The sequence below is a fragment of the Musca vetustissima genome, unplaced genomic scaffold (assembly GCF_032173495.1).
Source record: "Musca vetustissima isolate MV318-11 ecotype Yass unplaced genomic scaffold, APGP_CSIRO_Mvet_v1 utg13423, whole genome shotgun sequence".
Taxonomy (NCBI): Eukaryota; Metazoa; Arthropoda; class Insecta; order Diptera; family Muscidae; genus Musca; species Musca vetustissima.
This window is the reverse complement of record NW_026878581.1, coordinates 36,739-108,827: the sequence shown is the minus strand read 5'-3', so window position 1 is coordinate 108,827 and position 72,089 is coordinate 36,739. Positions and strand designations below refer to the sequence as shown.

Sequence of the window (72,089 nt, the reverse complement as noted above, 5' to 3'; positions counted from 1 at the left end):
GAAATATTTCGTCGTATTTACACTCTCGATCGAATAGGGGTCAACAGCTCCTAGGCAATACCTTTTCCGAATAATTCCTTTTCCAGGAATAAAAACTTACTCCATAAGATTAAATTTTGTTATTTTACAAAAAAAAAAATCATCTGAACCGTTAAATTTGACCGGGTTAAATATTATCAAGACAGTCATTCGAATTAGTTGGTCAGATAGCCTTCCCCATGGGCAATTTACTATGTTCTTCTAGAGTGACTAGAAAATCGGATAAAAATAAAATTTTCGGAAAATTTCATTACCGAAATATCATCTGATCATCATCGAAAATTATAGGCTTTGTCCTTGACCCTTGACTAAACAATATCAGAATACGTTGACCCCTGTAAATACATACGTATAAAAATTACCATGGATTGTACTTATTCTTCGAGACTTGTTGGCAGCCTTTTCGATATCAGTCGTGTTGTAACTTCCCAAATAAGATCCCGACGTTTCTGGCGGGTCACGGGTATAACAATTTCTGCACCAACGAACTTGACGGCGTCTTGTATTTTCATACCCTTTGCCACACTGTGGTACAGGGTATTATGTCTTTGTGCATATGTTTTTAACAGGCAATAGGAAATGATATAGACCCATGGTTCCGTCCATGTTAAATTGTAAGCAAAGTGCAAGTCGCATTTATTATCCGAATGAGATGAAATTTAGCACAGATCATTTATTTGCCTATTAAAATTGGTAGAAATCGTATCCGATTTAAATTTAGCTCTCATATATAGTTTCGTCCGATTTTTTGAAAATTGTGCACAAAAGGGTCAACGTTAGACCGTTTGGTATGAAATTTTGCACAACGTAGTGAAGTTAGAATGATACATAAATATGTACATAAAATCATTATCTTGAACTTTCAAAAAACTAACTAAATACTGTTTCTTTATAAATTATAAACTTGTATTAAAATTCTAAAAACAACAACAACAAAAATACTTGAATGAAAATAGAAAACAAAAATATTTGATATAGAAAATAGAATTAAATTCAAAATTTCAACCAAATCTGTGAGTGAAAATAAAATTGTGATCCACAATAAAAAAAATTATAACAAAACTAAAATACTTAATTCAATTTGATAATTGTTAAACAGAAAACAAAATTGAACTAGTTTATGTTTTATAATTTAATTTTTATTTAAAAAAAAAACTGAAAAATGAACTTCAATAGCAGCTAAAAGCTGTTTTTATTTAGTATTTTTAGTATTTTGATTTTTAATAATATAATCAGTTTACAATAAAAATGAAAAAAAAAACACACACAAAACACTGAAGGAAAATAACTAAATAAATTATTAACGATTAATTTTCAATAGAATAAAATTTGAAAAAAATATTTATGTTAATTAAATCATTATTAATTAAATACACACTCAGTAAGGAAGAAAAAATATAAGCAACTGGAACAAAAAGTACCTTTTCAAGAAACAAAATTATACTCGTCATGCATCATCCACATACCTACAATAATAAAAAAACAAACTGAAAAAAACCAAATTAAATAAAAAACAACAACATAACTCCTCCTTTAGATTGAAAATTCTCCAAAAAACTAACAAAATATATACATAGCAAAAGAAACCTAAATAAATATAAGTATTGAAAATTGTTTTTATATATAATTTTTTTTTAATTAAATTAAATACACACAAAAAGTGTTTTACCCACCACCCCTCAAACTTTTTCCCCACACCCACACACACAATACTACAAATCGCAAAATCTTAAACCATAGAATAAATTATTAAAAACTGTTATTTTTGTGTGTTTAAAAGATGAAAATGTTTTTGTGTAAACAATTTGTTGAAAAGAAAAATCACAAAAAAATAGTAAAAATTGAAAATATACAAAACATTCTGCAAATAAAAATATATCAATATGTATATAGAACATGGGCTGAAAAGTAAAGTTCATACAAATTTTTTGGTATTTTTTAATTATATTTAAATAAAATTATATTATATAAAAATTAAAATTATTTAAAAAAAAAACAATTGTGGCATTGATCATGATGGACATCCTATTGGCTTTGCGACTTCTTTTGACGGTCCAGGGTACAGATTTTTTGCTTCCTTTTCGTTTCGACCAGTCCCATATTGCCGGGAAGAGGAGATGAAGTGTGCTTATTTGTTTAATATCATGTAGAAAATTAATAGCACCTTTAAATTATTCAGAATTAATGTGATCATGACTTTTCAGACCATGTTTTATTCAAAAGAAACAAAAATAGAAATTGAAACTGAAAAAATCCAAAGGAAACCAATTTTTGGGACAAAATATAACAAAACAAAAAAACGAAATAAAACTAGGAAAACAAAAAATAAAATAAAACAAACCGTTGAAACCCTCATGTGATATCTTGAAAAAGAAACAAACAAAAAATAAACTAAACTAAAAAACAAAATAAAACACAATTACAACAAAATTGAACTGAATGAAATATTTGAGAAATATTTTCAAAAAACAAACCAAACATTTCTAAGTTTTTTAGTATTAAAAGAAATTGAAAACTGAACCTCATTTTATTTTTTTTACAAAATAAAAACAAACTTTATTTTAACTCAGCGATTTTATTTATATTTTAAATTAAATATTAGAAAATGAAAACTTGTTTTATTTTTATGTTTAACAACAAAACAAAAAAACACACACTGTGGACTGAAAAGAAATCATCAATCGTTTTTTTTAGCATTTTAATTTAATATTTCCATATCAAACATTTTTTTATTATTATTTAGAATCTAAAAATAATTTTATTTCTAAACTAACTTCTTTTAATTTTTTGTAAGTATTAAAAAAAAACATAACAAAAATACCAAGTATTATATAAGTTTTACTATATATGCGTATTACAGTTTAATCATAGTGTTTAATTGAATTAAATTAACGACAAATTTAACAAACAGTATAGTAAACTGTATTGTTGTAGTTCTTCTTTTTCGAATAAAAAATTTGTACGTTAACCTTTGATTACAATCATTTCCTCGAAAAATATCTTAAGAAATAATTGTCATCATTGTCTATCGTAGATTTCGTAAATTTACTACTCGCATAATGAACGTAATCTCTAGGTGTTTAAGCTTGTAATGCGATTTCGTAAACAGAATTAACAAAAAACATAAGAAAACAGCAACAACAACATATATAATATTATACGAATAATAAAGCATTTAAATACTTATTCAAAAAAAAAAAAAAACTTAACTTGATAAAATTGTGTTTTAATTTGGGAATTAGGGGGTATTACATTCTTAGCTGGCTTCTGACAGAACTTTCGTTCCACCTAATACGTGGCCTTCCCCTTCTGCGTGAGCCATCAGCTGGTTCGCTTTTATATGTCTTTTGAGCTGGGGCATCTTCATCCATTCTCACAACATGGCCTAGTCGCTGCAGCTCAATACGACTGACTATGTTGATGTCCGCGTATAAATTGTAAAGCTCGTGGTTCATTCGACGTCGATATTCACCGTCGACGCAGATCGGCCCATAGATCATTCGGAGAATTTTTCTCTCAAACACTCCAATAGCTGCCTCATCTGCTTGCGCAAGTACCCATGCTCTTGTAGAGTGTGAGTTTGGTCATGCGAGAGGTGGCCTTGTTTTTGAATTGCTTACTCAGACCATAGTAGCATCTGTTGGCCAACACTATTCTTCTCCGAATTTCATAATGGATGTCATTAGTTTTATTTATGGCAGTACTTCGAAGCTGTCTCAAGTTCCACTGTTGGTCCGAGTCTACTGGACGTCTTGCGCGTTGATACCATCAGCTTGGTCTTCTCGCCGTTTACTGCCAGACCCACTTTGGCAGACTCCTTCTGAATTCGTTCAATGATTGCTGTTACCGCTCACAATGTTCGACCCATTATTTGGATGTCGTCGGCGTAGACAAATAACATACGCTGTTTGGTGCAGAGTGTCATTTATGTTCACATTTGACCTTTTCCAGCAGGTCACACGACAAACTGTCACCTTGTCCGAATCCTCGTTTGGTATTGAAAGGCTTCGACAGGTCCTTTCCGACTTTAACTGCTGACCTTGTGCCACTCAAATTTATCCAGCATAGCCGTATTAATTTTGCCGGAATGCTGAACGCAGACATGACATTAAACATCTCTGAACGCATAGGGCTATCGAATGCGGCTTTGTAGTCGACGAATAGGTGGAATGTGTCAATGTATCTTTCGTGGATCTTTTTCAGGATCTGGCGTAGTGTAAAAAATCTGGTCAATGGTGGATTTGCCAGACCTGAAGCCGCATTGGTATGGTCCAATAATGTCATTGACCATTGGCTTCAGTCGTTCACACAGCACGCTGGATAACACTTTATATGCGATGGGAAGCAGACTTATTCCTCTATAGTTGGCACATATCGTCTTGTCTCCTTTTTTGTGCGCGGGACACAGGATGCTGAGGTTCAAATCATTGGCTAAATTGTATTAATCAGCTGGTGCATGCTCTTGACCAGCATCTGACCACCAATTTTGAATAGTTCGGCTGGTAATACATCGGCACCTGCTGCTTTATTATTCTTCCGCCGATTGATTGCTACCGTCATCTCGTATTGGTTCTGGGGTATCTTCTTCTCCGTCACTATTTGATATCAAAAGCTTTTCAAAATGCTCCTTCCAGATTCTCAACACGCTGTCTGTATCTGTCACCAGTTTTTTTCTTCATCTCTACAGGAGGATGTGCCTGCACCAATGCCTTCGATTTGGTGTCTCACTATCTCGATTTGCTCTCGCTCACGTTTTTCAGGTTCTTTCTTCTTTTTTACTGAAAATACGTTTCTGCTCTCTCCGTTTCTCCCGATAATTCTCCATCGCATTACGTGTTGCTACTTGCAGCGTGCTCTGCAGCATTTTTCACATTAGTAGCGTTACGAAACTCCTGATCGTACCATGGGTTTCTTGGTGGTTTTTTTTGGTACCAAGTGTTGTAGAAGAGATGTAGCAAAGGGTTTTTTAATATTCAAAATTGTAATTATCAGAAAAGTACTTAAATGTACTAAATTTGGTACAATTTTGTAGCATGTGAATGGATAGAGATGAAAACTTGAAATTTGAAATGCGAATTAGGGTTCGGAAGTAGGGACGATGTTAAGAGTTGTTTTAAAAGCGAGTACTCATGTATACGAAAAGTACTAAACTGTACTAAATTTGGTACAATTTGAATTTGGAGAAACGCATAGAGCTGGAATTATTAAATTTGAAATTAACATTACAGTCGGAGTGTAGCGATGTGTAGGTAGTTATAGAAATGTATACTTATGTGCATGAAAAGTAGTAAGTGGTACTATATTTGGTACCATTTGTGTGAACCATTGTGAGGGTGTATGAAGTTTTGGAAATGTGGATTTGGGTGAACTCATAGAGCTGGAACACTGACATAAGGTTGCTCTTGAAATCTGATCTGATATTGGGGTGTGGATGTAGTTTTGAAAATTCATATTTATGAGTACTATATTGTACTAAAATTGGTACAATTTAAAATTTGGACACTGATAGAGTTGGGATCCCGAAATTTGGAGTTAGGATCATCGCTAGGGTGTAAGATTGTAGCATGTATGAAGTTTGGGAAGTATGTACTAAATTGTCCCAAATGTGGATTGTGTAAAGGGGCTGGTATCAAGTATTACGTAAGCAGATTTATTGCAATTATTTATCCCCCTCCGCCTTGTCATCAAAAGTAAGAACAGCTCTTAACACAAAATAAGCAAAAGCGATCAAAAATAAGCAAATCGATGGTCTACACCTAAACCTAAATATTAAACGATCATTAGCAATATGGGTCTTCATTGCCCAGAACCCATATTACATGCAAAATGTCGTGACGATTGGTCCATAACTGTGGCTTGTATCGTGTTTACAAATTATAATGAACAGACAGACGAACGGACACACATATCTACATCGACTAAACTAGTCGAGATATGACGATCGGTATACTTAGGACCAATATTTCACGGTGTTACAAACTCTTGGCGTATTCTAATAAAACCAGGGTGTAATTTCGAAGACTTCCACAATCAATAGGCTTAGGGTATACATCTGTCGGCAACATCTACTTAAACTTGTTTATTTGTTTAGCTTGTAAATAACCATTTGGAGACCCTATAAAGTACATTTATTTTTGATCATAATAAAATATGTCGATTTAGTCATGCCCAGCTGTATTTTGAAATCACGATAGAGATCACAATTATAAAGAGCTCGGAAAATCTGCACAAACATTGCTAGTTTTTCTAGAATGATTGGTATTGCAAATGGGGTATATCGATAGATATTTTAGTGTAGTCTCTATGTAATGGTAGCCCCAATATTCGAGATTTTTGGGGATGTTGGGCACGTTTTTTAACCGAAGTGGTTGTAATACACCAATATTCGGTATTTTGGGTTGTTGGGCAGTTTTTCCATTGAATTGATTTTAATTTGGTATTTTGGGTTTCTAGTGTCACACTTAAATTAATATTCTCTCAAATTTCGGTGTTGCCCCCATATAATGATACCCCCTGTATTCCATATTTTGGGGATGATGTGCACATTTTTCATCGGAAGTGCCTGTAATTTTGTGTGTTTGGTTTCTCAACCTATAGTCATCATCTCCCACCAATCTGAGTGTCTGTAATTTGGCATTTTGTTTTCTCCTAAAAGACCCGATAGGTTTTATGTATTCTGAATGTCTACTTCAAGGTGGGGGGTTGACTTTCCTATACTCTTATCATCAAACCAGCCAGCCAGCGAATGGTCCAAATATGGTTGGTGTCTAAAAACGACGTTTCCCTGAGGCACAATTTCTATAAGAAGACCTCTAGCACTTCTCCAAGGGTATAAATTCTCGCTAAGGGTATAAATTCTTGTATAGAGTTAATAAAAATGATAGTGTGTTTCAAGCAGAGGAACTGCTGAACACGACCTAACCTACGTAGAATCCGTAATTATATTTGTCGTAGATGACGTTTTATTTGATTGATGATTGTCATGCACCATAAATATATTTCAATATTGAAAATTAGTTCAGACCCAGGATTGGGTTAGGATACGGTTAGTGTTATGACGTTGAATTTTTATTTTTTTTGATTTCAATGAGGCTTTTAATACATTTATGACTCACAATACAAAATAATTAAAAAAACAGAATATTTTTGACTATTAATACTGCTAAGTTTTTTTTTTTGTATTATGCATTAATAATTATTTTATACATTTGACCTTGTTTATGAGCATTTTTGTTAGTATGGTCAGTTTTCACTCTGCCGTATTGGTGAGACTAAGTTAAAGCGCTTTGTCATACCCGCTTACAGTCATTAGATTGAAATTGCCCACAGCTATGTAGCTGAGCAACAATACAGCGATCGCTTGGCCACGTACAAAAAAGGGGTTGAGAAACACATTAAACCACTCAAATTACGTTTTTTGTTGTTTCTCTTTTTTATTGTATCTTGTCATTCATTTAATTCGATGGTTGTTTTAAAGCTCATAATTCACATATGCTTTTTCCTTAATTTCTTTGTACAAATAGCTGTTGTTATTCAACGTCTGATGGACGGTTAGTCTCCTCTCTGATGAAATGGTTGGCCACATTTCCATTAATTGTGGCAAAATATACTTGTGAATTAATATATATACACAATACATATTACTCTTAAGAATATTACACTTAGTTTCCATTCTCGTGGAAAAGAAAAAAACTTCCCAAGAAAAAAACTTATCCAAAAAATATAAAAAACTTCATAAACACGATCACTTTCCTATATCACATTAGAATTGCGATCATCCAAAAATAACTTTCTCGAATAGCCTGTTCCGTAAAAAGAGGGTTGTTCACAAAACAGCAGAGGAGAATCTGTAATCGTCTTTTTTAGTAAAAAAAATAGGAAATTATTTAATCTTAATACCATCCATCTCTTATATAGGTGTCGAAAAAAAATTATTTAAAAAATCCACGCCTTATATAGGTCTAGGAAAAAATATATTTAAAAAATCCAAGCCTTATATCGCAAGAAATATTTAAAAAATCCAGGCCTTATTTAGGTCTCGAAAATAATTATTTGGATGGCGTAGGGTATGATAGATACCAAGCAACGGCTCTGATTGGCTTTAACATGGCGAAGTCCAAGCTTATTTTGGTCCCTCTTTCATCTCAATTGTGGACACTGACCTCCCCGCGGTGTCACCCGTTGAAATAGTGAGCTGATATGTGCCCCGAGTTCTCCCATAAGAACTATAAAAAATGGGTTGAGGCGTCGGGTTAGTTGACCACACTCGGAAAACCCCTCCTACTATGAAAACGCAAAGAAAACGAAAACCAAACCGCCCTAATGTTGACGACCCCCGCAAACGTATAAAGGACCACGATCTGCGAATATGCACGTTGTACAGAACAGGCGCAGTTTTCGCTTTGGCGGATGTAATCAAGAAGTACCGATATTATTGCCTTACAGGAAGTGCGATGGAAAGGGAAACGCGTAAGTAAATCAGACGACTACGCACTGTATTATAGCTGCCATGAAACGAGGCGGATTTATGGTTAACAGGATAATAAAATACATCGTCTCCAGATTTACTCCAGTAGATGAGAGAATCGCTATAATCCGCATCAAAGCGAAGTTCTTCTAAATAAGTCAAGACAAAGATCAGAAGACAAAGATGAGCAGACCAAATACATATTTTACGAGCGCCTAGAAACAGCATATGATCGCTGCCCTGGCCATGACATTAAAATTCTTCTAGGAGATTTTAATGCAAAAATCGGAAGGGAAAATATATTTGGCCCCACCGTCGGAAAATTCGCGAAGAAACATTCGACATCGACATGAGGTTGATTTGCTTCGCGCCAGCAAAAAACATGATAGTTTGCAGTTAGAGAAATGAAATTGATGATGTTGTGATAGACGGAAGGCATTCATCCAGTGTATTAGACGTCCGATCGATCCGAGGAGCGAATATCGATTCAGACCAATACCTTGTAGCAGCCAAGGTTCGCACTCGTCTTAATGTTGCAGCAAACGTGCGATTTAACACAACACGGAAACTTGACTTCGAAAAGCTGCAAACACAACAGGTAGACGAGGCCTACTCCGCTCAACATACAAAGAAAAAGAAAAATGTGAACGTGAGCAAATCGAGATGTACGGAAGTCGGAATGAAGTCCGGAAATTCTACCAAAGAGTAAAACACCAAACCGTAGGTTTTGGTGCAGGCACATCCTCCTGTACAGATGAAGAAGGAAAACTGTTGACAGATACAGACAGCGTGTTGAGGGTCTGGAAGGAGCATTTTGAAAAACTTCTGGTATTAAATAGTAGCGGTAAAGAGGATACCCCAGAACCAATAATAGATGACGATATAGAGTGTATACCACCTAGCCAAGATACCACCTAGCCAAGATTTTCACTCTGCACCAAATACTGGAAAAGACCCACGAAATACATACCTATTATACCAAAAACATACCACCTATTTGTCGACTATAAAGACGCATTCGACAGTCCTATCCGTTCAGAGGTGTTTAAAGTCATGTCTGCGTTCGGCATTCCTACAAAATTAATACGGCTTTGCAGTATAACATTAAGTTGCACAAGGTCAGCAGTTAAAGTCAGAAAGGACCTATCGGAGCCCTTCAGTACCGAACGAGGATCTAGACAAGGTGACAGTTTGTCGTGTGATCTGTTTAACATCCTGCTGGAAAAGGTCATGCGAGACGCAAAGGTAAACAGATATGGCACTCTGTACACCAAACAACACATGTTACTCGCCTACGCCGATGACATCGATATAATGGGTCGAACATTGCGAGCGGTAACAGCCACCTTTGAACAAATTGAGAAGGAGTCTGCCAAAGTGGGTCTGGCCCACCAAGCAGATGGTATCAACGCGTAAGACGTCCAGTAGACTCGGACCAACTGTGGAGCTTGAGAACTACAGGTTCGAGGTATTTTATATATCTTGGTACCGCATAAATGAGATCAGTTTTGAAATTCGGAGAAGGATTGTGATGACCAACATATGCAACTATGGTCTAAGAAAGCAGTTCAGAAACAAGTCCACCTCCCATCAGACCAAATTCACACTCTATAAGACGCTAATACTACCCGTGCTTTTATATGGATCTGAAGCATGGGTACTTGAGCAAGCAGATGAGGCAGATCTTGGGGTGTTTGAAAGAAAATTTCTCCGAAAGATCTACGGGCCGATCTGCGTTTTTTAAGCTCTGCTTATAGAGGACAGATATTTGCAGTAAAATATATTTTTTATGATTTTTTATGAATTGCTGTTCGTTAGTCTCGCTAAAACTCGAGAACGGCTGAACGGATTTTTCTTATCTTAGTCTTAAAATATTCGTAGAGCTTCAGGGAAGGTTTAAAAGGTGAGAAAAATTTAAAAATCGCGAAAAATATGCAAAAAAGAAAAAATATTATGAAAAAAATATTATGAAAAAATAAATATTCATTTGTCAAATATTGAAAATTTTCAAAATATTTTATTTTATTCAATTGGCATTGTAACGAAACTTTTTTTCTGAGAATGCAAAACAATAATTGAGATGAATTCGCGATCATTGTATGTACACGTTTTCCATAAAATTCACGTACATTTTGGAACAAATGCAAGGATGAAAATCTGAAGATTCAGAAAGAGTTCTGATTCTAAGACACATGCCCTAGATTATTCTTCTTGAAAATAATAATAATAGGAACACAGTATCGAAAAAGGTGGATTACTATTACATGGGGGATATTTGAAACCTTGGGCGAACATAACATGGCAGCCAAATACCGAATATTAAGGGATGCCGTTAGATGGGGATATCCGAATACTTGAGTCAATATGGAAAATTCTAATTAGGGAGAATTTCTGCCCAATAAGTATCCCTAATATTAGGTTTGGGAAAAAGAAATCCATTAGACCGGTGGAACGATCGAATTTTACAGGCATGTCGTAACATCGTCCAGGAGCTAAAAATTAAACCATTCACACAAAGCTGGATTCAAAAATAAGCTCAATGGTTGGGTGCCTCACCAATACCAATACCGCAATTTCAGAGCACTATCTTAAAGATTATTTAATATTGGGCTATCGTTATGTGAATTATACATCAACAATATTGCTATGGAAGACAACGTTTGCCGGGCCGGCAATGTTGAAGTGTTCGTGGATGTTCAGGGAAGGTTTAAAAGGTGAGAAAAATTTGAAAATCGCGAAAAATTTGCAAAAAATATTTTGAAGCATATTTGCATTTCCGCGAATTTAGTATCGAGCTATATGGAAAGCACCACGTCGTAGTTGTTATTTTGAGGTATTTTGAGCGAAAATTGGTAGCGTATCATTCCTTTAAGCATACATTTGTCATTTATTAAAATTTTTCAAAATATTTAATTTTTTTTAAATTGGATTGACATTGTATTGAAACATTTTTTTGGGAGAATACAAAAAATAATTGAGAAGTATATTATTGAATGCACACGCGATCATTGTATTTACACGTTTTCCATAGAATACAGGTACATATTGGGACCAATGCAAGGATGGAAAATCAGAAGACATTCTGAATCGAGTTCGTGGCCATTCAGGATATTCGGATTCTAAGATCCATGCCCTAGATTAATATATTTGAAAATAATAATATGAACATGTTGTTCCTTAAAGTAAATGAAATGTTGATATGCAACGGGAAATATGAAATCAGGTGGTTAAATGCCTAATCGTTTTTGAATATCTTTGAACTTATAAACAGACCACGTCGCATATATCCCATACCAAAAATGTGTATCACAGAGAAAACTAATATACCAGATATTTTCTTTGCAAAAATCTATCATTAAGTTCAGCTGTAAGGAGAACAACCGACAAAAAACCAGCAAAATTAGAAAAATAGCATAATATCTAATTTGATGGTTGTACCAAAACCTCCATCCGATGTTACCTATTCGTATTGAACATGCCAACTACCGATCACACTCAGATTGGAAAACGGGAGTAAGAACCTTTAGATATAGTGCATAACTTCTGGGATGATGTTATGCCAAATTATAGCCAACTCTATGAGAAGATTAGGTCAATGTATTGAAAATGGGGCGAGACCTGTATGTATTGCTATATCAAAACTTGGACCTAAATAGGTAATTTTTCGCAGAAATGTGTCTCACCTCCAATATCCCGGAATGACATATTTTAGCTACTACAATGGGAATGGAGATATATACATTTTTGGTAGGAATATTTGACAGCATATGAGAAATTATTGGGGTTACCATTATATGGGTGCTCCCCGGAAACTTGGATCAATATTGATAATTCTTTGTAAGGAGATTTTGTACTCACTGATCATTTAAAATATAAAATTACAGCTAATTTGGTTGAAACACGTGTCCAAACAAAATACAGACCAATATTGACAATTTTAAGTAGGGTTCATTCTACCAAATAAAACAACCAATTACAGCTGATTAGGTTGAAAAACGTGCCCAAAACTCCAAAAATGTGGAGTGCCATTATATGGAGGCTTTTCCGAAGCTTGCACAATTTTTTAAGGAACATTTTCTACTCAATGATCATCCAATATATAAAATTAAATGAAGGGATTACCTGGATACTTGCCAATATTGATAATTTTAAGTACAGATATTCTGTTGTAAACCGTGCCCAAGATCTTCAAAATATGGAATGTTTATTGCTACCGTTATATGGGCAGTACTCTGAAATATGTGCCAATATTGATAATATTTGGTACGGATATTTTCTGTTCAATTACAACCCATTCTGTTGAAAAATCGTCAAAACTTCTCATATTGCGAGGTACGGTTATATGGCTACCCTAAATAGTGAACCTAGGAGTAGTAGCAATGTATGTGCAAATTTCAGAGCACTATCTCAAATCGTGGAGGGTAGAAAAAGCTAATTTATTATTGGCCTATCGTTATGTGAATAATACATCAACAATATTGCTATGCAAGACAACGTTTGCCGGGCCCGCGAGTTTTAAATATATTTTTACTCCTCTTCTCATGTTGGAAGACGAATGTTTCAAGTTCAGCATTTCTTTAATGTCAAAAACAGAATTAAATGCAAGTTCGTTGCCTGACTAGCATAATGTGGCGTCCTTTTGTTATTTTGCAAGGATTAGCACAGATTTCATTGTTTTATTGGACAAAGTCCAAATCTTAACAAAAGGAAAAAATAAGTCTTCTCGAATATGACAGACAAAAGAAGGCGGAAATACTTACACATGGAAAATTAAATAGACTTAAGAAATAAATTTTAACTTCAAGTGACGGCATGAAGGAACCCATAAATCACAGAAGAAAAATGCAAACTATTTTTTTATAAAATATTTTTTTATCAATTGATATAAAAAATATTATTCTCAGAATTAAAAAAAAAATATTTTTTATAAAATATATATTATCATTAGAATTGTTTTTATTTATTTAAGCATTTTTGGTGACCAACCCTGCTGGACCCAGTAGATAATTCCATTTCGATGTGGTTCGCAATGGCTCAAAGCCTAACTCCTCTTTGGGTATACCATATTGTTGCAATTTCATTTCATATGTGGCCAATAGATCATCATGGGCCTTGGTCAGGCGTGCCAATTCATATCGTAATTCCTGTATCAGTTTATTCTTTTCATCGAGAACATTTTCCACCCGACGTTCCAGTTCCACCGGTGATTCAATATCCTTGCCCACCGACTTTACAACAGCAGCACAAGTATCCAAAGTCTCTTTAAGCATAATCTCCTGTTTCTCGCCCTCTCTCTCCATAATGGCTATCTTACGCTCCAGGAGAACATTTTTCAGGCCCGTCTTCTGTTGCAACTCAATGACGACATCTTCAAATTTCTCCTTCAGCTCCTCGCGTTCCTTAACAAGGGTATCGTTGCGTAGCAGTAAAGCTTCAGTTTCCCATGTTAAAGCCTTTAGTTGCTTCTCAACCTGGGCATTGCGGGCCTTAAGGCGACTCAACTGGGCCTTATCACGATCATAGAATTCTAATTTTCGTTTCATTACCACCAACTCCTGTTGAGCCTGTTCGAGAGGTTCTTTGAGTTTACGATTTTCCGAAGCCATATCATTAGCCAGACGATCACTTCTCTCCGCCTGTTTTCTCAACGTTTCCATTTGCTCTTTGAGAGAACTGATGAGGCCCAAGTTGTTTAAGGTTATGTCATTGTAATAGTTTTTCATATCATTAAAGGCCATATCGTGATTTTCAATTAATTTCTGAATTTGCAGATTTTTACGTTCCTCCACTTCGAACATTTGCATGCGATAGACTAATTCAATTTCATTTTTCAAATCTTGCATTTTCTCTTCGTGGAGGAGTGTTAAATCTTTGGTTTCCTTTTCGAATTTGGTGCGCAAATCTCTGGAAATGGAATTGAAAAAATTACATAGAAGGTCCTTGAGATCCATTATCCCCCACATTCTTACGTTATTTCCTCAATATGTTTCATTTTGAGTTCCTGCATCTGTAGCTCATGCATTTCCTGATCTTCTCGCCGTAACCGCTTCAATTCCCTGAGATCGCTCAGTAACTGCATTTCCTGTGTCTCATGATCTTCTTGAGCCATCTTCAGTTGGGTCATTGCCTCTGCTCTCACTTCACTGATTTTATTTTGATTTTCAAATTGTAAATGTTTCATCTGCTGCATGATTTGTTTGGCTTCAATATCGGCTGCCTGTTGCGACATTTCAACCTCATGATCCTTTTGCCTCAGTTCCGTGGTGGTATCTTCCAATTGGCCGCGTGTTATCTCCCAAAATGTTCGTATCTTATCACGTTCCATTTGAAAGAAATTACGTTCTTCGCGTTCTCGCTCCATTTCGGCTTTCAGCCGTAGGGCGAAGGCCTCTAATTGATCGCGACTCATGTTGGATGTATCAACGCCATCGATGAGGGCTACAATAAAAAAATAAGAAGAAAGGGTGTTAACATATCGATCAAGATTAAATATGGACTGTATTGAACCAGCATTCCAATCATAATAAATATTGGACCTACATTCAGGTTCCTATAGACAATTTTCCGAAAGATCAGTTAATTTCTGAATAGAACTTCCTCAAAGCACCACCATCTTAATGGGTCAGTTGTCCTTGTTGTTGGGGATTCCATTCTGATTATGATATGGACATTTTTTTAAGGCTTGGCTAATTTATCTTCATTTCCTACGTTTAATCTGCTTTTGTATGGGTTCCTGGTTGCATATGATCCAGAGACATCTTTTTATCAATATCTGTAGCTTTGAATGTTTTTAACACATGCCAGGTTGCAGAATAGATTTTATGCATCAAATATTTTAACCTTGGTTTTCCCGGATATATGTGAGATTTCCCATATCGTAAAATTTACAATTAATTTTTTGTTTAATTTTGAAATTTACAAAAGAAACCCGCAATATTGAATTCCAAAAATGTTAACCATCTAAATAAAACAATCAGTGCACCAATAATAATAATGGCCAGAAGGACCAAAAAACTCATATGGCCAATAATATCTATAGGCAATTAATTAAACATGTTTGGTCATGATGTTGTGGGTGTGTGGTATTAACATTACAAAAATGTGGGCGAGCAATAAAACGTAGCAATATTACCGAGCTACCTATACACCACACTAGCATACACACATTTTCCTTGGGATCAGTGTTGCCGAAACTGGGTTATGACTTTTTTTCTCAAAAATTATTTTTCTTTTTTATATCACATATACCAGAAATGGAAAAAAGTAAGAAATCGATGAACACTTGTCATTTTTATTCACAATTAAGTGCAGGAGTCTCATTTTAAATCGAATTAGTTTCCCCAGAACCAATAAGTGATGAAGGTATAGAGCGTTCGCCACCTAGCCAAGATGAGGTCAGATTATATCAATTAATCGGCTAAAGAATAATAAAGCAGCAGGTGTCGATGAGTTACCAGCCGAACTATTCAAGACTGATAGTTAGGAGCATATACCAGCATTCTGTGTCCCATGCACGAAAAGTGGAAAAGACGACATGTGTCTACTATCGAGAAATTATTCTACATCCCATCGCATATAATGTGCTTTACAGCGTGCTATGTGAACGACCGAAGCTACTTGTCAATGCCATTATTGGACCATACCAATGCGGCTGCAGACCTGGCAAATCCATCATTGTTCACTCTGCGCGAAATCCTGAAAAAGACCACGGAAAACACATCGATACAGTCGACCTATTCGTCGACTATAAAGCCACATTCGACCGCCCTATCCGTTCAGAGATGTTTAAAACCATGACTGTGTTCGGCATTCTTGCAAAATTAATACGGCTATGCAGGATAACTTTAACTGGCACAAGGTCAGTAGTTAAAGTCGGAAAGGGCCTTTCGGAGCCCTTTTATACCGAACGAGGATGACAGTTGTCGTGTGATCTCTTTAACATCCTGCTGGAAAAGGTCATACGAGAGCAAAGTTGAAAAGAATTGGCTCACTGTACACCAAACTACACATGTTACTGGCCTAGGACCAAGCAGATGGTATCAACACACAAGACGTCCAGTAAACTTGGACCAACTGTAGAACTTGAGAACTGTTGGCGAAAAGATGCTTCTATGGGCTAAGTAAGCAGTTTAGCCGCCAGAGCAAACTCTCACTCTACAAGACGCTGATACTGCCCATGCTGAACAACGAGTTATTCTCGGACATCGAGCTGCAGCGACTACGTTGGCTAGGTCATGTTGTGTAAATGGATGGAGATGCCCAAGGACAAAAGGCATATAAAAGCGAGCCAGCTGATGGCTCACGCAGAAGGGGAAGGTCACGATGGAAAGATCAAGTGGACGAGAACATTTCGAAATATGGTCATTCAGAATATGTTGGTCCCTGTAAATATTTAAATACTTATATACCCTTAAAGGTCAATCACTCTGTTTGAATATTCTGCCAACTTCTCCGGTCTATGTCTTTTTTAAATAAATCAACGCCATCGAATGAATTTTTTCTTTTAATTTTTCTTTTAATTTTTCTTTTAATTTTTTCTTTAAATTATGTGACCCGAAATATAAAAACATTCCCTTCATGTTGTAAAATTTCCTGATGCTCGGTTCAACAAACATAAATGAATGAAATGGAGCAACAACAAAAAACATTTTTATTTTATGAATTTTATACCTTAATAATTAAAAACCATTAAATTTCAAGTATTTTAAGTGAAATTATGGAATATTTTGCAAAAGACTTACTGGATGCTGTCTTCTTACTTTCCTTTGTATTTTTTGCAAAAGAGAATAAACAGCTTACTCTCTGGAATAGATTTAACTGAGTAAACGTTACTGGAAAAGTAACCAGACACAGCTAATATTGAACAATTGCATACAATTTATTTGGTATTGGCAACACTGCATGACAATTAAAGTTCAGTTTGATTGGAGTTTTCGTTTTGTTAAGTTGACAAGCATGTGCTCGCCGCGGTCGTGTTATGTTTTTCAGTTGTTCGGTTCATTATTATAAGAAAATTGTGTGTGATATATTTGCAGGAGTGTAATGTTAAATGTATTATATTTCAAGAATTTATTAACAAAAATATGCAAATCGTTATCAGTGTTCAATTATTTATCATGTGTTGTGTGTTTTTATCCATCCTTTAATGGCGTTGTTTCATTTGATATACATATATAAATATCTCTGTCGACGTCGTGTGATCTTTCTCTGCCTCTGCGGCGTATTGTGAACTGTCATAATTTTAAAGAGAGTGTTCTCATTATGGCGAATAATAACTGGTAAGTCTTTCTGAATATTTTTATTTCTAAATTTTACCATACATTTCATAAGAATATAGTAAATACCTATAATATATTTAATTTCGTGTATATCACAGTCGTCGTTTGTTCTTTCTCTCTCTCTTTCACAATTCTAAAAGTATGAGAGCATTTTATATCAGTGAATGTTGCCGAATGTGAGCATTTATGTTAAAATGTGAGCAAGTTTTGCTGCATATTTACGCTTGTTGTAAAAATTTTGGTAATTGTGAATTCCCTTTTCCCTTTAGTCTGGGAAGATATATATCGGGAAATAACAGTATATTTAAGTGATCTAATGAACGAAAATAATTAGTTTTGTCTGTTTTTTCATTTACTCTATGACAATATTTTTAACCCTTTGTGGCCCAATGTTGCCCACATGGACGACACATATCAAAAGAAAAATCTAAAAAATGCAAATGTTTGGTCAAGTAAAAGAAAAGGGCAAACATGTGTACAGTACCAGTTTGTATATACAGTCCAAATTATTTAAATCGCTTCGTATTCGAATTGAATTGTATCATCAAAATTATTTTTCATTCTTGTAAAAATTAACCTAAAGGGTAATTTCAGTGATTTTTTCGATGACGTTCCATTTACGTTTTTTGATATTGAACTTTTTTAATTTCACTGAAAATTAAAGTCCGATGGTAGTTGTGTTGGTTGGTTTGGTGTAGCCCCCATATAACGGTACGCCCCAATATTCGGTATGTAAGGAATTTGGGACACGTTGTTCAACCAAATTGGCTGTAATTTAGTATTTTGGGTTCTCATGCATGTCACATCTCCGTAACAAAAATTATGAATTTTGACCCACGTTTCCGGGTACCCCCAATATTCGGTATTTTGGGGATTTACGATGCTTTTTCAACCGTATTACCTGTAATTTTGTATTTTGAGTTCTCATTGTATAGCACATCTTGTTACTAAAAATTATTATTAGTGAACCAAGTTTCAGTGTAGCCCCCATATAACGGTACCCCACATATCCGTACTAAAAATTATTTCACTGCCCCAAATGATCAATATTAATCTCATTTTTTGTATAGCCCAATAAAACGCTAGGCCCCAGTTTAGGTAATCTTCTTTTTCTCACGTCTTCTTTGGGGTTCCATCATAACATAAGTCTTCCCCTAGTATTCCCGATTAATTTTACATATGGGCACTTCCGCAGTCACTCGCACTTTAAATGTTACTTTAAAAGTTGAATAAATCGAAAATAAATTATTTGTTTACAATTCTCCCTGGAATAACCCTGCTCATCAACACCATATAAAAAAAATTCTGGCAACCATAATACAAAAAAAAAAAAAAAAAATCAACGTTAAGTAGAAAACATTCTGAGAGATTAACAAAATGGCTTCAGACCAAATAGAAGCTGTGTGGACGAGGACAACACCCTACGAGTAATAATAGAACAATCTATGAAATGAAACACCCACTTAAGCTATTGTTCATCGATCAAAAAATATTTCTATACCATTAGACGAACTGTCATATGGGAAGCAATGCGCAAACAAGGACTATAATCCGAATAATAACAGCGATGTACGATGATGCCGAACTCTCAGATAGGGTGCTGAAATTTTCATAAATTTCATATATCGATCTACGGCATAGCCCCCACATAAGTAAATCCCCCGATTTTCGCTATCTAATGGTTCTTGAGCGCGTTTTCAACCAAATTGGTTGAAATTCGTTACATTGTGCTCTTATTAGGTTTGCAACTTAATTTCTACAATAAATAACATGAATATGGGTCCATTTTCGGTATTTTAAGGAGTTCTTTGGGGCGCTTTTCAATTGAAGTCGCTATAATTTGGTACTTTGAGTTCTTATTGGATAAAAAACCTCTCCAGCAAAAATTATAAATATAGGTCCACTTTTTCCGGTAGTCCCCATATAACTGTTCCTTTAAACATTTCATAGTTATGACGGTTATGAACCCAATATTTAATTGAATTCGCCGTAATTTGATATTTTGTAGTTGTATTTGGTAACAAATCTCCCTCTCAAAATTTTTTTACATAGGGATAGTACCTATATAACCCCATTTTATTATAAACTTATTTTTTCTACGTTTTGGGGAATTTTAAATCTCCATCGTTAATTTTCAATGTAAATCTCCATCTCTTACAGAATAGCCATTCATTCCGTCAGTTGGGCTATTTTACGCAAAGCCGTTCAAAACTGCTACTTCCGAGAAAATAAATAAATCCAAATCTTCCAAAAATATTGTATTAAATCCATATTTGATTACCGTTAATTGCAACTACCCATTCTATTTGAAATATTTTTAAATTGTAATTATTTTCTAATGTACAGCTGAGGGCACATTACTATTTGGTGTATTAGTTTTTACCATAACTGATCATTGGTCGATAAAACAAACCTCCAAAAATGGCAATATACTTAACTAGGCCAAATTACAACAAATTGTAATAACATATGTGGACACAAGACATTAACAAAACATTGTTGCAACAACAACAACAATACACCATATTTAATGAAATAGTAGTTTGGTTCTGCACCAGCCCGAAAAAAATACAGCAACAAACATAATTGGTAAAATAAAAATTTTAATTGCCTGAACGAGAGAGAGAAAAAAAATAAAAACAGCACAGTAACAATTTCAAAATTAGTGGGTGAGTTCACCAGCTGCCCCTTCTGCTCTGTCCCCGCTTTTTTTCTTAACTATGGGAATTTACTAAATGGACTCATGTGGTTTCATAAATGGCCCAGTTGTCTTCTGTCCTCTGGGTTCCGCTATGCCTCATCCTATTTATCCAACAAACTTTTACGACAACAAAGATAACCGAGCGAAGTGCAAAAGCGTTTCTATTATGTGGCCGTTAAACGTTGCAAAACGGAAACGGGGAAATTTCTACTACCACTACTATATGACACATGTATTTTTTCGTACCATCGTACAATACATACATATGTAAAGGAATATAAAATGTCAATGTTGAATGTTAATTGTTGTACAACTGTCGAACATTGTGTGACCATTTGAAAGTATATACATATGTAGATAACAGTGGTACATATTGCTAAAAATTATCAGAAGTATTGCATAATATAGTAGTGTTATAAAAAAGTATGTGTAAATCGGAAGAAGTGGCCCGACATTCCCTGTATTCGAACTTGATTTAAATTTGGAAGAAATGGAGCCACCTGGCGCCATACAAGAATTAAAGATGAGGCACCATCATTATATATTGAAAATTTTCTGCCAAAAAAAAATATATATATATATATATATTACTCCACCATTAATCAGGCGGAATATTCAAGTGGCCCTATATACTTTTATTGCAAAAAATTGTCACTTCGGTTTAAAAATGTAGCTACGGCTATCAAAATATGCCTTTTATAGTCCTTAAAAAATATTGTTTAATAAATACACGCGGGTGGCGTAGGGGATGATAGATACCAAGCAACGGCTCTGATTGGCTTTAACATGGCGAAGTCCTGGCTTATCTTGGTCCCTCTTTCATGTGAACACTGACCTCCCCGCGGTGCCACTTGGGGAGCTCTTTTCATTGCCCGATGAAATAGTGAGCTAATATGTTCCGTGAGTTACGTAATGCGATGGAGAATTATCGGGAGAAAAGGAGAGAGGAGAAACGACTTTTCAGAAAAAAGAAGAAAGAACAAGAAAAACGTGATCGTGAGCAAATCGAGATGTCCAAGAGTCAGAATGAAGTCCGGATATTTTACCAACGAGTAAAACAACAAACCGAAGGTTTTGGTGCAGGCACATCCTCCTGTAGAGATGAAGAAGGAAACCTGGTGACAGATACAGACACCGTGTTGAGGATCTGGAAGGAGCATTTTTAAAGCTTTTGGTATCAAATAGTGGCGGTGAAGAAGGTACCCCAGAACCAAGAAGAGATGATGGTATAGAGTGTATACCAGCTAGCCAAGATGAGGCCATAAAAGCAATTAATCGGGTCAAGAACAATAAAGCAGTAGGAGCTTATGGGTAACCAGCCGAACTATTCAAGGCTGGTGATCAGATGCCGGTCAGGAGCATGCACCAGCTGATTAGTACACTTTGGCTAAAGGAATGCATGCCCAATGATTGGAACCTCAGCATCCTGTGTCCCGTGCATAAAAAAGGAGACAAGACGCATTTGACAGCCCTATCCGTTCAGATGTGTTTAAAGGCATGTCTGCGTTCGGTGTTCCTGTAAAATTAATACGGCTATGCAGGATAACTTTAACTGCCACAAGATCAGCTGTTAATGTCGGAAAGGACCTCTCGGAGCCCTTCAATACCGAAAGAGGATTTAGACAAGGTGACAGTTTGTCGTGTGACATATTTAACATCATGCTGGAAAAGGGCATACGAGATGCAAAGGTGAACAGAAATCGCCTTCTATACACCAAACTGCGCAAAAGACCGACTCGCCTGGATGTCGTTTTTAAGCTCGGCTTATGGAACGAAAGTTCTGTCACAAGCCAGCTAAGTAAGGGGGTTTTCGAATGTGGGCAACTAATAGTGCAATTATAACCAATAAATCGTTTTAAGTTAACTTTTCCTCCGAATATATTTTTGTAAATACGTCCTAATAATCCCCATGTAAAATGAAAAAAATCTCTATAGCCTGATAACAATAACATTCAAATGGACAACATTATTTTCTGAAACAAATAGAAATAGAAAAGATTTTTTGTTGTTCTCATCGCTCGTTTTTTGCTACACTTTCCGTTTCTGTTGGCTTTTTGGGGCTGTCGAAACTATTTTCTTCTGCTGCCATTGTAGCATTTGTTAGCTAGTAATGTCACAATGAAACAATTATGCACTTTTTGGCAGCTGAGAATTTGAAATGATTTTTTTTTCGAACAGATTTAACAGGCAATGGCTTTAAAATTAAAAAAAAATCAAATTCATATATTCAAATGAAATTTACTTACTTGGCTTGGCCTTGCCCTTTTTTCCTTTCTTCGGTTTGGGAGGCTGAAAATAATATGTAAGACAAATAATTAGAAATATCATATTACGAAATAAAATTAAGTTAGTATCCTATGCAGGCATTTGATTATAAAATGTTGATAAATAAAATTTCTTTACATAATTGTGCTTGTTTAATGTCCTCCAAAAAAGGAAAAACAAATATTTGCTTCACTTCTTTTTTGGCATTGTATTTAGTCCAACATGCCTGCAACTGAAATTTCAAGGCTTCCGTTAACAAACAAAAAACCATCATTGCAAAATGTTATCGTGTTTGATCGTTCCTTTTTTCCCAGCTGTCTTGTTTATTAAATGCAATACAATTTCTGTCGGATTAAAGCGCAAGTACAAATGCGAGTATATAAAATCAGGACATATATTTATATTTGAAGTTTATTTTTGTGAGGAAGCTGACTGTTCTGCTTTTGTCAAGGTCTTCTGTCAATTTGATGGCGTCCAAACAAAAAAATTTTATCTCGTTTTCATGGTACAAAACATTTAATGTAAATGTAAGTAAGTGATACTGGAAAATTTTTATATTTTAAAAATCCTTCGTTCTTTTAGTCCATGAAAAATATTTAAAACAAATCGAAAATTCCTATAGTCTTTGAAAAAAATAATTTTAAAAATCGAAAATTCCTATAGTCCTTGAAGAATATCTTTTAAAAATCCACGCTTCCTTCAGTACTTGAAAAAAATCCACGCTTCCTTTAGTCATTGAAAAATATTTCCTAATATGTCTACTCTTCCTTTAGTCCTTGACAAAATATTCTTTAAAAATCCACGCCTTGTATTGGTCGTTAAAAAAATATTCTTTAAAAATCCACGCCTTGTATTGGTCGTTGAAAAAATATTCTTTAAAAAAATCCACGCCTTGTATTGGTCGTTGAAAAAATATTCTTTAAAAAATCCACGCCTTGTATTGGTCGTTGAAAAAATATTCTTTAAAAAATCCACGCCTTGTATTGGTCGTTAAAAAAATATTCTTTAAAAATCCACGCCTTGTATTGGTCGTTGAAAAAATATTCTTTAAAAAATCCACGCCTTGTATTGGTCGTTGAAAAAATATTCTTTAAAAATCCACGCCTTGTATTGGTCGTTGAAAAAATATTTTTTTTTTAAAATCCACGCCTTGTATTTTTCGTTGAAAAAATATTCTTTAAAAAATCCACGCCTTGTATTGGTCGTTGAAAAAATATTCTTTAAAAAATCCACGCCTTGTATTGGTCGTTGAAAAAATATTCTTTAAAAAATCCACGCCTTGTATTGGTCGTTGAAAAAATATTCTTTAAAAAATCCACGCCTTGTATTGGTCGTTGAAAAAATATTCTTTAAAAAATCCACGCCTTGTATTGGTCGTTGAAAAAATATTCTTTAAAAAATCCACGCCTTGTATTGGTCGTTGAAAAAATATTCTTTAAAAAATCCACGCCTTGTATTGGTCGTTGAAAAAATATTCTTTAAAAAATCCACGCCTTGTATTGGTCGTTGAAAAAATATTCTTTAAAAAATCCACGCCTTGTATTGGTCGTTGAAAAAATATTCTTTAAAAAATCCACGCCTTGTATTGGTCGTTGAAAAAATATTCTTTAAAAAATCCACGCCTTGTATTGGTCGTTGAAAAAATATTCTTTAAAAAATCCACGCCTTGTATTGGTCGTTGAAAAAATATTCTTTAAAAAATCCACGCCTTGTATTGGTCGTTGAAAAAATATTCTTTAAAAAATCCACGCCTTGTATTGGTCGTTGAAAAAATATTCTTTAAAAAATCCACGCCTTGTATTGGTCGTTGAAAAAATATTCTTTAAAAAATCCACGCCTTGTATTGGTCGTTGAAAAAATATTCTTTAAAAAATCCACGCCTTGTATTGGTCGTTGAAAAAATATTCTTTAATAAATCCAAGCCTCAGTATTGGCCCTGGAAAAATATTCTTTAATAAATCCACGCCTTGTATTGGTCGTTGAAAAAATATTCTTTAAAAAATCCACGCCTTGTATTGGTCGTTGAAAAAATATTCTTTAAAAAATCCACGCCTTGTATTGGTCGTTGAAAAAATATTCTTTAAAAAATCCACGCCTTCTATTGGTCGTTGAAAAAATGTTCTTTAAAAAATCCACGCCTTGAATGGATAGTCCTTGAAAAAATATTCTTTAAAAAATCCACGCCTTGAATGGATGGTCCATGAAAAAATATTCTTTAAAAAATCCACGCCTTGAATGGATGGTCCATGAAAAAATACTCTTTAAAAAATCCACGCCTTGAATGGATGGTCCTTGAAAAAATATTCTTTAAGAAATCCACGCCTTGAATGGATGGTCCTTGAAAAAATATTCACTAAAAAATCCACGCCTTATGGAAGCCTTGAAAAAATATTCACTAAAAAATCCACGCCTTATGGAAGCCTTGAAAAAATATTCACTAAAAAATCCACGCCTTATGATAGCCTTGAAAAAATATTCTTTAAAAAATCCACGCCTTGTATTGGTCCTTGAAAAAATATTCTTTACAAATTTAAGCTTTGTATTGGTCCTTGAAATACTCTTTACAGTTTCGATTTTTTTAAATTAAACTCTTTTTTAGTCCTTGGAAAATGTCCTTAATAAATTCCACGCTTCTATTTATGTTTAAATTTTCTTATTTGAACATTTGTTTGGCAATTTCCTTTGGTTAGAATCCTTACTTGACTTGATCCGAATAATGCAACGCATTTTTCTTTTAAACAAATATGGATGATGACGCGGCTTTGAAAACAATTCCTTTGCAACAGATGTTGGTTTATTTCATATTTTATGACGGCAAATTATTCAAAATAAACGAAGGAATAACAACAACTACTCACCGCTTCCATGCAGAGAGTCCTGCAGTCAGATTGTAAAAATAAAACGCCAAAAATAAACGGATGGCATTAACACACAGTCACAAGTACACTCACACACACAGATGCAAACATCAGGAAATGAGCGGACATAAGTGAAAAAGTGTTTTATTAAATAAACAGTGGAATCCGGATATATGTAATTCGGAATAATGTATACAGTCTGATCATACGAATATTTACATCGCCAACAGTAAAGAACTTAAAGAAAGTCGAAAATTAGTGGCCTTGCTGTTATGACCTCTCAATTTTGTTATCCTGCCCTTACTGTAGAAATTCCTTTTGGCCTCAATAATTAAACAGATCCATTTAAATAAAACTGTCATATCGTTTTTGGCGCCAAAATCAGATTTTATGTGAGAACGAAAAAAAAAAACGAACACCGGGTTATTTTTTTATTCTGTCCATCATCGCTGTTTATTTAATAGCAACAACATTTTAAAGGCCATCAAATGAATAAAAAAACGTTGTGTGTTTTTTATATTTGTCATAAATATTAAATACAACAGATTTAATATGACTACATTTGTCCTGCACTACCATATCGCGGACATTTTTTTCCGTATGGTAGTTTTGAGGGAAGTCAAATGCATGTAGAGTGTGGACCCATCACCGCCGCCAGCCATATTGATGCAGGGCAACAGCAGCTTATGTCATGTGAAAAATTACATTCAAAAGGCAAAGAAGGATTAAAACCCCAAATTGTTTGTGGGTTGTGTGTGTGTTATTCCCGGGCAAATGGAAAAATATTTTGTGGGAAAATATTTTTACAATGTTGTTCTACTCAATGACAAGTTTCTTTTTTTCGAACTTCAACTTGTTGGACATACTTTAAAGTTACGTTGAATGACTAATGTGGGCCGAAAATAATGTTTTTTTAGGGATACAAAGAATATTCTGTCAAGGACCATTACAAGCGTTACCATTACGAGCGTTTCTTAAACAATAGTTGTTCAAGGACTATAAAACTAGCTATATTTTTTCTAGGACTATATGAGGCTTGGATTTTTTAAAGAATATTTTTTCAAGGACAATATTAGGCGTGGTTTTCTTAAAGGATATATTTCAAGGACTATATGTGGCGTGGATTCTTAAAGGATATATTTCAAGGACTATATGTGGCGTGGATTCTCAAAGGAATATCTTTTTTAAGGACTATATGAGGCGTGGATTTCTTAAAGAATATTTTTTTCAAGGACTATATGAGGCGTGGATTTCTTAAAGAATATTTTTTTCAAGGACTATATGAGACGTGGATTTTCAAGGACGATATGAGGCGTGGATTTTCAAGGACTATATGAGGCGTGGATTTTCAAAGGAATATTTTTTCAAGGACTATATGAGGCGTGGATTTTCAAAGGAATATTTTTTCAAGGACTATATGAGGCGTGGATTTTCAAAGGAATATTTTTTCAAGGACTATATGAGGCGTGGATTTTCAAAGGAATATTTTTTCAAGGACTATATTTTCAAAGGAATATTTTTTTTTCAGGCGTGGATTTTCAAAGGAATATTTTTTCAAGGACTATATGAGGCGTGGATTTTCAAAGGAATATTTTTTCAAGGACTATATGAGGCGTGGATTTTCAAAGGAATATTTTTTCAAGGACTATATGAGGCGTGGATTTTCAAAGGAATATTTTTTCAAGGACTATATGAGGCGTGGATTTTCAAAGGAATATTTTTTCAAGGACTATATGAGGCGTGGATTTTCAAAGGAATATTTTTTCAAGGACTATATGAGGCGTGGATTTTCAAAGGAATATTTTTTCAAGGACTATATGAGGCGTGGATTTTCAAAGGAATATTTTTTCAAGGACTATATGAGTGGAGCCTTTAAAAATTTATTTAAGAAATCTACGCCTTAATTTAAAAATTTTTTAAGGAAATCTATATGGAGCCTTTGGATTTTCAAAGGAATATTTTTTCAAGGACTATATGAGTGGAGCCTTTAAAAATTGATTTAAGAAATCTACGCCTTAGTGGAGCCTTTAAAAATTGATTTAAGAAATCTACGCCTTAGTGGAGCCTTTAAAAATTGATTTAAGAAATCTACGCCTTAGTGGAGCCTTTAAAAATTGATTTAAGAAATCTACGCCTTAGTGGAGCCTTTAAAAATTGATTTAAGAAATCTACGCCTTAGTGGAGCCTTTAAAAATTGATTTAAGAAATCTACGCCTTAGTGGAGCCTTTAAAAATTGACTTAAGAAATCTACGCCTTAGTGGAGCCTTTAAAAATTTATTTAAGAAATCTACGCCTTAGTGGAGCCTTTAAAAATTTATTTAAGAAATCTACGCCTTAGTGGAGCCTTTAAAAATTTATTTAAGAAATCTACGCCTTAGTGGAGCCTTTAAAAATTTATTTAAGAAATCTACGCCTTAGTGGAGCCTTTAAAAATTTATTTAAGAAATCTACGCCTTAGTAGTGCCTTTAAAAATTATTAAAAAATCTACGTCTGAAAAAATATTAAAAAATATTTAAAAAATCTTCTTAGGGCCTTGAAAGTAATATAATATTTAAAAAATCTACGCCTTAGTAGGGCCTTGAAAATAATATAATATTTAAAATCTACGCCTTAGTAGGGCCTTGAAAATAATATAATATTTAAAAAACCTACGCCTTGGTAGTTCATAGAAAAAATATTTATTTATATTTTTCAATTTTTAATAAAAATCATATAACCTTTCCGGACCGTTACGAGGCCCGGGTAGCTCAGTCGGTAGAGCATTGGACTTTTAATCCAAGGGTCCAGGGTTCAAGTCCCTGCTCGGGCGAAGTTTTTTTTTGAATATTTATTTCAAATAGTAGCTACCAATTATGAATTTTAATTTTATTACACAAAATTTCCATTTTTGTTGCTTCATGGGCAAATACGGTACATTTTACTAATTTTATTTTGATATATTTTTAATTTTAATTAGTAGCAAACAATGAATTTATTTTGCTGTTTAATAAAAAATATAAAAAAAAGCTTTTTTGCATCGGCCGGGAATCGAACCCGGGCCGCCCGCGTGGCAGGCGAGCATTCTACCACTGAACCACCGATGCTTCATACTATCGGCTCAACAACATTTCCATACAATGTACAAATGAAGAAGATACATTTCGATTGTTTCGAATTTCACCACACTGTTACTCATCCACACGTCTATTGTTGTTTGGCGTAAGGCAACAACAACTTAACAACCAGACTGATCGAAAGCTCCGCTGGGTATTCGCCATTTGTTAGGCATGTGTACATCCACACGAAGTAAATTGAAAAGAATCAACTTATGCGTCATACTTTTAATAATAATCTGATCAGTTTATTGTTAAGATTTTATAAAAATAAAAAATTTAACGGATTATATTTTTTTAATGCGGACTTTAAAAAATTAAAAAAAAAATGATTCTGAAAAACTTTAATTCAAATTATAATGCAATGCCCACTGACTTCCATTAGGCACAATTTCGGACAAAATCCTCAATGTATCTTCATGGTCGTCAAGCAGATTGGCAGTATTGCCAATCTGAAACTTTGCACCTTTTTCGATCTGAAATACACGGCTAGGGAGATTTGATTTAACATAAGCCTTACATCCACTCAAAATTAGTTAGAATTAATGTCAAATATGTTTTTCATGTATATATCCATACAGAATAATGTCCGAAAAAAAGCGATGACCTCTGTTGGAAATATTTTGCTGGTGTTTTATACTTTCAAAACCCTAAATTCTTACTTATAGCCATATCGCTTAAAACTTGAGGCTAGAACAGATAATGGGACATAAAAATGTTCTCTGAAGAACTTGTTTACACACTCAGAAACCGAAAATCAAATACCAATCATTTCGTTAGAAATAGGGCGAGACAATTATATATCGGTCATGCCCAAAAACTAGTTGATTATATTTCAGTTATTTCAGAATATGAAATTAAAAAAGGGCAATAGATTTTTTCAAAAAAAAAAAAAAAAAAATAAATAATAATTTCAAAAAAAAAAAAAAATAATAATAATAATAATAATAAATAAAAATAAAAACCAGTGAGCGGAGGAGTATAGTCGGACGGGGCCGACTATACGATACCCTACACAACTACCACGGAACCCAAATTTTCTGCGGATTAATATTCCGAGCCTGGGCAATATTTCGTGATATTTGCACCCTCTTGCCCGATTAGAGGTAAACAAACTCTTCCTCACACTGACATATTTTCCGAATATTACGAGTATTCAGTACAGCTATTGTCCAGATTCTCTTCACCGTGGGTTGTGTTGTGATGTTCGGCTTTCATTTGTGGTCTATAGATCGACTCGAATATAACACAAACAATTAAGTTTTCGGTCCACTTCATTCCAAAATTATTATCTGATCATCATCAAAAATTATAGGAACATTGGAACATTTCAAAGCGATCAGCGCTATAGTTCCGCTCTCTAGAGTGATAATGGGTTACTAAATAATATACGAATACGGAGATACCTGCAAATATTTAGGTGTAACTCCCACATCCGAGCACATACAACAATACAATTTGTATTAATTTAAAGGTCAACCACTCCTCTTGGATATAATATAAACTTCTCGGGTCTATGTCCTATAGGAGAAAATATATACGCCATAGAATCCAAATTTTGTCATTTTTCACGCAAAAGTCAGGGTCCATTTGACCCGCTAAATATTGACCTATCTTTATGAAAACATTCTTCTTTGGCCTGATCCCCTTCTCCATGGAAAATTTCACGATGTTCGGGCCATTATTGCGGCCTCTGGAGCGACCAGAAAAACCGACAAAAATTTAGTATTTGGTCCATTTCATCTCCTAAATATTAACCGATCTTTTCCAAAAACAATAGGGGTCTTCATTGGCCAGAACCCATCGTACATGCAAAATTTCATGAAGATTGGTCCATAACTTTGGCCTGTGTATCGTGTTTACAAATTATAATGGACAGACGGAGTGACGAACGGACACACATGTCTAGATCGACTCAGCTATTCGAGATATGACGATCGGTATACTTAGAGGTGGGTCTAGGACCAATATTTCGCGGCGTTACAATCTTTTGGGGCTGCATAAAGCTATAATACCCTGACAACATAGTTGTGTAGGGTATAAATGAAAATAAAAATCTTCATGGTATGTATATTTAAGGCGTTGATTATTAAAAAAAAGATATTTTTTTCAAGGTCCAACTATAGACTCCTTAAAAATATGTTTCAAGGTCAACTATAGGCGTGGATTTCTTCAAAATATTTTTCAAGGAGTAGATTTCTCAATTTTTTTTGTAATGCGTAAATTTCTAAAAAAATTTTTTTAAGGCGTAGATTTTCTAAAAATATTTTTTCAAGGCCTAGATTTTCTAAAAATATTTTTTCAAGGCCTAGATTTTCTTAAAAATATTTTGTCAAGGCCTAGATTTTCTTAATAATGTTTTTTTAAGGCGTAGATTTTCTAAAAATATTTTTTCAAGGCCTAGATTTTCTAAAAATATTTTTGCAAGGCCTAGATTTTCTTAAAAATATTTGTTCAAGGACATTGGAGACATGGATTTTTGAAAAAAATGTCAAGGCCTTTGGAAGCTTGGATTTCTGAAAAAATATTTTTGCAAGGCCATTGGAGGTTTCAATTAAAAAATTTCAGGCCTATTAAATGCATAGAAATTCAAGGCCATTGGATGAATGAATTTATTAAAAATATTTTTTCAAGGCCGTTGTAGGCATGTTTATACCCTTCACCACACTTTGGTACAGGGTATTATGTCTTTGAGCATATGTTTGTAACAGTAAAAAGGAATCGAGATAGACCCATGGTTCTTTTTGAGAATATACATAGACTCACTTTCTGAGTCAATGTTTGCATGTATGTATTTTAAAAATCATAAAAATTTCCTAAAGACCTATTTGAGATTTGGATTTTTTTAAATATATTTTAAAAGGGTTATTGGAAGTGTAGAGTTAAAAAACTATGTATTTTAAAAGGCGTATTCGAGTCGTGTATTTATTAAAAATATAATTAAAAAAGCCTATTGGAGGCGAGGATAAAAAATTTAAAGATCTATTGGATGCGTGGATTTTTAAAAATATTTGTTTTTAGTATTTTTTCAATGCCTATTAGAGTTATGAATTCTATAAAACATTCTAATGGTTTTTTTTTAACTTGCTCACGATGTGATATGTTTTTTAATAAAATATAGTTAATAGTTAATAGTTAATTTTACATAACCACAGACTGATAGGCCTTCTTTAAAAATCCAACCTCTTATATGACTCGATTAAAGGTTCTGCCTTTATATGACTCAATTAACAATTCACGCTCTGATAATGTTTTAAAATCTCTCCCACCCCTCGAACAATGTTTTTTATTACAACCCTCTGCGACCTTCGCTGAAAAATTATTTTCCAAACGGTTAACAATTAAATTCTACCCCTCCGATAAGTAATTGGTCATAACAAAAGACAAAGTGACAATACTTTGTTTACACCAGCCAATGGGCATGGGATTTTACACTACCTACATACAAACATATATATCTACGTAATGCATTCATTCTCTCCTCCTTGGTTTCAATATGAGGATTCAACTTTGTGATGAACTTGTGCAGAATAAAATAAAAAAGACTTCGAAAAACGAGTTAATCATTTATGGTCATCATCTTTATCATCGTCGTCATCATCAACATCATCGTAGTCAATGTTCGTTTACTACTCCAGCTATTATCTCTTTGGCTGTTTGCTCTGAACCCAATTTTTGAGGGTCCATTGCATGGAGTTTTGTGTCTTCTTCATTCGTTTTTTTATTTTCTTATATCCGGATAAACATTTTTAAACAAATTGCCTGTTTGCTTAAAGCGCATTAATCTTTTTGTCACTCACCATTTTTGTTGTTTGTTCTGCTGATTTCCTGCTCTTCCTCCCCTCTCTCTTCCAACTGTTAACTTGAATGACTCTTGGTCAAGTTTATTTTGATTTCGTTGAAAGTACTTCTTTACAGATCACAGCCTTTGTTGGTCAGCGGGATGGTTGGTGGGTTGGTTGGCTGGCTTGTTGTATTCCAAAAGGATATGTCTGATCTGTGCTGCAAGTCGTTTAAAAGGGATTTGTTTGGTAAATTGGTGTGAATATCTCCTTTTGTGTGTGTCGGATTTAACAATCGGCCAATTTTCCCTTCAATTTGTTAATGTATAACGTATTATCGAGAACGGCAAACGGGATATGGCAATTGTTATTTTCACAATGCTTTTAAGAATGTAATGTTAATAAATTGTAAAAATACAACAAAATGAAAAAAGTAAAATAAGAAATTTTATGTAGTGGTCTGACGTATTAGTTGGCTGGGTATGTTTGTTTTCCTTTTTTCATTTATTAACCGGTGTTTGATGTTTGATTATATGGTTGCCATGTAACAGCGACTAAATATTATTTGTTATTAATTATTTTGTTTAGTTTGGCGGTTGCCAGGTGAACAAATTTGTTGATGATAGGTGGCATAAACAAACATTATAGAAATATTTATTTTTATATAAGTTTTATTTTTTTAACAAAATGGACCGGAAAAGTATGAACACCAGGGTCAAAGTTACTATTTATGACGTAATTATTATTTATATGCTGCCCTATAATATATAGAATCGTAATATGCCGTGTATAAAATCTATGGGCAGATGGTGCTATTTAAATGACCAATTGTCTGGACTATGATAGTACATTGTTAGGATGTGTTTTATCCTTTTATAAAACGAAGACCAGTAGTGTTGGCGGGTTATTTGAGATGTCATTTGTATTTTGTTTTTGCAAAATAGTCAGGCTTAATCCCAGTTTGTTTTTTTTTATAAAAAAACAACTATTTATTAGTGGAAGAAGTATGGCATTGTCCACCAAGGGGTAATGCAGGGAAGCCTATGGTGAGGATCAGTGGCGACATCCGAAAGTATAGTCTTCATCCCTGCCTTACTCCATGGTGGACAATTCCATACATTTTATACCCTCCACCATAGTATGGGGGGTATATTAGTTTTGATTTTCCGTTTGTATCATATCAAAATAATCATTTCCGACCCTATAAAGTATAGTTTTGATCAGCGTAAAATTCTATGACGACCTGTGTCTGTGTAATCACTCTAGCGTCAACAAATCGCGAATTAAGTTAGATCGTCAAAATTTTGCATAGAGTCGTCTTTTGTGTGCAGGCATGTCAGGTTCAAAGATGGGCTATATCGGTCCATGTTTAGGCATAAGGTTACCCCCAATTTTCAGTATTTTGGGGTTCTTGAGCGCGTTTTTTAACCGAATTCGCTTATAAATATCGGTCCAATTTTTCTGGTCGATTTATGCATGTCCGTCCGTCCGTCTTTTGGTGTTAAATTGTAAACAAAGTACAGGTCGCATTTATTATCCGATTTGGATGAAATTTGGCACAGCTCATTTGTTTGGCCAAAGGACGAACCCTATTGAAATTGGGAAAAATCTGTTCTGATTTAGATATAGCTCACATATATATTTTCGTCCGATTTCAGATAAATGGTGCACCAAAGACCCATATATCTGTCGATTTACACGAAATTTGGTATAAAGTACTAAATTTAGGCTAGAGTGATGTCTGACAAGTTTCGCGAAAATCGGTCCAGATTTAGATATAGCTCCCATGTATAGTTTCGTCCAATTTCATGTAAGTGGCGCACCAAAGTCCCTATATATCTTTCGATTTGCACCAAATTTGGCGTAACGTACTGAATTGAGCCTAGAGTGATGTCTGCCAAGTTTCGAGAAAATCGGTCCAGATTTAGATATAGCTCCCATATATAGTTTCGTCCGATTTCATGAAAATGGTGCACCAAAGTCCCTATATATGCCTCGATCCCACGAAATTTGGCATAACGTACTGAATTAAACCTAGAATGATGTCTGCCAAATTTCCGCTTTCTAAAGATATCGTAATAAAAAAACTCAAACCTTACGACCTATTTTCGGTATATAAAAGGCCCATCTAATGGTGAAGGGTGTGACAGTGCGGCCGTATCACGTAACAGTTATTTGATTTGTTCCGTGCGTTGGGGATTTCCCCATGTCGGTGCATTCTACCATAGTATGGGGGATATTCGTTAATCCAAATTGTCAGTTTTTACTCTACAAAGTGTGGAAATCTAAGACGATTTAGTCATCTGTTGTAATCATTCCCACTTCTAAGGATATCGTGATGAAAAATACTCGAACCTGACGATGATGAAATATATCGACCAGCATTTAGGCATCTTCCCCCTATAATGATACCTCCTGAAGGAAAGTATTGATATATAAAACTTAAATATTGGGTTCGAAATTGAGCTATATCGGTCATTAATTAGGCATATAATGATAACCCCAAATATTCGCTAATTCCGAATTATGTAATAAAAATTGAACCCTCTATAGGAATAGCCTCATACAACTCCACGTTTTAGGGTTTTCAGATTTAAGAAAAATCCCAATTAAAATTGCTGAAATTTGTATTGGGTGTACATAATGGTTTACATAAATCGGTTTGTTCTGCCCGGCCGAACTAAATGTCTTTTTCACTTGTTTATTATTATAATTGATCTTTATTGAGAGGTTTAATTTTCTAAAATATTTAATTGCCAAAAGTACAACCAGTTCTAACCCTGTTGAATTGACGACACTAAGCTTAACGCTTTGTCACACACATTCACTTACATTCATTTTTTAAAATATCTACAGCTATTACGAAGCTAAGCTACAATACGGCGTGACTGTTTACTCATGTTCTGCACCCCTGAGCAGGGGTGAGTTGCTCAGTAACTTGTCTCAAATTACGTTTATTACATTTTTTTTCATTTCTCCTGTTTTGAACGTTGTCATTCATTCATAATTCTCATATCTTTTTTTCAGATTTTCTTTGTACAAATAGCTATTGTTATTCAACGCTTAGTGGACGGTTTATCTTCTCTGTGATGAAACGGTTGGTCACATTTCCATTAATTGTGGCAAACTATACTTGTGAATTAATATATACTATATGTACCCACATGTTACTCTTAAGTAAAAATGTTACTCTTAGTTTCCCATTCACGTGGAAAACACAAAACCAAACGTTACCCAAAAAATATATAAGATAAACACTTCATATAAAACACACACGATCACTTTCCTATTCCATTAGAATTGCGATCACCAAAAAAAGATACTTTCTTCGAATGCCCCCCATTCTGTAAAAAATTGGGGGGTTATTCACACAAAACAGCAGAGGAGAATCTGTAATCGTCTTTTTTGTTGTTTGTTAATAACTATTATAGAAAAAAATTAAATATCCGGGTGTTATATGGCGTATTTGGCAAACAAATATATATATTGGATTTATTTAAATACATACACACGCAGGGGTTTACGAACATGACACGGGCAAAATTGAGAAAATACCATTAATACGTCTTTAAGGACCGGACCTATAATCTTATGAGTTTGACCTTGATGTCAATTTTTTCCTTCTGGAGTTTTCGAGGACTATTATCCCCCAAAATCTTGCCGCACTGTGTTATCTGTCATTCAACCTAAGAGCGGTCTTAAAAACAATATTCATTGAAATTCTTTCATAACGACACCTTTGATTACAGATACGCTGACCAAAAAGCATCTATTCCTCATTTGATATCGCTTATAACGAATATTGCTTATAGCAACAAAATTCGCTAGTCCTTTGACCCTTGTTATACGTGATTCCGATTGTACCTGCTTTTCTTTAAGATATTCTTTAAGATATACAAAAAAAAGACGATCACATTTTGTGGGGATTCTCCTCTGCTGTTTGTGAACTAACCCCTTTTATTTGCAGAAAGGGCTAATTCGAAAGTAAGTTTTTTTCAATGATCTCACAATTCTACTAGAGAGAGATAGGAAAGTGATTGAGTTTTGAAAGATTTTGTTTGAAGAGTGTTTTTTTCCACATGAGTGGTGGGAAATTAAGAGCTAATATTCTTAAGATTAATTTTATTTGTTGTGTTCAAATTAATTCACAAGTATATTTTGTCCCAATTAAATGGGAATGTGACCAACCGTTTCATCAGAGAGGAGACGAACCGTCCAACAAACGGTGAATAACAATTGCTATTTGTACAAAGAAATTCTGGAAAAAGCATATGCGAATTTTACGCTTTGAAGTAACTAGCAGTACTAATACACAATAAATGAGAAATTAAAACAAAAATAATAAACGAGTTTTAATTGAGTGATGTGTACACACAATTTTTCAACCCTAATTGTATTTGGGCAGGCGGTCGCTGTCATGAATTTAAATTTCAATACGGTGACATAATATGTATGACGAAGCGCGAGCGAATTCCGCCTTGTCAAAAATATAATAAGTAATACACAAAATTAATCTGATGAACTAATGATACTACATACTATAAACACATGTTATAGAAAAAGCAGTGCAAATATTGAATCGCTGAAAAGTACTAAAAATCCACATCAAATAAAGGTCAGCATCTTTTTAGGGACTTTTGGATATAGCCTTTTTAATCCATGCGCCCTTAAAACAATGTCGCTATATTCTGAACATCATGAAGATAATGTCATGTGCTTTGTAAGTGTCTTTTTTTCAAGGGTAGAACATCCCCAAAATACTGCAATTTAGAGGCCACAGTTATATGAGGCCATTACCATAAACCCAGGTTTTATTATAGGGGGTTGGAAAGAAGCTGATGGTTCAATGTGAAAATTATCATTGCAGAAAAATATTGTATGAGTACGTCCCTGGAGGCTATACCGTAAGCGGGACCTATGTTGATTACATCGTTTAGGAATTACCGAACTTTTGTAGTTATCATTATATGAGGTGCTATGCCTAATTGAGGACAGATATAGCTCAATTTCGAAAACTAACATTTTTGCATCTCAATACCTTCCTTTACGCTAAATATTAAATATACCGAAAATCGGTAGGTATCATTATATGGGGAAAGATCATAAATGCGTGTCGATATACTTCATTCTTAAACGTACGTTCTAGTATGTTTTCTCGATATCCTCCACAGCTACAATTATTAAAATAAAGTCTTACAACCAAACCCAAAACACGTAATAAATCAAACAACTAAAAGCCGTCAATTATTAAAAGTTTTTGGGAGGGAGATTTGTTCCCATATACGACTACAAAAAACAAATGTCCATGTAAGAACCCCAAAATACGGAAAAGGGGGTACACTTATATGGTACCACCCGAATAAATGGACCTTTATTTATAATTTTTAATGGAGAGATTTGCTACCTAATAAGATCTCAAAGTACTAAATTACAACCAATTCGGGCAAAAATGCGGTCAAAATCCCACAAAAACTGAAAATTGGTGGGTACCCTTTTTAAGAATTCAAGTAACAAAAATTTCAGCGAATTTTAGGTTGGAGATAAATAAATCCATTATTTTTCGGCAGATGGCTGTACTGATAGATCTCTCGTAAAGTATCGATCAACCAATTTCAGATTTATGCTCGTTGAAAGGGTAACATTTCGCAGAAAAAAAATTATGTTGGTATTTTTTGTTTGGTGCATTCAGTTGTGGGTGTTAAAATTGTAAGTGAACAAAAGAAAATTCGGTACATTTTACAGTTTTTCTTTGGCAAAGGCGAAAATGCAAGCCAAGCGGCTAAAATTGTGAATGGCGGTTATGGTTCCGATACTGTAACATCCAATTATGTGCTATCTTGGTTTCGTAGATTCCTTTCAGTAATTTTTGATATTAAAGATGCAGCTCGCGAAGGTCGTTGAAAATGTCGATAAAATCGGGGAATTTATCGAAGTTGACCGGCATGTTAGCAATCCTAGCATCGCCCAGGAGCCAAAAATCGACCATAAAACGGCTTTAAACCATTTACAATTGACCCGAAACGACCAGAATTGGTCTCCAGGACAACGCTAGGTCACTCACATATATAGTGACTCGCCAGAAACTTCGGGAGCTTGGTTGAGAAGATTTAATGCATCCGCCATACCGTCTGGACTTGGCACCAAACGATTATTATGTTTTTCTTGCATTGCAAAATTACTTTAATGATAAACCAGTGAGCGAAGCAGTATAGTCGGACGGGCCGACCATATGATATCCTACACAATTTCGGCTTTCAATTGTGGTCAATAGATCGACTCGAAAAAACACAAAAAATTAAGTTTTCGGTCCACTTCATCCCAATACGACGTTCTAATTTGTATAAATTTAAAGGTCCACCACTCCTCTTGGATATACTAGCAACTTCTCGGGTCCATGTCTTTCAGGAGTAAATATATACGCCATAGAATACAATTTTTTTCATTTTTCACACAAAAGTCAGGGTCCATTTGACCCGCTAAATATTGACCGATCTCTATCAAAACAGGCATGCTTATTCTGTCATAATTGCGGCCTCTGGAGAGACCAGAAAACACGAAAAAATTAACTATTTGTTCCATTTCATCCCCTAAATATTAACCGATCTTTAGCAAACACCATAGGGGTCTTCATTGGACAGCACCCTTCCTACATGGAAAATTTCTTGAAGATTGAAAGGTCCAGGACGATGGAGGAGGATATAACATAATGACGATTTTACTTTTTATAGCTTAATGTTGGCATATTTGATCACCTTACCCGTCTTTAATTATAAAAATTAAATAGAATAACAGAAAAAAAAATAATAGAACTCTTGAGAGCATGGAGGATGGAGGTTCTTTCCATGGAGATTTATCCATGTGGAGAATATATTTTAAAGATTTGAAATTTCAGAAATACTATTTGGGGATGTTTAGTTAAAACCCGATTTTTTCACTATTTACTTTGAAAATAAACTTTTTTACGAATATGTCCGAAAAGCTCTCCTCAAAGCCAAGAGAATATTTCTCATCTATAAAGCAGAATATTACAAAAAAATCGCTTCTACTTTCCTTATGCTATTAATTATTTCGATTATTAAATTAATTTTCTGGTCTTCAGGTTACAAATTAATTTAATAATTGGAATAATTAATAACATAAGGAAAGTAGCAAAGGCATACTTTTTTGTAATATTCTGCTACAGAATTAATAGTGAAAATATTTTCTTTTACGTGGTTACGAGATTTCCGGTTACTCCGACGAACTCTGGCAGGCATTTGCATAATTACTCGCTTGCCTTACGCTTACGCGGTGTTTTACTTAAAGTCAACCGTTGTAGTAGTTGTCGTATTTAAGAGTTTGCGTTTTGTTGCCTGTTGTTTTCTTTATCTGCGTATCTTCTTTTTTTGCAATATTTAATTATCTCTGTTAAGTTTTAATAAACTGTGGCTGTGGCGCCACCGCTGCCAGGGCTCAGCTTCATTGGCGTTACTCTGCTGACTGTCGTTGATTTTTCCTTGCTTTTTTTATTTAAATTAATTAACATTTAAATAGCCTTTGTATATTATTTGCTCTGTCTCTCATTCGATACAGAATAACTTTATTAATTAATTTACATTAAAAAACTGTTGCCTTTTTTGGCAGGGAATAAAAAATCTTAAGAATTTTTGGCAAGAAATCAATTATATCATTGAAAATTTGTTATTTTCAATAATTTAATAATAGTGATTTGATTTAATGAAAAATATTAAAGAAGACTAGCCAAGGAAACGTGGACATCGCAGGAGTAATGTTAGCATTCAATATTTATAAAATCTTGTGTGTTACTTAATTTGCTAGAATAGAAAATTAATTTCTACTGCATACAAATGCGACTATATTTATGTGTCTGGTTTGCGGGAAAAAATTCTTAACGAGTTTCCAATGATGATAATGAAAGTGTAAACGTAATTCCTAACAAGGAAATACACACATTTTTTGTTTGTGAAAGAGTATGAAAAAAAAAACAAATTGAATTTTCTTCTTTTATAGATTTGAAATAAAAAACCCCTAAAATGTACAACAAAATCAATAACTATAAAAATCGAAAACAGAATGCAAACTCATTTTTTTGGTCTATATGGAAGTTAAGTTCGTGTCTGGCAATTTGATTCTTTTTTCTTTTGTTTAACAATCCTAACAAAAATATCCTTTGTTCTCATAACTATTGTGAAATGCAAAACAGCAAATGTTAGGCAAATCTTGGGAAAATTGAAAAGTAGTTGGGGAAATGTGAATGAGAAAGCTAACGAAATGTGGTTTCTTTGGGTTCGTTAAGGGTTAATAATGCGTGCAACCTCAAGAAGGTCTAAAAGAAAACAGAGATGCTATGTTGGGAAAACTCCATTCATTCATCCATACGAAATGACGGAAGCTACAGCCTTAAACATCAATACCAAAATTCGTTTATAAAAAAGTGACCACAACCTATAGATGGAGAAAATTCCGCAATATTTTCTCTAACAGCAAACTTTATAATCAGCTGGACTTGTACCTCAGGGAGTATTTCAAGAAACCTTAAGAAAGTTCTTCTGTTTGGAAGTATTGACTCTTTTGTCTTCTGACCTAACATTATATTCAAAATAATTTTTTTTCAAATATTTTAGTATAGAATCTGAACTTCTGTTTTTGCAAAATATTTAGGCGGAATCCCAGTTTGTTGTTTTTATAAAGAAATAAAAATAAACCAGTGAGCGGAGCAGTATAGTCGGACGGGGCCGACCATATGATACCCTACACAACTTCCATGAAAATCTAACTTTGCGTTAACACAAAAAGTTAAGTTTTCGGTCCACTTCATCCCAAAATTATTATCTGATCATAACCGAAAATTATAGGCGTTGTCCTTGACCATAATTGGAATCTCATGGAAAATTTTAAAGCCATCAGCGCTATATTTCCGCCGTTTAGTGTGGTAATGGGTTACTAAATAATGTCTGAATACGTAAGCACCTGTAAATATTTAAGTGTAACTCCCACATCTGAGGACATACGACCATCTAATTGGTACCAATTTAAATTCAATTAAAATTCAATTAAAATTTAAACTTCTCTGGTCTAGGTCCTTCAGGGGCAAATATATACGCCATAGAATACAAATTTTGCCATTTTTCATACAAAAGTCAGGGTCCATTTGACCCGCTAAATATTGACCTATCTTTATCAAATCAGGCATGCCTATTCTTTGGCCCAATTCCTTTCCCCATACAAAAATTCGCGGTGTTTGGGCTATAATTGCGGCCTATGGAGCGACCAGAAAAATCGAAAAAAAATAAAGTTTTTGGTCCATTTCATCCCCTAAATATTAAACGACCTTTCCAAAAACAATAGGGGTCTTCATTGGTCAGAACCCATTCTACATGCAAAATTTCGTAAAGATTGGTCCATAACTGTGGCCTGTATCGTGTTTACAAATTATAATGGACAGACGGACGGACGGACACACATGTCTAGATCGACTCAGCTAGTCGAGATATGACGATCGGTATACTTAAAGGTGGGTCTAGGACCAATATTTCGCGGCGTTACAAACTTTGAGGCTACACAAAGTTATAATACCCTGACAACATAGTTGTGTAGGGTGAAAAAAGTGACCACAACCTATAGATGGAGAAAATTCTGCAATATATCCTCAGACAGAAAACGTTATAATCAGCTGAACTATATGTCCCACCTTATATGGGCCTGATAGTAACTGATAGTAACTTGAAATGAAAATATAGGGAACATACCAAAAAGTATACCTTTACCAACAATTGTAACAAGCGATTGTTCTTAACCATAATGGACACCAAATACAAATTTCAGCAATTTTTATAGAGATTTTTCCTAAAATCTAAACCCCAAAAATGTGGATCGATTTTGACGACGCATGGTGGGGTAAAAATAAAATCTCTCAAATACTGCAATTTAGAGGGCAAAGTTATTTCGGGGTGGGATGGAAGCTGCTGGTTCAATATGAACATTTACATTGCAGAAATAAAATTTTATGTGTAGGTTCCTGGAGGCTGGACCAATATTGATTACATCGTGTAGGAATTACCGAACATGGGGACTTATCACTTTCGAAACTGACATTTTTACATCTCAATACTTTCCTTTACGCTAAATATTAAAGATGTTGAAAATCGGTAGGACCGATATATCGATATCTCTGAAGGCTTTATATCGATATCTCTGAAGGTTTAATAATTACAACAGGCTAAAACGTCTTCGATTTTTAGGGTATAAACTGAAAATTTTGAATACAGAATTTCCCCCATGCTATATATGGGGACAACCCTAAATCGTGGAAAAATCATATACTATTTTAACCCTTTGTGGCCCAAAGTTGCCCACAGGCAACAAAATGTTTTAGAGCTTATATTTAATATGCAGCAAGTAAATTAAAATTATTTGGAATTTATATGTCAAGACCTGATTATGGACGACACATATCAAAAGAAAAATCAAAAATATTCAAAATTTTAGTAAAGTTATGAGCTTTTTAATATAGAGAAGAGGGTAAATTTGTGTACAGTACTAATTTGCGTATACAGTCCAAATTATTTAAATCGCTTCGTATTCATATTGTACGACTTCTGCCATCAGAATTATTTTTGATTCTTGTGAAAATGAATATAGAGAATAATATAAAAAAAAAATTTGTCGATTTTGCATTTGGTTTTCTTGATATTGGACTTTAATTCATCCGAAAGAATGTACTGTATCTCCCAAAAGCAAGGATGTAGCGATGTCGAATTTTGTGCATATCCTATTTAGGATAGTTGCATTAAATCTGTGAACAGGAATTTGTTCTAAGATCGCGGGAAAAAATTCGGGGTTCAAAGGGTTAATATAAACAAGGGTCATTGGGACTACCCCTAAAAGGGAGCGAATGTTAATAATTTTTGGAATTACCATAAAAATAGCAAAATACAGCGAATTCGGTTGAAATACGCGCTCGAAATATCAAAATATCGACAAGTACCGTTATATGTGGACTAACAGAAAAAATGGACCCATATTTATACTTTAAGTTCCCAATATGAACACAATGTACTAAATCTCAGCGAATTCGAACTAAAAATACGGTTAAGAAAATTGGCGCGGTACCAGAAAAAGCGAAGCGATATTTACAATTTTTTGTGGGGAAATTATGCACGGAACCGTATATATGGGAGTTATGTCAAAACATCTTCATATATTCACAATTCTCTCCTACAAAAAATCCCAAAGACAAATTGCAGTTACTTTGGGGGGAAAATGTTTTTGAAACTTTAAATATACCGAAAATGGGATTGTATCGTTATATGGCGATAAGCCAAAAAACTAACAGTCAAATGAATCCAAAATATCTAAATGTCCCCAAAATGCCGGACAATAGGATTCACCGTAATATCGGTACTATCCTATGAGAATCCTTACTTACTTAGCTAGCTTATAACAGATCATTTGTTCAATAAGCCGAGCTTAAAAAAGATTTCCAGGCGCGTCGGTCTTGTGCGCAGCTCTTTCAATTTGGAAGCCCATGTTCCGAAATATTCACTTCCTCTTGATCTTTCCATCGGATTCGTGACCTTCCCCTTCTGCGTGAACCATCACTTGTCACGCTTTTATATCCTCATCCATTCTCACCACATGACCTAGCCAAAGTAGTCGCTGCGACGGTAATATCCACCGTCAACGATCGGCCCATAGATCTTTCGCAGAATTTTTCTCCCAAACATTCCAAGAGCTGCCTCATCAGCTTACGCAAGTGCACATGCTTCAGATCCATATAACAGCACTGGTAGTATCAGATCCATATAATAGCACGTCTTGTAGAGTGTGAGTTTGGTCTGGCGAGAGGTGGCCTTGTTTTTGAATGGCAAAACATATTCTTCTCCGGATGTTAGTAGTTTTGTTTATGGCGGTACCGAGGTGTATAAAAGGCCACACAACAAACTGTCACCATGTCTGAGTCCTCGTTCGGTATTGAAGGGCTCCGATAGGTCCTTTCCGACTTTAACTGCTGACTCCGTGCTAGTTAATGTTATCCTCCACAGCCGTATTAATTTTGCAGCAATCGCGAACCCTGGCATGGTTTTGAACACATCTGAACGGTTAAGTGGTATGTGTCGATATGTTTTTCGTAGGTCTTTCTCAGTATTTGGCGCAAAGTTAAAATCTGGTCAATTGTGGATTTGTCAGGTCTGAAGCCGCATTGGCTTTAGTCGTTCACACATAAAGTGCTCGATAGCACTTTATTTGCGATGAAAGAAAGGTGGAACTAGTCACCTAGAGGCTGCACATATCGTCTTGTCTCCTTTTTGTGCACGTACAGGATGCTGAGGTTCCAATCATTGGGCATGCATTCCTTTAGTCAAATTGTATTAATCAGCTGGTGCATGCTCCGGATCAACATCTGACCACGGGTCTTGAATAGTTCGACTAGTAAACCATCGGCACATGCTGCTTTATTGTTCTTCAGTCGATTAATTGCTACTCTGCATGGCTCTGTGGTATCTTCTTCACCGCCACTATTAGATAGCAGAAGCTTTGCAAATGCTCCTTCTAGATCCTCAACACGCTGTCTGTATCTGTCACCAGGTTCCCATGTTCATCTACATCTACAGGAGGATGTGTCTACCCCAAAGCCTTCGGTTTGGTGTTTTACTCGTTGGTAATATTTCCGGACTTCAATCTGTATATCTCGATTTGCTCCTGCTAACGTTTTTCTTGTTATTTCTTTTTTTCTGAAAACTGATCTAGGAAATATTATTAAATTTTTTAAATGCGTCCACCTTACTGTTTGAGGATTCTTCTTTATTAAATTATTAAATTTTCCAAACCTTAAATTTCCCATTTAAAAGTCCAAAACATACCAACCCGGCCACAAGGTTTCCTAAAGAGAATGTGCAAAATGCCAAAGCATTTAACTCCATGGTGTAATAATTTCATTTTAAACAAACACCAAAACAATAAAATTAAACCTCATATTGAAATTTAAATACACTCAACTTGAATTTAAAACAGCACTCCAATGGAATTTCTCACGACGCCTCCTCCTCCTTCGACAGCGGCTGCTGCTGTTTGTCATAACTTTTAAACGTCTTGTTAGGTGGGCGCATACACCCACATACAGACAAACACTCACAACGCCATAAGTAGTTAACAAGGAACACAACTTGTTCCCTGTTTTGTTTCTATCAGCAGTTGTGTAATTTATCCTTAAAGCAATTAAACGTACGAACGAACGAGCGGCATTGCTGTGAACAACTTTACGCAGCAGTGTTTAAAAACGCACCCACACTCCGATACCACAAATTTGCCAAAGCGTTCGTTCATTTGCTGAATTACAACGGATGTGAATAACGAACGCTTTCAACGATTGGTGCTAGGGATGTTCTTTTTCTCGTCGGGGGGAGACACAAATTAAATACATAATTATATACCTTCAAACAGCTGATGACCTCGACACACACTCGAAAAATAAAAATGAGTTGTGGAACTTAGAAAAAAAATCTTTAAAAAATCCACGCCTTGAAGAGTCCTTGAAAAACTATTCTTTATAAAATCCCCGCCTTGAAGAGTCCTTGAAAAATCCACGCCTTGAAGAGTCCTTGAAAAACTATTCTTTATAAAATCCCCGCCTTGAAGAGTCCTTGAAAAACTATTCTTTATAAAATCCCCGCCTTGAAGAGTCCTTGAAAAACTATTCTTTATAAAATCCACGCCTTGAAGAGTCCTTGAAAAACTATTCTTTATAAAATCCACGCCTTGAAGAGTCCTTGAAAAACCATTCTTTATAAAATCCACGCCTTGAAGAGTCCTTGAAAAACTATTCTTTATAAAATCCACGCCTTGAAGAGTCCTTGAAAAACTATTCTTTATAAAATCCACGCCTTGAAGAGTCCTTGAAAAACTATTCTTTATAAAATCCACGCCTTGAAGAGTCCTTGAAAAACCATTCTTTATAAAATCCACGCCTTGAAGAGTCCTTGAAAAACTATTCTTTATAAAATCCACGCATTGAAGAGTCCTTGTAAAACTATTCTTTATAAAATCCACGCCTTGAAGAGTCCTTGAAAAACTATTCTTTATAAAATCCACGCCTTGAAGAGTCCTTGAAAAACTATTCTTTATAAAATCCACGCCTTGAAGAGTCCTTGAAAAACTATTCTTTATAAAATCCACGCCTTGAAGAGTCCTTGAAAAACTATTCTTTATAAAATCCACGCCTTGAAGAGTCCTTGAAAAAATTTATATTCTTTATAAAATCCACGCATTGAAGAGTCCTTGTAAAACTATTCTTTATAAAATCCACGCCTTGAAGAGTCCTTGAAAAACTATTTATAAAATCCACGCCTTGAAGAGTCCTTGAAAAACTATTTATAAAATCCACGCCTTGAAGAGTCCTTGACAAACTATTCTTTATAAAATCCACGCCTTGAAGAGTCCTTGAAAAACTATTCTTTATAAAATCCCCGCCTTGAAGAGTCCTTGAAAAACTATTCTTTCCTTGAAAAACTATTCTTTATAAAATCCACGCCTTGAAGAGTCCTTGAAAAACTATTCTTTATAAAATCCACGCCTTGAAGAGTCCTTGAAAAACTATTCTTTATAAAATCCACGCCTTGAAGAGTCCTTGAAAAACTATTCTTTATAAAATCCACGCCTTGAAGAGTCCTTGAAAAACTATTCTTTATAAAATCCACGCCTTGAAGAGTCCTTGAAAAAATATTCTTTAATAAATCCACGCCTTGAAGAGTCCTTTGAAAAAATATTCTTTAAAAATCCACGCCTTGAAGAGTCCTTGAAAAAATATTCTTTAAAAATCCACGCCTTGAAGAGTCCTTGAAAAAATATTCTTTAAAAAATCCACGCCTTGAAGAGTCCTTGAAAAAATATTCTTTATAAAATCCACGCCTTGAAGAGTCCTTGAAAAAATATTCTTTAATAAATCCACGCCTTGTATGGTCCTTGAAAAAATATTCTTTAATAAATCCACGCCTTGAAGATCTTTGAAAAAATATTCTTTAATAAATCCACGCCTTGAAGATCTTTGAAAAAATATTCTTTAATAAATCCACGCCTTGAAGATCTTTGAAAAAATATTCTTTAATAAATCCACGCCTTGAAGATCTTTGAAAAAATATTCTTTAATAAATCCACGCCCTGAAAGATCCTTGAAAAAATATTCTTTAATAAATCCACGCCCTGAAAGATCCTTGAAAAAATATTCTTTAATAAATCCACGCCTTGAAGAGTCCTTGAAAAACTATTATTTATAAAATCCACGCCTTGAAGAGTCCTTGAAAAACTATTCTTTATAAAATCCACGCCTTGAAGAGTCCTTGAAAAAATATTCTTTATAAAATCCACGCCTTGAAGAGTCCTTGAAAAACTATTCTTTATAAAATCCACGCCTTGAAGAGTCCTTGAAAAACTATTCTTTATAAAATCCACGCCTTGAAGAGTCCTTGAAAAACTATTCTTTATAAAATCCACGCCTTGAAGAGTCCTTGAAAAACTATTCTTTATAAAATCCACGCCTTGAAGAGTCCTTGAAAAACTATTCTTTATAAAATCCACGCCTTGAAGAGTCCTTGAAAAACTATTCTTTATAAAATCCACGCCTTGAAGAGTCCTTGAAAAACTATTCTTTATAAAATCCACGCCTTGAAGAGTCCTTGAAAAACTATTCTTTATAAAATCCACGCCTTGAAGAGTCCTTGAAAAACTATTCTTTATAAAATCCACGCCTTGAAGAGTCCTTGAAAAACTATTCTTTATAAAATCCACGCCTTGAAGAGTCCTCGAAAAACTATTCTTTATAAAATCCACGCCTTGAAGAGTCCTTGAAAAACTATTCTTTATAAAATCCACGCCTTGAAGAGTCCTTGAAAAACTATTCTTTATAAAATCCACGCCTTGAAGAGTCCTTGAAAAACTATTCTTTATAAAATCCACGCCTTGAAGAGTCCTTGAAAAACTATTCTTTATAAAATCCACGCCTTGAAGAGTCCTTGAAAAACTATTCTTTATAAAATCCACGCCTTGAAGAGTCCTTGAAAAACTATTCTTTATAAAATCCACGCCTTGAAGAGTCCTTGAAAAACTATTCTTTATAAAATCCACGCCTTGAAGAGTCCTTGAAAAACTATTCTTTATAAAATCCACGCCTTGAAGAGTCCTTGAAAAACTATTCTTTATAAAATCCACGCCTTGAAGAGTCCTTGAAAAACTATTCTTTATAAAATCCACGCCTTGAAGAGTCCTTGAAAAACTATTCTTTATAAAATCCACGCCTTGAAGAGTCCTTGAAAAACTATTCTTTATAAAATCCACGCCTTGAAGAGTCCTTGAAAAAATACTCTTTAAAAAAATCCACGTCCTAAGAAATTATTCCTTTACAACTAGGACTGTGATTTTTCCTCGGGCATTTCCTTCCCAAAAAAGCGTATCGCAACCACACTCAATAGACTGCTGACTACCGCATAAGCTGAACATGTTTGTTGAAATATTCCAGTTAAAAAGTTTTCAAAAACGGAAATCACTGGTAATGGCTTATATTTTTCGTTAAAGTCAAATATTTCTGTGTGCTTTGGCAGTGGTTTCCTTCTGGACTGGTTGGCCGTTGTCTTGTGGCTTTCAGCGACAAATAAGTGGTTTTAGTGGTGAAGTGATAGGGTGGCTGGATGGTTAGTTGGCTGTTGGAATCGAAACAGCAAATTTAATTGAAATTAATAACACACAACACCAACAACGAAACTCTTTCATTCTGTTTAGCATAAATTTTGATATGCCTTTAAATTTGTTGGCTATTAAAAATCAATTTTTAAGATTTTTTGTCGGTTTCCCTTCACAAAACTTTAAGGATGACTGGCTGACTGGCAGCTTCCTTGTGTTGTAACCACATTTTTTGTGCGGTTCAATGTTAATTTGGTCCTTAAAGGGTTTACGCTTGAGTTATTTATCGGGAGCAATGTTTACTTATGTTGTTTTTGGTCTTGTTGTTATATGTGTGTCGTTAGGGGTTAGAAAAAAATAAATATTATTGAATTTTATTTTTTGTTGTTATACTTGTATACAAATTTATAATTTATGGAAAAGAAATTTCGAAAGATTGTTTTCTATTGTAGATTTTGTTTTAATAATAAATCAAGAAGCAAGGACTATTATTTTCCCGGTATTGCTTAAATATTAATGGAAATTTTGAAGTTTTTCTGTTTTAAAATAATAATGGTCAATTTTTTTAAATAAACGCCAAGAAAACAGGTACAAAGTTGTCGGCATTTAATTTAATCATCCCCAAAAGAGTTACAGGTATAACATATTTACACGATTATCAATGAGGCATATTGACAAATACCCTGATGTATCTGAAGCCGACAATCCTCTTTTGTCATCATTTGTCTCAAATCTGAACTTTGACGTCGTTTAGAATGGGTGGGGAAAAATTATTCAGTTTAGGTGTGGTTCACATTCAACAGCATTCCTTAAAATATAACCACCTTTTAGTGAATAGTTTTAAAAGGATTATGTGCAAAATTACGAACTGTTAGGATAAACTCTAAGATTACCATTTACAAGTAGCTCTCAGTGCGGATGGGTACTCATCATATGTTTTCAAGGCAATAGAGAAATCCAAGGCATCAATATACAAAACTTCGACCATGGCCGACCATATGATACAATATGATATACATTGCGGATCTATTCTTTTGCGGATCTATTTTCCGTGCCGAGGAATATTTAGCGTATTTGCATCCTTTTGACCGATTAGAAGTCAACACCTCCACTTCCTTACCCTGGCATCTTTTCGAATCAAATGTGATGATTTACGTCTAAGATTATTTTTTTATTTTTCACACAAAAGTCTTGATTCATTTTACCAGTCATTTTAATAAGGTTCGGCCTATCGAGCCTACAAAACCAAACAAAAATTACAGGAACTTCATGCACAATTCGAAAGCGGTCAGCAGGACATTTCCACCCTCTAGTGTGTTAATAGTAATATCAGACAATATCAGAGTACATAGGCCCTTTTAACTATTTACGTATAACTCCCACATCCGAATACATACAACAATATTATGGGTATGCGTTTAAAGGTCAACTACTCCTCTTGGATATACTGTCCACCAAAAAGTCATGGTTCATTTAACCAGCAAATTATTAACCGGTTATTATGGAAGGAGTCATTTTTATTTTTTGGTCAGATTCCCATGTAAAATTTCGTGATGTTTCGACCATAAAGGAACCAGAAAAACAGACATCCTCTATTATGGGTATGCGTTTAAAGATCAGCTACTCCTCTTGGATATACTGTCCAACAAAAAGTCTTGGTTCATTTTATCAGCAAATTATTAACCGATTATCATGAAAAGAGTCATGATTATTTTTTGGTCAGATTCCCATGTAAAATTTCGTGATGTTTCGACCATAAAGGAATCAGAAAAACAGACATCCTCTAAATATTAATGGGACACTACCAAACAACAATAGGAGCCAAATTTGGCCCGAACCGACCCACGTGCAAAAAATCGTGAAGATTGGCCCATTGGACAGACGGATTGACCCAGCTAAGCAAGATATGACGATCGGTATAATAAAAGTTGGGTTTAGGACCAATATTTCGCGACGATACAAACTCTTGGGGCTACACAATGACATAATACCCTGAGATCCTAGCTGGTGTAAAATCATGGATCTATGTGTATGAGCCGGAAATAAAATAGCAATCGTTCGTGTGGTTCTTCGAAGTCGTGCGATATCCAATGAATGTTGTTTGTAGAAAAACATTTCGAAGCAAATTACCGCCTACTTCGTCGGCATAACTATCCCACTTGAGAAACATAAGACGATTCTGAGCGGTAAACCACAATTTGTCGGCATGAAGGCTTCAGTGAAACTCGAAACGAACGAACAAACAAAAACAAATCAAGAAAAGAAGAAAGAATTATAAATGTTATTAGGTTCGGTCATGCCCAAAATGTAGGTACACATTGAAATAAATCTAAAATAGAATGCAGGGCCTATGTTATGTACATTTCTGTATGAAAATTTCACACCCAATGAAAACCTTTAATATCAGTTTAGAGCTATAACGTGCCTACCCCGAGACTTGAGTCAATATTGATATTTTTTGAAAGGGAGAGTTTCTACCTCAGCATACAGGGGTAAGGTTCCACGAGAACACAACACACAACACCTCCCGCAATACTCTTGGCTGTTTTAATAACACTGTATGATAAGATTTTTGGGGTGGAATATATCCAAAACTAATTCCACATTTTATGATTCGAATTCTATAGGTTTACCCAAATCCAAATGTTACCAAATTTAGTGGACATTAACATAAATTTCAATATCTATCTATCCCAACAATCCAATAGAAATCATATTTCGAAATTTCAGGATTACAATACCATTTAGTACACATATGTACGAATTTCCAAAACTTTATACATATGCCAACTCTACATTACAACAGTAATTTTAATTCCAATTTTCATGATTCCAGTTCGATTCCATCTAAATTTTATAAAATTTAGTACACATGAGCTCGAATTTATATAACTATTAGTGTTGCCAAAACTTAATAGAGAAAAAAATTCTAGATTTTTTTTGAAAAATATGCTAAAAAGTGCTAACAATTTGAGAAAAGTGCCAGAAAAAAGAACTATAAATGAATGTGTCTGTGAATGTATGTGTCTGTCCATCTGTACATTAACATTTGTAAACAAAGTAACGGTCATAACTATGAAACATTGTCACGATATTTTGCATATCCTGTTCTGGCCAGTGAGGACACTAATTGTGTTTGGTAAAATAAGCATTTATATGTTTCTGGTCTCTCTAGAGGTCACAAAATTCGACATGGGGGAAACGCTAATGAATAAGCATATCGATCGAGTCGAATTGGCCAACACTTTTGTGTGAAAAATACAAAATGTGCATTCTATGCCGTATACATTTATTCTAGAAGGACAGAGACCGGGTGTGGGAGCTATACGTAAATATTTACAGGGGTCTACCTATTCTAATAGTGTGTAGTATTACCATTACCACACCACCATAAGGTGGAGTCTATATTACATTTGTCATTCCGTTTGCAACACCTCAAAATATTCACCTTAGACACCACAAAGTCTATATATTTTTGATGTTGAAATCACGATAGAGATCGCAGTATTTAAGATAATGCTCCGAAATTTTGCACAGGCATTGCTAGTACTCCTAGGATCTTTGGTATTGCAAATGTCATATATCGGTCCAAGTATTGGTCTAGCCCCCATATAACGAAACAACGGAACCCAAATATTATTAATATTGACCCAAGTTAATATTTCGAGAATTTGGTATTTTGTATTCTCATTAGCTTTTAAATCTCTCTTTCAAAAATATCAACATTGATCTCTGTTTTATTATAGCTCCATATATCGGTAGCTCTACTGTTATATGTTTGAGAATTCCAATATCTTTTTCTCACGTATTTTTCGGTATGTTCAACATCCTATCATAACATGAGTTTTTTCCTAGGAGCCCCCAATAATTTTAGATATTTTGATCGTTATCATTATGGTGGAGGTTGTCGGTTTTTATAATACTTGTTATATTCTGATATTGTAGTATTATTATTACACCAGGAAATAGATATCCCACGATTCGTTTCGCAGGTAATTTAAGTCTTGCGGTAGTTACGCAGGGTATCATACAGATAGCCCCGTCGGACGATATGGCTCCGCTCACTGGAAAAAAATTGGAAAATCAAATCCACCATGTTAAACTTACGAAAACTTCAATGTGTCCATGTAAAATCGAAAAACGACAATTTTTTTTGGAGTGATACTAAAAATTTTTGACAAAAATCCTGTATCGAATTAAAAATGCTAAAAAAGTGCTAGGTGCTAGATCATTTTTTTTGGTGCTAAACGAGTTTAAAAAGTGCTAAATTTAGCACTAAAAGTGCTAAATTAGTCAAACAACCATATCGGTTCACCCAAATCCAAATTGTACCAAATTTAGTACTCATAAGTACGAATTTCCAAAACTACCTAGATTCCTTAATTCTACAATGCTGTAGTAATTTTATTTCCAAATTTCGGTTCACCCAAATCCAAATTGTATTGAATATAGTAGTATCTAATACTTTTCGTACACATAAGTACAAATACCCAGAAAAGCCTAAATATCCCAATCCTATACACAAATTTCAGGATTCCAGTTCCAGATCAGGTTGTACCAACTTCAGTACCTTTGTATGGTACTTTTTATATACAGTACTTTTTGTATACATGAGTACACACTTCGACCCTACTTCGCAACCTTAAATTTCAGGTTTTTAGCTCTATCTGTTCACGTGCTGCAAAATTGTAGCATATTTAGTACTTTTCAGAAGCTTATAGTTCGAATTTCCAAAATTCCTTCGGTGCATCTTTCGTTCACTTTATCTGCCGTTTCGACAAATACAAATAAATAAAATGGTACAATATTTAGTACTTTTTAGCACTTTACGTGCTAAAAATTTATTAAATATTTCCTAGCGAATGTAGGAATTAACATGTATTAACATATTATTTTATATTTAGATAAAACTGCATATGTCTGAAAAAACAATCCACACATTAATATCGAGCATAAATTAAATTTGAGTACCATTTAGTACCAATTTCATGATTCGAGCTCTAAAGGTTCACCCAAATCCAAATTTTAACAAATTTTCCATTTGGCACACATTATTTCCATAAGTACCCTCCTCAACCAAAGTTTCCAAATTCAAATTTCAGGATTACAACTCTAATAATTCACCCAATCCAAAAACGTCCTACTTAACCCAACCTACACCCCGACAGTGATTTTAAATCCAAGTTTCAGGATTCCAACTCCATAGATTCACCCACAATTCAAATTGTACCAAATTTTATACACAGCAGTGCCAAAATTCACCCATCCACTATTGGTTCACCCATAATTCAAATTCTACCAAATTTAGTACATAGTTGTACCAATTTCCAAAACTTCCTACATACCCCAATACTACACCCACACAGTGATCTTAAATCGAAGTTTCAGGATTCCAACTTTATCGGTTGACCCACAATCCAAATTGTACCAAATTTAGTACACAGTAGTACGAATTTCCAAAACTTCCTACATACCTCAATCATACACCCCCACAGTGATCCTAAATCCATGTTTCAGGATTCAAACTCTATCGGTTCACCCACAATACAAATTGTACCAAATTTAGTACACATTAGTACAAATTTCCAAACCTTCCTACATACCCCAATCCTACACCCCCACAATGATACTAAATTCAAGTTTTAGGATTCCAACTCTATCGGTTCACCCACAATTCAAATTGTACTAAATTTAGTACATAGTAGGACCAATTTCCAAATATTCCTACATACCCCAATCCTACACCTCCACAGTGGTCATAAATCAAAATTTTAAGATTCCAACTCTTTCGGTTCACCAAAAAAAAAAAATCATATCGTACTAAATTTAGTACTAGTAGTACCAGTTTCCAAAACCTCCTACATACCCCCTACACCTACACAGTGATCCTAAATCAAAATTTCAGGATTCCAACTCTATCGCTTCACCCACAATTTAAATTGTACCAAATTTAGTACACAGTAGTACCAATTTCTACAACTTCCTACATATCTCAATTTTACACCTCAACAGTGATCCTGGCTCCAAATTTCATGATTCTAGCTCTATTGGTTCACCTAAAATTCGAATTGTACCAAATTTAGTACCATTAAGTACCCATAAGTATTATTTTCGTAAGCTGAATCCTGACCCCAATCCCACACCCCTACAGTGATCCTGACAGCAAATTTCATTGTTTCCGCTCTATAGGATCACCCAAATCCAAACTGTACCGATTATAGTACGATTTAGTACTTTTCGTAAACATATGTAACAAATTTTCAATCCTACACTCTGACGGTAATTTTAATTTCAAATTCCAGAATTCCAGCTCGATTTGTACCTCCAAATCAAATTTGTACCAAATATAGTACCATATAGTACTTTTCGTACACATGAGTACACTCTTTCCAAACTCTCCTCATATCGACCCTAATTCCCAACCTTAATTTGCATTCCAAATTTCAAGTTGTTAGCTCAATCCATTCACATGCTATGAAATCGTACCAAATTTAGTACATTTCAGTACTCTTCCGATACTTAAAGTTTGAATTTCCAAAAAGTCCTTTTCTACATCTATTCTACACTCCATCTGTGACCCTCAATCCAAATTTATGATTTCTAGCTCTACTGGTTCGCCAAATACAAATGATACCATATTTAGTACTTTTCGTACGGTTCTAGTACGAATTTTTTACAAACCCAGCCTTGTCTGTCACATTTGGACCAAGAGTGACACTCACCCAAAATTTCAAGATTCTACCTTCAGCTGTTTCGTCTGGGCGTTGATGAATCGTTAAATCAGTCAGTCGGTCAATCACTTTACTCTTTTATTAGTATAGATTAAATTTGTACCAAATACAGTAAAATATAGTACTTTTCGTACACATGAGCGCATTCAAAACCATCTCCTTAAATGGACCCTACATCTCAACCTTAATTCACACTCCATACTTCAAGTTTTTAACGCTATCCGATTACATGCTACAGAATTGTACCAAATTTAGTACATTTTTGTACTTTTCGGATAGTTATAGTTCGAATTTCCAAAAACCCTTTGGTACATCTATCCTACATTCCATCAACGACCACCAAACCACATTTCAGAGTTCTAGCCCCCCCCGGTTCGCCAAATACAAATGGTATCACATTTAGTACTTTTCGTACCGTTCTAGTACGAATTTCCAAAAACCCAGCCTTATCTGTCACATTTGGACCAAGAGTGACCCTCACCCAAAATTTCAAGATTCTAGCTTGAGCCGTTTCGTCTGGGCGTTGATGAATCGTTAAATCAGTCAGTCGGTCAATCACTTTACTCTTTTATTAGTATAGATTAAATTTGTACCAAATATAGTAAAATATAGTACTTTTCGTACACATGAGGAAGCGCATTCAAAACCATCTCCTTAAATGGACCCTACATCTCAACCTTAATTCACACTCCATACTTCAAGTTTTTAACGCTATCCGATCACATGCTACAGAATTGTACCAAATTTAGTACATTTTCGTACTTTTCGGATAGTTATAGTTCGAATTTCCAAAAACCCTTTGGTACATCTATCCTACACTCCATCAACGACCACCAAACCACATTTCAGAGTTCTAGCCCCCCCGGTTCGCCAAATACAAATGGTATCACATTTAGTACTTTTCGTACCGTTCTAGTACGAATTTCCAAAAACCCAGCCTTATCTGTCACATTTGGACCAAGAGTGACCCTCACCCAAAATTTCAAGATTCTAGCTTGAGCCGTTTCGTCTGGGCGTTGATGAATCGTTAAATCAGTCAGTCAGTCAGTCAATCACTTTACTCTTTTATTAGTATAGATAGATTATATGTTTGCTTTTTAGCACTGCTCTTTTTTCGATAATGGAACAATTGCTTGCTTAACATTGACCGACAAATATATGTATATACCACACGCACAAATGAAAGACATTTGATATTTTGTATTTATGTATATATATTTTTGCATGTATATATAATTTGTTGTTTTTTTCTTCTTTTTAATAATTTTGGTTATATATTTTTTGTTGTTGTTCTTGTGGTTTTTAAATTATTTACTTTTATTTGGTTTTATATTCGTATATATATTCCTTTGTATTTTCTTTATATTATTTGTGTATATATATTTTTTGTTTGTTTGTGTGTATTTAGTACATATATAAATATTAATTGTTACATATAAATTTGATTATATAGGGTATTTTTATTTAACTCGTTTTGTTCTCTTTTGTTTATAATGTTCTTAGTAATACTTTTGTATCATATTATAGTTTGTTGTGTTGTTTTTGTTTTCTTCTTCTTTGTTTCCATTATTAAAGGGAGTCTGGGATGAAAGATTGTTGTTAGGATTTGTTAAATATTTAATTTTATACAGATTTTTAAAAATAGTATATTTTGTATGTTATAACTGCAGTTTTTTGGTTTAGTTCTAGTTTTGTCATTTATAAATTCTTAAATATTTTATATACAATGTTTTTATTTTTTAATAATTTTATATGTTATGTTTGTTTTTCAGGTTCTTGTGATGGCTGGCAACATAATTTTAATATGAAGCATCATTTTTCTGTGGTAAGTTTTAAACTTTTTTTGACAAAACAAGAATGCGGAACTAAATAAATTTGTAAGATATATAAGAAATATTAAATAAATGAGGTGTATAAATTTTGTAAATATCATAGAACGAATTGTATGTTATAAGCCCCATATAACGGCTCATCCCAAATTTTCTATATTTTGAGAAAGTTTTTCAACGGAATCAGCTATAATTTAAAAATATCTCCATACCAAAAGTAATCACTATCGGTCCACATTTTGGTATAGATATCATACAAATATTCGGTATTTCGGAGGTTTTAAACGGAATTCGCTGTAATTCGGTATACAAAACTATAAGGTTAGGATTGAAAATTTTATAATTTACCATACCATACAATGCCTTCCGAATTTCTGAATTTTAGTTTCAGGTGGGAAATCCCATTTCAGATAATTGTCAGTATACCTATGGCGGAGCGTGTTAGGCCGGGCTGATTTCTTCACTTTTTATACCCTACGGAGTATTACAGCTTTGTGCAGCGCCAAGCGTTTGTAACGCCGTGAAATATTGGTCTTAGACCAACCTATAAGTATACCTATCGTAATATCTGGACTACCTGGGTTGATCTAGACGTGTGTGTCCGTCCGTTTGTGATATTATTATTTGTAAACACGATACAGGCCACAGTTATGGACCAAACGAAAATTTAGCATGTACCATGGGTTCTGGCCAATGAAGACCACTATTGTTTTTGGTAAACAACATTTGTTAATATTTAGGGCATGAAATGGACCAAATACATAATTTTTGTCGGATTTTCTGGTTGCTCCAGATGTCGCAATTTTGGTGAGCGGGCCAAAGAATAAACATGACTGTTTTGATAAAGATCGCTCAATATTTAGCGGGCCAAATGACCCTTACTTTTGTTTGAAAAATTACAAAAAATTCCTGAAGTACATCGACCCGAAATGTTGATAGTATATTCAAAAGTAGTGGTTGACCTAAATTGATACCAATTATATTGTTGTATGTAATCGGATGTGGATTTTCACGAGAAAGAACTTATTTTATCAGGCCAGTAACCATATGAATCAAATGGCAGATAAAAAAAAATTTCCGGAAAAATAAGTTTTTATAGAAATTTGATCGCACAAAATGTTCACCTTTGGATGGATATTACTGTGAAGCTGTGCGCATTACTTAGATTCGCGAGTGCAACAATCCTATAATGGCTGTTTGAAAATTCATGTTTAGGCATTGGAACTAGAAGATAAATTAAAAAAAACTCAAAATCGAGCTTCAACATGTCAGCATAATTTACAGGTAGATGCAAATAGATTTTCGAAAAACGATACATAAGGGAAGTACTCCTCATTGTGTATGCTTCTACTTTTACTTTAGCACGAAGGCCGTGAAATGAATGGCTTAGTCACAAATCGAGTAAAAAGATTTAAAAATCATAGATTGCCTCACCCTGTTTTTACCCATTTTTTTACACTAAAGTAGACACAGCATCATGAAAAGTTTGCAGCGACAGATCAATAAAGCCAAAATAATTCAATTTTGTCATATACATTAACAATTCCCGATTTATAAAAGGGTCAACCTCGGCTTTAGATATGTTAAAAAATTTACAACATTGTCCATATATAAAATATGTGTATGTTCGTGGTCGCTTAAGGACATTTTTCGTCACTTGATGCTATTACAATAAATACTTAGTTTCTATTCAGCACCGCACCACAACTCAAAAACTACTGCACCAATTTCGACCAAACTTTATTATAATCTATGGGGCGTGAGGAGTGTTTCTATGTAATTTGTTTCTGATAGATATAACCTCATATAAAATTGCCTTCCACATTGCAAGGTTTTAGACATATGTTCCACCCTACAATGCGTTATCAATACCGGTCTACGTTCGTGGGTATTGAGATCTTAGGAAAAAATCTCTTTAAGAGTTACTAAAATTTCATGTTCATGTGCTTTGTGGTTCACAACATTTGTTTAAAATAATCGCCTGTATAGATCTGTGACGTTGATTTGTGCCATAGCCACCAACTAAATTCGAATTTAAAAAAAAATCATATTTATCATCATATTTTACGAATTTTTTTAAACTATTATCTTTAATAACTAATAATTTTTTTTAATCACTTAGCTTTAATATCATGTTAATATTTTGGACACATGCCAATATCATATGTCAACCGCATATGTCATATGTCAACCGTGACATATAACTTAAAGTCCGCACATTTCAAATATCAGTTTGGAGAAATTCATTATTTTTTCGTCAGATGGCTGTACTGATAGATTTCTCGTAAAGTATCGATCAAACAATTTCAGATTTATGCTCGTTGGAAGGGTGACATTTCGCAGCAAAAAAAAAATATTTTACTGTTTTTTGTGAGTTACAGGGTGTTAAATTGGAAGTGAACAAAGAGAAAATTCGGTACATTTTACAGTTTTTCTTTGACAAGGCGAAAATGCAAGCCAAGCAGCTAAAATTGTAAATGGTGTTTATGGTCCCGATATTCCGTTGGTTCGTAGATTCCGTTCAGGAATTTTCCCCATCTCGCTTTTATATGGCTTTTGAGCTGGGACACCTTCATCCATTCCGTAGTCGCTGTAGCTCGATACGTCTGACTATGTCGATGTCCGTGTATATATGGTAAAGCTTGTGGTTCATTCGGAGAACTTTTCTCTCAAACACTCCTGGAGCGGCCTCCTCGGCTTTCGAATGTACTCATGCTTCCGACCCATAAAAAGGACGGGTAGTATCAGTGTCTTGTAGAGTTTAGTCTGGCGAGAGGTGGCTTATTTTTAAATTGCATGCTTAGTCCGGTGTAGCATCTGTTGGCCAACACTATCCTTCTCCGAATCTCAAAACAAGTATCATTTTTTAGCGGTACCAAGGTAGATTAAATTTAAATTTCTGATCTCAAAACTCTAACTCTTTATGCTTCCGACCCATAAAAAAAGTACGGGTAGTATCAGTGTCTTGTAGAGTTTGGTCTGCCGAGAGGTGGCTTATTTTTAAATTGCATGCTTAGTCCGGTGTAGAATCTGTTGGCCAACACTATCCTTCTCCGAATCTCAAAACAAGTATCATTTTTTGGCGGTACCGAGGTAAATTAAATTTAAATTTCTGATCTCAAAACTCTAATTTCCAAGTTCCACAGTTGATCCGAGTCTACTGGACGTGTTGCACGTTGATAAATTTTGCTTGGTCTTCACTGCCAGATCCACTTTGGCAGACTCCTTCTTAATTCGTGCAAAAGTGTTCGACCCATTATGTCGATGTCATCGGCGTATGCGATTAACTGTTGAACTTTGCATCTCGAATGACCAATTCTAGCAGGATATTAAAAAGGTCAGATGATAGACTGTCATCTTCGGCATTGAAGGACTCAGATGCTCCTGACAAGCATTTGACTACCAGTCTTGAATAATTCGGTTTGTAACCCATCGGTACCTTTTGCTTTATTATTCTTCAACCGATTGATCGCTGACTTCATCTTGGCTAGGCGGTATACACTCTATACCGTCATCTATATTGCTTTTTCCTCTTCACCGCTTCATTTGATTTGATACCAGAAGCTTTGAAAATATCCCCCAGATTCTCACCATGCTATCTGTATCTGTCACGAGGGTTCCTTCTTCATCTCAACTGGAAGATGTGCCTCCACCAAAGCCTTTGGTTTGATGTCCAGATTTCATTCTGACTCCTGAACATCTCGATTTGCTCACTCACGCTCATGCTTTTATTGTTTTTTTATACGTTTCTCCTATCTCGTTTTTCTCCCTGTTTGCAGGGTTGCCCTATACGCTGCATTTTTCCCCTTAGTAGCATTACGACACTCCTAAAAGCAACATTCTCAAAAAAATACATTTTTTATACGCTACACAACTATGTTGTCAGGTTATTATAGCTTAGTGCAGGCCCAAGAGTTTGTAACGCCGCGAAATATTGGTCATAGACCCACCTTTAAGTATACCGATCGTCATATCTCGACTATGAGTCGATCTAGACATGTGTGTCCTTCCGTCCGTCTGTCCATTATAATTTCTAAACATATTACATACCACAGTTATGGACCAATCTTCCCGAAAATTTGCATGTGGGATGGAAAATGCAAGCCAAGCGGCTAAAATTGTGAATGGTGTTTATGGTTCCGATACTGTAACAGCCTATTATGTGCAATTTTGGTTTCGTAGATTCCGTTCAGAAATTTTTGATGTTAAAGATGCACAAAAAAATTTATCGAAGTTGACCGGCATGTTAGCAGTCGTAACATCGCCCAGGAGCTAAAAATTTACCATAACTAAACCATTTACACAAAAAATGGCTTTCTTTTTCGCCAACCTAATATATAATTATTTTCCTCTCTCCCTGAGGAGGAAAAAAAATAGTTTGTTGCCCCTCAGTGAGACATTGCTAATATTCCACGGATGTTTGGTATTGAAATAGAATATATGGCTCCAAGTGTAGTCCAATTTAACTGCCACACTAAATCTCACGTATTTTGAATGATGTAGCCGCATTTTGCAACTAAAGGAATTTTTTACAGCAATTCGGCATTCCGGCCTCCGAGAGAAACATCTTCAATATAGTTCCACATCAGCTTTTTCAATATAGAACAACAGCAGCTAACACAAATAATAGATAATCGGATCATTTAGATCATAATAATCGAAATAACTGACAGAACGTAGCAATTATTTTACCCAATAATAAATAATTATTCAAAATTGACATTAAACTTATAAAATTAAAAAATAGTCATTTGAATTCCACCACTTATTTTAATTTGCAACAATTTCTTACTTCATAAATATGCTAAACAAACAATTTAATTAATGTTTCCATAGAAGCTTTTTTAAGTACAATTTTCAATAATGGCACAAAGTTTTATTGTTTGTTTTTTATTTTTTAATAATTTAATTTTATATACTAGCTATAACTGTATCTTATAATCTAAATATTAATAATTTTACTGTATAATTTTATGGGAATTAATTCAATTTCATTTTTTATTATTTTATCTATATAATATATACTTTTACTTATTATTTTATATACTTATATTATATTATTCAAGTAATTTCTCTTATGAAATTATGATATATACAATTCTTTATTTATTTAATTTAGTATGTTTAGTACAACCAACTGAACAATTTTCGGCTATATTTTTTTGGAACAGTTTTTTGTGATCTTATTTATTGTTTTTTCTTATATCTTGTTTTATGAAGTGGTAATGGATTCTATTATTGTCATTTTAAATGCGTCTGATTTTCAATGTTGAGTTTTCATGTATCGTATTTAAATATATATTCTGTAAGTTTGTGTTATAGTTTGTAATGATTTACACTGTTGTTATAAACAAAAAATATCGGAATATTAGATTTTAGCGGAAATTATATATGGATATGTAAAAGAAAATGTGAATTTCGAAACATAGCAATCTAATATGATTTGGTATTATACAGTTTTCAAAACCTCCCAAAAAAGTATATAATTTATTAGCGTATTCAAATGTTGTCAACATATCGCAATTACCACTGTAATTAAAACACACATCATACAAATATATGCATCCCTCAAAAGTAGTAATCAAATCAAAGTACACAAATTTAAATTACAAAACCTTAATATATAATTTGTTGTAATTTGCTAACAAAGCTGTAGTGATAATAAAAATAATAATAATAATGTGATTGTGCTATGTTGTGAACAACAGCAGCACTAAAGAATTTTGTACACAAATAAATTTAGCCTAATCTGTGATTAAATTTCATGTAATTTATTGCACTTGTGATCATTTACAAAATTCAAAATATATATACACATGTTGCACATGATAGTAATAAGCACGTGTGAATATGTATGAAGACTTACATGTCTACATACATATTCACATGTAACATTACATTTAGTAATTTAATAATTCAAATGTATTTATATTTAGAAAGGTAATGAATGCAATCATTCATTCACACGATTTCAACTATTACATTTAATTTTATTTTATATGAATAGTAGAATATTGTGTTTAATTTAGTGAAATGGAAAAACATACTCATTTGGATCAATCACGACATCTTGTAGCAAATGTCCATAAAATTAGGCTCAATGTTTAATTTTATTGTCCAAGGGTGGGTTTAGGATTTTAAATTACTAACAATGGTAAATAAATAAATCGGGGTTTTATACTTAGAGATAAATGCAACACAAGAGCATTCACTCACAAGACTTCAAATATACATGGTTTTAGACATAATTGCTAAAAATTCTGCGAATTGTGTTAAAATTGAAAAATTAATATAATAATATAAAAAATAAGAAATATCAAGCATTATTATTGCAGCTTCAACATGTGACATGTCCTTTTTTGCGAAGAATTTTTGCATATAGGTTCGGTTCCGCACCAAGAATATCCCTATTGTTTTGGTAATGGATCGGTTAATATTTCAGGTCGCCCTAGAGACCACAAGTATCATCAGCTACAATTAAAGCCGAAAATCACAAAATTTTATCCGCAGAAGGGTATATGGCCAACTAATTAGAATGCTTGTTTTGAAACTGATTGGCCAATATTTATGTGTGTAAAATTTTAATCAAATGCCGTCCGGGAAAACATTATTCTATAAAGTTGCCTGCGTAGGACAGGGGATATGCTGACCTTTTATCCAAAATCAATTCTATTGATAGAAGGATCGGATATGATAGAAATACTCATATATGACTATGGTCTACAAAATTTAGTGTACATTACTATAACCCTTATAACACTTTAGGTTGCGAATATCGCGAAATATTACCCAGACTCGTTTAGTGGTAGTTGTGGTACTGCTCCGATAAATGGTTTAATTTTGGGGAGTGTGGGAAATTTTGTTAACCGCATTGATATTTTCCTATTAAAACGTATCGATCTTAATTTTAGGGAGAGGTCCCATATAGTGTTACCGCTTGATGTTGTTGTTGCTTGATGTTTGGGGATTATGGGAGCGTTTTTCAATATAATGTGCCGATGGATTTCAGCTATTTCGAATGTTCACGTCTTGGTGAAGTGTATAACAAAATATACAAACTCCAACAGAACGATGTTCTTATAAACGGAATCCCACCAATATGCTAAAAAAAACTTACTTATCTGGCTCGAGACAGAAATTTTTTCCGGGCGCGTCGATGTTGTGTACAGTTTTTCCAATTCGAACCAGTAAGGAAAGTAGTAAAGTCGGACGGGGCCGACTATATGATACCCTTCACCACTTTGAGTATATTCAACAGATGAATCCTAACAGAAGTCGCATTTTTAAAGGACCAGTAAAATGAAATTGGAACCATAAACACGTCATTCTGCAACCGATACTAAATTGTTCATTTGGTCAGATATAGAAGCTATATCTAAATCTGAACCGATTTCAGGAAACTTAACACACATCATTCTAGACCTAATTTGCTACGCTGTGCCAAATTTCGAGCAAATCGAAAGATATATAGGGACTTTGGTGCACCATTTACATTAAATCTGACGAAAGTATATGTGGGAGCTATATATAAATCTGAACCGATTTTCAGGCAACATTACACACATCATTCTAGACCTAATTTGCTACGCTGTGCCAAATTTCGAGCTTAAATCGACTCAAAAAGTGATTCTATGCATATTCTCAAAAGGAGCCATGGGTCTATCTCGATTATTTTTGCATGTTACAAACATATGCACAAAACCAGTAAGGAAAGTAGTAAAGTCGGACGGGGCCGACTATATGATACCCTTAACCGCTATGGGTATATTAAACTGGACTATTAGCATGAAATTGGATGAAATAAAATATGTGATATTTATCTAAATGTTAATCTACGTAGATCTATCCATAAAGTATGTAAATCGACTTCAAACAAATATAAATGGGTCATCCGTTGGGCTATGTCTGTACTTCTAGAAAACGCAACTACATAATTCTATGCTCAATTTTGTACGTTGTGCAAAATTTGATGTCAAACTGACTAACATGAGGAGTTTGATGCCCAATTTACTTGAAATCGGGCGAAAATATATATGGAAGCTCTATCCAAATATTAAGCGATTTCAAACAAACTTGTGACAGAAGGTTAGACTAATTTCAGAACGTTTTGTTCCTATTGGTTCTTGGTGCGTCAATTACTTAAAATCAATCTATAATAAAAAGGAGCTATATCTAAATCTGGACCGATTTTCACGAAACAACGCAGACATCACTCTAGGCTCAATTCAGTACGTTATGCCAAATTTTGTGCAAAACGAAAGATATATAGGGACTTTGGTGCAACATTTACATGAAATCGGACGAAACTATATGTGGGAGCTATATAGAAATCTGGACCGATTTTCACGAAACTTGGCAGACATCATTCTAGACTCAATTCAGTACGTTATGCCAAATTTCGGGCAAATCGAAGGATATATATGGACTTTGGTGCACCATTTACATGAAATCGGACGAAACTATATATGGGAGCTATATGTAAATCTTGACCTATTTTCACGAAACTTGGCAGACATCATTCTAGGCCTAAATGATTAGGCTGTACCAAATTTCGTGCAAATCAAAAGATATATAGGGACTTTGGGCACCATTTACATGAAATCGGACGAAACTATATATGGAAGATATATCTAAATCAGGACCGATTTTCATGAAACTTGGCAGACATCATTCTGGGCTCAATTAAGTACGTTATGCCACATTTCGTGCACCTCGAAGGATATATAGGGACTTTGGTGCACCATTTACATGTAATCGGACGAAACTATATATGGGACCTATATCTAAATCTGGACCGATTTTCTCGAAACTTGGCAGACATCATTCTGGGCTCAATTAAGTACGTTATGCCAAATTTCGTGCAAATCGAAGGATATATAGGGGCTTTGGTGCACCATTTACATGTAATCGGACGAAGCTATATATGGGAGCTATATCTAAATCTGGACCGATTTTCTCGAAACTTGGCAGACATCATTCTTGGCTCAATTCTGTACGTTATACCAAATTTCGTGCAAATCGAAAGATATATAAGAACATTAGGGCACCATTTACATGAAATCGGACGAAACTATATATGGGAGCTATATCTAAATCTGGACCGATTTTCACGAAAATTGCCAGACATCACTCTAGGCTTAATTCAGTACGTTATGCCAAATTTCGTGCAAATCAAAAGATATATAGGGACTTTGGGGCACCATTTGTATGAAATCGGACGAAACTATATATGGGAGCTATATCTAAATCTGGACCGATTTTCACGAAACTTGGCAGACATCACTCTAGGCTTAATTCAGTACGTTATGCCAAATTTCGTACAAATCAAAAGATATATAGGGACTTAGGGGCACCATTTACATGAAATCGGACGAAACTATATATGGGAGCTATATCTAAATCTGGACCGATTTTCACGAAAATTGGCAGACATCATTATAGGCCTAAATGATTAGCCTGTACCAAATTTCGTGCAGATCGAAAGATATATAGGGACCGTTTACATTAAATCGGTTAAATATATATATGGGAGCTATATCTAAATCTGAACCGATTTTTCCCAATTTCAATAGGGTTCGTCCTTGGGCCGAATAAGTGACCTATGCCAAATTTCATCCAATTCGGATCATAAATGCGACCTGTACTTTGTTTACAATTTAACATGGACAGACAGACAGACAGACGGACGGACGGACGGACGGACGGACATGCATAAATCGACTTGATCGAAGTGATTCTATGCATATTCTCAAAAGGAACCATGGGTCTATCTCAATTATTTTTGCCTGTTACAAACATATGCACAAAGACATAATACCCTGTACCACAGCGTGGTGAAGGGTATAAAAACCATGTTTCTATATGTTATCTTCCACATGATTTTTACATCTTATTGTTAACCTTCCCCATCTCGCTTTTATATGGCTTTTGAGCTGGGACACCTTCATCCATTCGGCCTATCCACCGTAGTCGCTGCAGCTCGATACGTCTGACTATGTCGATGTCTGTGTATATATGGTAAAGCTTGTGGTTCATTCGGAGAACTTTTCTCTCAAACACTCCTGGAGCGGCCTCCTCGGCTTTCGCATGTACCCATGCTTCCGACCCATAAAAAAAGTACGGGTAGTATCAGTGTCTTGTAGAGTTTGGTCTGGCGAGAGTTGGCTTATTTATAAATTGCATACTTAGTCCGGTGTAGCATCTGTTGGCCAACACTATCCTTCTCCGAATCTCGAAACAAGTATCATTTTTTAGCGGTACCAAGGTAGATTAAATTTAAATTTCTGACCTCAACCTGTCATCTTCGGCATTGAAGGACTCAGATGCTCCTGATAAGCATTTGACTACCAGTCTTGAATAATTCGGTTTGTAACCCATCGGTACCTGTTGCTTTATTATACTTCAGCCGATTGATAGCTGACTTCATCTTGGCTAGGTGGTATACACTCTATACCGTCATCTATATTGGATCTTCCTCTTCACCGCCATCATTTGATACCAGAAGCTTTGAAAATATCCCCCAGATTCTCATCATGCTATCTGTATCTGTCACGAGGGTTTCTTCTTCAGCTCAACTGGAAAATGTGCCTCCACCAAAGCCTTCGGTTTGATGTTTGATGTCCGGATTTCATTCCCACTCCTGAACATCTCGATTTGCTCACGCTCATGCTTTCATTGTTTTTTTATACGTTTCTCCTATCTTCTTTTTCTCCCTGTTTGCAGGGTTGCTCCATACGCTGCATTTTTTCCCTTAGTAGCATTACGACATTCTGAATAGCAACATTCTCCAAAAAAAAAGAAAAAAAAACATTTTTATACGCTACACAACTATGTTGTCAGGGTATTATAGCTTAGAGCAGCCCCAAGACCCCTGTTGTTTTTGGTAAAAATGGGTTAATATTTAGGGGATGAAATGGACCAAATACTTAAATTTTGACGGGGTTTCTGGTCGCTCTATTATTTTTGGAGATGTAGAATAATCATTGCCTGTTTTGATAAAGATCAGTCAATATTTAGCGGGTAAAAAGCACCGTGACTTTTTTGTGAAAAATGTCAAAATTTGTATTCTATGGCGTATATATTTACTCCTGAAGGATATAGACCCGAGATTTTGTAGTATATTCAAAATGAGTGGATGGCCGTTAAATTGATACCAATTATATGGTCGCATGAAATCGGGTGTGGAGTTACCCTTTAATATTTACAGGTGCTTACGTATTCAGATATTATTTAGTAATCCATTCCCACTCTGGAGGGCGGAAATATAGCGCTGATCGCTATGAATTGTTCAATAAGGTTCCAGTTATGGTCAAGGACAACGGCTAGAATTTTCTGTGATGGTCAGATAATAATATCGAAATGAAGTGGACCTAAAACATAATTTTTGTGTTTTTTTTCGAGTCGATCCATATGCCACGATTGAAAGTCGAACATCACAACACGACAGACGGTGAAGCGAATATCGACAAGTAATAAGAAGGACTGTACTGAATATTAGTAATATTCGGAAAATATGTCAGTGTAAAGATGAGGTGCTGTGGGCCTCTAGTCGGGCAAGAGTGTGCAACTATCACGAAATATTGCCCAGGCTCGAAATTAAACTCCGCAGAATGTTAGATTTCCGAGATAGTTGTGTAGGGTATCGTATTGTCGGTCCCGTCTGACTATACTGCTTCGCTCACTGGTTATAATCAATCATTGCTTTTAATATAAATATACTGTTTATTTATGTAAATAATAATAAAATATTTGTCGACACAAACAATCTAAATATGTATATTCCTCTAAATGTGTTGCAACACTCCTCTCTTCAATAAAATTCACCAAAATTATTATATTATTGTTTATGTCAGCCTACGTATGGCAAAAGTAGATGAAAATAATTTAAAAACATTTTTTGATATTAAATCTTAATTAAACTTTGCAATTTATATTTGTTATTGAGATGCCCTATCTCTCAGCCGGTGACAAACAATGTTGGAATTTAACAATACATTTTGATTTAATTAAATTTAATAGTTTAATTGCAATATTATTAATGTCTGAGTGTTTCATCATCAAATTCAATTTGAATGTTTAATTGAATACAAATTGATAGACATATTTTATTACTACTGTGTATATTAATTAAAATATCACAAATTTTTTTAAATGAACTTTGAGTTATGAGATATAGAGGTTAAATTGTTGTTGTGATTTGTTTGGTTTTATCAATTTCGAACATTAAACTTGATTTAGTTGGTATGGAGTATCAAGTGAAAGTTAAATGCTTGTCATTCTTGATATGTCAAGGGAGCGAAAACAAGTGTGTGAATGTGTAATGTAAAGGTAATATTTTACTTTAATATTAGTTTATAAAGGTAATAATAATTTAATATCGATTGGACTGCATAAATTGGATAAAATTTCAACTAACTGCGACATAAGGGGCAAGTTGGCTAAAATATTCAGAGAAAATTTCATGAACATTTTTTACAGAATTCGATATATCTTGAGGATTTTTAGTGTTTTAAACAGTGTTGATATCTAAATTCTAATGACACTTTTAAACCATAGCTCCCATGTAACGGTAATCCCCATTATTCGGTATTTTGAGGTGTTTGGACTCTTTCTTTTACTTAATTGGCTGCATTTTGGTATTTTGAGTTTCCATTGACTGTCAAATCTTCCCACCAAAAATTATCGATAAGTTAGCCTCCACATAACGGTACGCCTATTATTCGATTTTTTAGGAGATTTTGGGATTTTTTTTAAATTTTTCTTTCAAACATGTGCCATGACATTCATGAAGGTCCTAAACAATTACTGGTATTTAATTGTATGGTATAAAAAGTCAGTATTTACTCGATTTATGTAACTAATATTTTTTAAACTCAAAAATAAATGACAAGCCATATAATTAGTTATTATCTCTTGAATTTCTTTAACAACTTTCCAGAGGCTAAAATATCAAAAAAACAAGTGAGCTGAGAAGTATAGTCGGCCGGGCCGACCATATGATACACTACACAACTACCACGAAAATCTAACTTCGCAAGGTTATATATTCTGAGCCTGGAAATATTTCGCTATATATTCACCATTAAATAAAATTTTGGAATAATGAAAGTTTTCGGTTCATTGCATCCTCTAAATATCATCTCAACATCACAGAAAATTGTAGACGTCATCCTTAACCATTACCGGAACTTAATCTAAAATTGCAAAGGCATCAGCGCGACACTTTCGCCCTCTAGTGTGGTAATAGTAATACTAAACTATATCAACACACATAGACCCCTTTAAATATTTACGTATAACTGTCACATCCGAGTACATTCAACAATGTAATTGGTATCAATTTTAAGGTCAACCACTCCTCTCATCAACTTCTCGTGCCTATACGCCCCCAGAATACAAATTTGGTCATTTTCACACAAAAGGCTGGGACCTTTTGACCCTTTAAATATTGACCGTTATTCATCAAAACAGTCATACTACACATTCCTTGGCCCCTCCTGGTTTAAAATTTCGTGGAGTTCGGGCCATATTTGTGGCCTCTAGAGCGACCAGAAAAACAGATAAAAATAAAGATTTTGGTCCATGTCATCCGCTAACTACTCTTTGGCCAGAAGTGATCCTACATGCAAAATTAGAGATGATTGGTCCGTAAATGTGGCCTGTATCGTGTTTACAAATTATAATGGACAGACGGACGGACACACATGTTCAGATCGATTCAGCTAGTTGAGATATGACGATCGGTATACTTAAAGGTTACGGGCCAATATTTCATGGGGCTACATAAAGCCACCTCTATTAAAAAATGTGATTTGGAAGGAGTGAGTATATTATTCTTGATTAAGGGGACCCCCCACCCATTCTCGGGGTCAAATTTGTTTTTGATTTAATTCGATTCTACACTAATTCAAGAATGTCTCTACAAAATTTCAAGTGAAAATCTCAAGAACTCTTGAAGATATAGCCGATTTATTGTGTCAGCATCAAGTGACGGCTAAATGGCTTCTCAAACTTTAAACGCGTTTTTCTCTTTTACGAATGGCGGGCACGATAACTCAAAAACTAATAACCCAATCGATTCCAAATTTTTACACGTTTCTCTGTGAGTGTATAGCTATCGTATGAACTAGGATAAAGCCAATCGGTGAAGATCTTCCTTATTTTTTAACTTAGTTTTTGGTAAAAAATCGGCGATTTTCCACAAATATTTTTTCAAAGGTCCACCATTTTGTTAATTTTAGAGCGAAGTCAATAATCCTAGTTCATACGAGAGCCAGACATGTACTCTTTCGAACACCGTTGGAATTTTCGGATTTCGATGTTCCAGTGAGGAGTTATCATGCCCGCCATTAAAAATAACGACTTTTCTTTAATT

At 34.5% G+C, this 72,089-nt stretch overlaps 1 protein-coding gene and 2 non-coding genes across 3 annotated transcripts; 1 reads left to right on the top strand and 2 right to left on the bottom strand.

Annotated features, from left to right (window-relative positions):
* Positions 1–13,470: 13,470 nt before the first annotated feature.
* LOC133323347 (dynein regulatory complex subunit 4) lies at positions 13,471–22,775 on the bottom strand. The gene is made up of 3 exons (XM_061532286.1): positions 22,732–22,775; positions 14,476–14,944; positions 13,471–14,410 (listed from the first exon to the last, which is right to left on the bottom strand). The coding sequence occupies exons 2-3, from the start codon at positions 14,913–14,915 to the stop codon at positions 13,471–13,473; spliced, it is 1,380 nt and encodes a 459-aa protein (XP_061388270.1). The 5' UTR covers positions 14,916–14,944; positions 22,732–22,775.
* Positions 22,776–28,346: 5,571 nt separating this feature from the next.
* Trnak-uuu (transfer RNA lysine (anticodon UUU)) lies at positions 28,347–28,419 on the top strand. Its single transcript has one exon. It is a non-coding gene; the product is annotated as a tRNA-Lys (tRNA).
* A 203-nt stretch (positions 28,420–28,622) lies between these two features.
* Trnag-gcc (transfer RNA glycine (anticodon GCC)) lies at positions 28,623–28,693 on the bottom strand. The gene has a single exon. It is a non-coding gene; the product is annotated as a tRNA-Gly (tRNA).
* Between the last annotated feature and the right edge of the window lie 43,396 nt (positions 28,694–72,089).

Bases quoted from the DNA above. Each gene is read 5' to 3' on its own strand.
- LOC133323347 (XM_061532286.1), bottom strand. From the start codon at position 14,915: ATGAGTCGCGATCAATTAGAGGCCTTCGCCCTACGGCTGAAAGCCGAA. The intron at 14,411-14,475 runs GTAAGAATGTGG...TTCCATTTCCAG, and splicing joins AAACATATTGAGGAAATAAC to AGATTTGCGCACCAAATTCG.